General features: G+C 50.4%; 3 protein-coding genes across 6 annotated transcripts; all 3 read left to right on the top strand.

The window, feature by feature from the left end:
- Positions 1-14,074: 14,074 nt before the first annotated feature.
- Positions 14,075-34,463, top strand: PXMP4 (peroxisomal membrane protein 4). Of its 3 annotated transcripts, XR_005028119.2 has the most exons (5): positions 14,075-14,300; positions 18,834-18,896; positions 21,376-21,574; positions 26,268-26,889; positions 30,461-34,463. XR_005028119.2 is itself a non-coding variant. In XM_036902536.2 (4 exons), exons 1-4 carry the CDS (start codon positions 14,188-14,190, stop codon positions 26,529-26,531), a joined length of 639 nt encoding a protein of 212 aa, XP_036758431.2. In that variant the 5' UTR covers positions 14,075-14,187; the 3' UTR covers positions 26,532-34,463. The 3 variants fall into 3 exon arrangements, 2 of the variants coding, with proteins under 2 accessions (XP_036758431.2, XP_057358900.1); XM_036902536.2 differs by having other exon boundaries at positions 26,268-34,463; XM_057502917.1 differs by lacking the exons at positions 21,376-21,574; positions 30,461-34,463 and having other exon boundaries at positions 26,268-26,511.
- A 3,309-nt stretch (positions 34,464-37,772) lies between these two features.
- Positions 37,773-47,287, top strand: E2F1 (E2F transcription factor 1). Its single transcript, XM_036902537.2, has 7 exons — positions 37,773-38,178; positions 42,776-42,866; positions 43,217-43,436; positions 44,247-44,399; positions 45,089-45,203; positions 45,298-45,520; positions 45,647-47,287. Exons 1-7 carry the CDS (start codon positions 37,918-37,920, stop codon positions 45,892-45,894), a joined length of 1,311 nt encoding a protein of 436 aa, XP_036758432.2. The 5' UTR covers positions 37,773-37,917; the 3' UTR covers positions 45,895-47,287.
- A 192-nt stretch (positions 47,288-47,479) lies between these two features.
- NECAB3 (N-terminal EF-hand calcium binding protein 3) lies at positions 47,480-64,065 on the top strand. Of its 2 annotated transcripts, none has more exons than XM_036902538.2 (14): positions 47,480-47,522; positions 48,168-48,443; positions 50,389-50,413; positions 51,986-52,094; positions 53,089-53,114; positions 53,305-53,402; positions 60,857-60,993; positions 61,280-61,398; positions 61,560-61,639; positions 61,733-61,786; positions 62,253-62,389; positions 62,562-62,639; positions 63,077-63,168; positions 63,262-64,065. In XM_036902538.2, the coding sequence occupies exons 2-14, from the start codon at positions 48,333-48,335 to the stop codon at positions 63,288-63,290; spliced, it is 1,095 nt and encodes a 364-aa protein (XP_036758433.1). In that variant the 5' UTR covers positions 47,480-47,522; positions 48,168-48,332; the 3' UTR covers positions 63,291-64,065. The 2 variants fall into 2 exon arrangements, with proteins under 2 accessions (XP_036758433.1, XP_036758434.1); XM_036902539.2 differs by having other exon boundaries at positions 47,482-47,522; positions 62,277-62,389.
- Positions 64,066-64,755: the final 690 nt, after the last annotated feature.

Here is a 64,755-nt window from a genome sequence, read left to right as displayed (position 1 = left end):
TTCTTCCGGAGCAGGGGAGAGGGATGGTGCTGGACTGTAGTTTGTAAGCAATAAGTGAGTTTTAAACTTTATTTCTCCCTTTGACTGATTTCGGCTTTTAGAGGTATTTTGCCCTGGGATTTCCTTTCCCCAAACTTAAACCTGGTGCTGTCGGCAGGATTCCTCTGAACCCAAAATCTGTTATAGTGGGTGCAACCTTTGGGAGGGCTGCTCCTGTGGATGCTGGGGAGGCCCCAATGGATGCAGCAGCAGAGAGTGTTGCTTCACTTTGTTATTATCCCCCCAGCTGTGGGACTTACAATTTGGGAACCCCTAGTGGGGAATTGGTCTAGCGTAAAGTTCCTCCTAGAGGGTTGGGGCCTTCTGGGGAAGGGAGGAAACACGGGAAGCTGCAGAATTAGCCCTCTGTGAGTTGGAAGACTGCTTGGAGACCTTAGGGGGTCGTGTAGCAGCTGGCATTGTAGGTTCTCTTATCATCGAGATAGTGGAAAATGTTATACAGGAGAGAGAGGGACTTAGGAAAATGTTATACAGGAGAGAGAGACACACTTCAGCATCGCTTGGAGGAGCTGAGCAATAACCTATGGAATGCTACTAAAGAAGAGAGACAGTTACTGAAAAGACAGGTCACGCTCCTAGAAGACTCCTTAGTGGCAAGAGGGGAGGCAGCAGGAAAAGCCACAGTGCAGGAGGCCATGGGGAGAGGGAGGAAAGGGTAGTGCCTTCAGCTCTGGAAATGGTGGAGGAGCAGCCCCCTCCCCAGGTTGTGGAGCACTCCATGCTCCGCCCCTATACCCAGGATGAGCTGGTGGACATGAGCATCCGGCATAGGCAGAGGCCATCAGAATCTCTGCCTACATGGCTTTTACCTCTCTGGGAAATGGGGGTGGAGAACATTGTTATGTTGGGTACTGAGATGAGTAGAATGGCTTCCCGGACGACTCGCCCGTCCCTCCGGCAGCGGTTGCAAAATGCCCGTCACGTCTCAGGGAATCAGACATTCCTGGAATGGCTGACAGCTGCCATCAGGGTAGTTTGGCCTAATCAGGATGATTTACCATATTTTTCCGGTAGTTTGAAAACGTATGCAGAGGTCCAACAGGTACTGTGGGAACTGGGTATAAAAAATATCATCTATAATATGGACCCCAGGGACCTGATTAGGTGTTCACTATAGGAATGAGAAATCTGGTGCTGCATACAGCTCCCACAGCTCTCTTTGGGTCCCTAGTGAATACTCTTGCCCCCCACCTAGGGCAACCGCTAAGTGAGGCTACTTGTACTTTAGCAGATCTGGGGGAGGTTGAAACAATAAGGGCACGAAGGGAAGTATGGGCCATGACTGAAAGGAGAAGTGCAAAAGGCCCCGTGAAGGTCTCAAGGACCCAGATGTGGGTTGATCTGATAAAAGCTGGGGTAGTGAAAGAAAAACTCGATGGACAGCCCAGTAGAATGTTGTTAGAACTGTAGCACCAATTAAAGCCAGAGCAGCAGTTCCAGCTGCTGAGGTCCAGGACACGGAAACCAGAGTCAAGGCCTCATGCCCGTCCTGTGTCCCTGCAAAACTTTATGGGAGACAGTACTCAGGATTCACCTGAGCCCTCACCCCCACAGGAGGATGACTGGGCATCATGATTCAGCTGAGGGGGGTTCAAAAACCCACCTTGGGGGACATGGTGGGGACCAGAGGCCACGTGTAGAATTAGCAATTCATTGGTCCCCTGTGAATGTCCTGGCACTGGTGGACACAGGTTCTGAGTGTTCTCTGATTCATGGCAACCCTGAGTGTTTTCCCAGGACCCCTGCTGTGATAGATGGCTTTGGGAGTAAGGCAGTTAGAGTGAAGAAAGCTCAAATCTCATTGGGAATAGGGCGTTTACCCCCAAAGGAGTATACCATGAACATTTCTCCCATCCCTGAATATATTTTGGGGGTATATATTCTGCAGGGCCTGTGGTTAAAGATCACTGCAGGTGAGTTCAGACTGAGGTTACATGTGGTAAAGGCAGTTCTGAGGGGACATGCTAAGCACCCACCTGTAGCTCTGCCTGTACCTAGGCTGGTGACAAATATTAAGCAGTATAAATTGCCTGGGGAGCACAAGGATATTGGAGAAACTCTACAGGAGTTGGAGAAGGTGGGCATCGTAAAGTCCACTCGTAGTCCTTTTAATTCCCCAATGTGGCCAGAGAGAAAGCCAGACGGCTCCTGGCATATGACTCTAGACTACAGGGAATTGAATAAAGTCACACCTCCTTTGCATGCTGCTGTCCCCTCTATAGCACACATTCTGGACACCATCAGCCATGAGCTGCGAATGTATCATTATGTAATAGATCTTGCTAATGCTTTCTTCTCTATTGACATAGCACAGGAAAGCCAGAAACAGTTTGCCTTCTCATAGTGGCTTGTAGTGGACATTCACTGTCCTTCCAAAGGGATACCTCCACAGTCCCACCATCTGTCATGGGCTTGTAGCCCAGGACTTGGCCACATGGAAGAAACCGTAAACAGTGCAGTTGTATCATACATTGATGACATGCTCACATCGGATTCTCTTTCAGATTTAGAAGGGACAGTTCCTAGATTGTTGCAACATCTACAGGAAAAAGGATGGGCTGTGAACAGCACCAAGGTTCAGGGATCTGGTTTGTCTGTGAAATTCCTGGGGGTTGTCTGGTCAGGTAAAACTAAAGTTGTTCCTGCAGCAGTTATAGGCAAGGTCCAGGCTTTCCCACCCCTACCACTGTGGCACTATTATAAGAGTTTTTGGGTCTTTTGGGCTACTAGAGAGTGTTGATCTTGCACTTGGCACAAATTCTGAAGCCCTTATACCGGTTGGTACAAAAGGGCATCAGGTGGGACTGGGATGAGACATTTGCAGCTGCTTTTACTGCTGCCAAGCAAGCAGTCAAGTCTGTACAGACTTTGAATGTAATGGACTCATCAAGGCCTTGTGAACTAGATGTTCATGTAATCAAAGATGGATATGGATGGGGTCTTTGGCAGTGGCTTGAATGGACACACCAACCTATTGGATTCTGGTCACAACTATGGAAAAGAGCAGAGGTTCAGTACACCTTGACAGAGAAGCAACTGGCTGCTGTGTACCACGCATTGCTGGCTATGGAGCCCATTTCTGGAACAGCTCCGACCAAGGTAATAACCACCTATCTCATCATGTGGTGAGTGTGAGACTGGACCCAAAGGCCACGGAGTGGCGTGGCACAGACATCTACACTGGCCAAATGGGGTGCATATTTACAGCAGTGCAGCGCCCTCTCTACTAGCCCCTTAAGTGGAGAACTTCAATGCTTATTGGGGCCGGTGACCTGTACCAGTGGAAAGCAGGAAGAACTTGCTTTTGAGCCATTGGTAGCTGAGACTCCTTATCAGGAGGGAAAAGCCCCTATACCTGAAGATGCTTGGTACACAGATGGCTCTAGTCGTGGGCAGCCCCCAAAGTGGAAAGTTGTGGCTTTTCATCCTGAGAAAGACAATGTGGATGGAGGATGGAGAGTGGAAGAGCAGCCAATGAACTGAGTTCAGGGCAGTATGGCTCATGATCACCCAGGAGCCTTCCCCCATAGTTGCCTGCACTGACAGCTGGGCCGTCTATCAGGGCTTGACCCTGTGGCTACTGACATGGTATCAGGCCAACTGAATGGTTGGTCACTGGCCCCTTTGGGAGCAAGAGTTGTGGCATATGACTCTGGCAAGACCTATGAGCCTCTGGTCAGACTAAGACTGTTACTGTATATCATGTTACTTGCCATTTGCCCTTGGCATCCCCAGGGAATGATGAAGCAGACACATTGGCCCAGGTGCGCTGGTTAGAAGGAAGGTCTGCCTCTGATGTGGTCCAATGGCTACACCAGCATTTGTTGCACACGGGGCAAAAGACAATGTGGGCTGTAGCCTGTAGGTGGGGCTTGCCACTGACCTTTGAAGAAATCAGCAGAGCCCAGAAGGATTGCCTTGTGTGCTCTAAGAGGGACTTACATCAAGTCCCACAGCAACACAGACAATAGTAAGGGGGCCAGTACCCCTTGTTAAGTGGCAAATAGACTATATTGGGCCTCTGCCCATATCAGAAGGATATCGGTATGTGGTGACTTGTGTGGACACGGTTACTGGACTATTGATTGGTTTTCTGCACGTTGTGCAGATCAGCAAACCACCGAGAAGGGCCTGGAGCATCTCTTTGCAGCATCTCTTTGCAGCCTATGACTGGCCGCAGGTGATTGAGAGCAATTAAGGCACCTACTTTACTGGACATGATTACAAGAATGGGTGCAGCAATTAGGAATAAAGTGGAAATTTCATGTACCATACACACCTTACACCTAGCCAGTAGGGAGACCTCTCCAGATTGGATTTCCCAACAACACCCTTTTAAGTCTGGGGAGAGGAAATCCCAGAGCAAAATACCTCTAAAAACCGAAATTAGTCAAAGGAAGAAATAAAGTTTAAAATCCGTTTATTGCTCACAAACTGCAGTCCTGGGGCATCTCTCTTTCCTGCTCCAGCAGAAGCAAAACCGGCACCCCACCCCCTCACTTCTCAGGTACAGATAAGCCCTTCCTTGCCCAGGTAATTACCCATGGATATGGAAATGAACTTCTCCCCACCCCTGAGGAATGATGCAAATGCACTAAAGCCATACTTCTTTCCACCTCTGAACACCTATTGATATGCAGATGTACTTAAAGCCAGGTGAGATATTCTGGAAATATTACAGTTTTACCCACAAGTCTTGTCCTGGAAACCCAGCAGTGGCCCCTGAAACCCCCAGCACTCTGGGGCTCCCCAACTCCTCCTCAGTAATCCAGTCACCAGAGCATGTGGACCTGCACCGTTGCTTCACTTGAACCCCCAACTCCACACTGACCCCATCCCCACTGAACACAAGGAACCTCCCAAGTCTGTTATTTGCCCTCATCCCTGCCACACCAGACCTGATCCCAACTCTGACACAGACCCCTTTCCCCATTCCCACTGCACGTGAGACCTGCCAGCACTGCCGCTCAGATCTTATTTCCACTGCACACAGTATCCTCCACTTCTGCAACAGCAGTGCCCACTCTCACCTAACCCAGACCACCCTACTCTCTCACAAGGACTTCCACTTTACAGGACCCTCATCCCAACTGTGCACTACTGATTCCCATCCCTTGTCACCAACTTCTCATCCCTCCTCCTACAGTGAGCCCCATCTCTGCTCTCAGGAGCCACCTGTCTCTCCTCATGTGATCCCCATCTCAGCTTGATCTTAATCCCTTATCATCTCAGAGATTCACCCATTTTAGTTGTTGCTTAAGCCCCTATTTCCACCATTTGGGGACTTCCATTTCCTCTTCATACAGACCTCCATCTCTGCTTGTTGGGGACCCCATTTATGTCCCATAAACCCACAATACTCACCTGAGCAACCCCTAGCCCAGCCTCATAGAAAGACCCTCCAGAGATCCTTCTGCCCCTCATTCAGACCCTCCCCCCAACCCATCTCACACACCCTTCTCTCATCTTCCTTCATGCTCCATCAGCTGCTCATTGAGTTAGGGATGGGGGAGCAGACAGACATTAAATCTTAAAAATTATTTAATTACAAGGTGTGACAGCAGTTTCAAAGAAATGCACTTGGACCACAGGAAGATTTGGGAGTGTGTGGTGGTGGAGGGGAATCAAGGAGGTGTAAGATAAAGTTTAGCCAAAATAAGCAGGCAAAGAGAGGCAACAAAGGGCCAGGTAGTTTATTTGAATGCCACTCCCGGGTGATGTTCCGCGGTCTGAAACACAGGCCAGGGAAGTCACACCCGGTCAGGGAGGTGGGGGCTTATAAGGGATTAGGAGGGGGAGGAGTGGGCAAGCTATCCTAGGGGGCTTGGAGAGGTACGATTGACTAAAGGTGACATAATAGACAACTAGAAACTTTTTTTCCTTCCAAGAGGGAGGAGGCTAACATCCAGGTCTTAGTTGGCACATCAGAAGGATGCAATTCAGGAAGAGCTGTCCCCTTTCCATATAAGGCACAGACCTTGGGGTCTGGTCTGTTCTCCTCCTATGGCATCTCTCTGTTCTGTTTACATGTCCTTGTTTTTCCTCCCTCCAGCATAACATTCCAGCCTTTTGGTCATAACGGGCGATGACTCGATCTGGCTACTTCCGGCTGACAAGGGGCTTCATAGGGTTTGAAGCTGGTATTAGGCTGAAGGAGGGGGTTCAGTGGGAAGAGGTGCGTAACGGTGAAGTAACATCTGGTTGGTGGCAACCTGGGTCATCTGGGTTAGCTGCTGTTGGAGGAACCTGAGGACACAAGGAGCAACTAAGAGTAAACCACAAACTGTTATTAAGGGGCCCAGTAGGGGCATTAGCCAGGCCATTATGGGGAACTGGAATTCTGGATCGAGTTTACATCTCAATGACTAGTATTAGGATTTAGTATAGATAAGACTGCATTATTGAAACAATACTTTTCTCTAAAATCACCTTTATTTTTACTAGAAGTAGCCAGATTAAGAAAATAATTAAAACTTGGCTCTATTATTTGCATAAGTGCAGCAAGAAGAGCAATTGATTACATAGGCTCTTCTAAATGTGCTTTGCTGGAACTTTTTTTAAGGAATTTCAGATTGAACTTTTAAAGGACTCTCAAGGCCAGAAAGCTAAGTAAGACTTGCCATCAGGTTTTGCCTGCAGTACCTGTAGATCTGGGTGAATTCCTCTCTTCTTGAGGTTCCCAAGACATTCCTGAGGTTCCTGCACCTGCCAGGAAGTAACCTTCCTTACTCACCTGGTAAGGCTGCTGGGAACCCTGTAAGCAAGGTACCAGGCCAGTTCTTCCAAGGGGCTTTGTTGGCTATATAAAGTCAACCTTAGTTCCTTAAAGCTGCTCATATCTGAGCTTTATGCACGTGTCTCTCAGGTATGATATTCCAGTCAAAACCTTCATAGTATAATCTGTGTCTTTAATTGGTCCTCTTACAAGGAAAGCAGGTTCTTACTGAACTTATGCAAATACTGCCATGAAATATAAAAATACTCATTGAGAGTTTTTAAATTCTGGAGGGATCAGGTAGAGAGAAAGATAAATGTTTCAATTCTGCTTATAAAGGTATTGTCATTTACTAAACTGTTGTCAGTTTAAGAGAAAAAGCTTAAAACACTTTATCAACATTTGAAACAAAAAGCCACAAAATTATCTTCCTTAGTTTACTTAATCCTATGTAACTAATACCTGTTCTGCTGAAATCTAGTTTTTTACTAGCTTAAGAGTAATAAAACAGTGACCATAAATAATAAAAGACTTACAAATGACAATGGTTAAAGATCTGATGAGAGCTTACTGTAAGAAAGTTGACATAAGGAAATTCTGATATTTCCGTAACACAAAACATTCAGTAACAAAGTTTAGCATTATTCTTTTTGACAGTGCTTTCTAGGTAATTAAGCAGGTAATTATATATCAGACAAATAAGTTAAATTAGGCTAATACTTTCTCCAATAAGAAAAAGTTCCTCTGACATGTTCCAGGGGCCCTCTGGAACATGTCAGAGTTAACTAGAGGTAAAAGTACCTTTTTGAATTTGATTTTGGGAAGTTGTCAGAAGAAAGTTTCTTTGGCACTTGCTTAAATAGGATTATAGGTTGCCATGAAGCAATACTTATCCAATTAACTAGAATGACAAAAAAGTACTTCAAAGGCAAATAAAGAAGGTTACACAGTTGTTAGCAAAGTTTAGCTTTTAGTTCTTTTAATATTAAGATCTCATTTTCTTAAAGACTCCGACAACTCACTGAGACTTTAAGCATAAGAAACTGCTTTGATAAAACAATTAGAAGAACTCTTGCAATCTTTCAATATTAAGAGCAGACTAACAGTTAAGAAAACTTTGTCTTTTTAACTGAAAACAAAATTCTAATTTTGCTGTGTACTTGATACTGAGACTCATTTGCTTTAATTTTATATAGCATGACCATACTAAATTCTTCTACAAACTTTTTACACCTTTCTTTTTACATTTAGATTTCTCCTTATAAATAAACAGCTGTACTTTAGAACAAAGTTACTTTCTTTTATTAAAAGACATATTTTTTAGCATGCAGAAATGTTTTCCTTACTACTTTAAGTAGTTTTGATTAGAACTTAAAACTGTTACTTTAACCTTCAGTGAACACTGAAAAATAGGCTACTGTAAACTGTTACAGTAGCATTCTTCAGATTGATACATCTATGAATGTATATTATCATTTTTGGAAATGTGCTTTATAGCACAATTTCTTATTAGGCACAAAATATGTCTATATAACTTAGCAAACTTTAAGAATTTTGGTTACTACAAAAATTCTCAGGCTGTTTGCATATATATACACTGTTATACATTAATACAATATTATTATTAAGATATTTATTTGCTAGGCTTGTTTACTTATTTTTAGCAACTATGCTAGATTACTTACAAAACCTTTACTGAATATTAGACAAAGCCAAGCCTTTAAGCATTTTATTCTTAAAAGATTTAGAGATAACATCAACTTAAATGAATTTAGGTAAACTTAGGCAGCTGATAACAAGGACATGCCCGCCTCAGCCAAACCTAAATTAGCATTAATGCTTAACATTTTTATCAGATTTTCTGGAAGTTTTAGAATGCCTAATTTTCACAAGCGCTTGTTTTTAAATAAAATATTTTTCATCTATACACTTAGACACACAAATGCACAAACTGAGATACAACGACTACAGTCAGCAACACCCTCCACACAAAAACATATACACAGACAGACAAACCGATATAAAGACTTGAGTCACTGATATCCAATTGCCTTCCCTCTCCTCCACTTCTGGACTGTGGCTTCTGGAACCGGAGGGCAGGAGGAGCATGTTCTGGTGGGGGAAGAGGGCGGTGAAGATGGAAGGAGAGGGGGAGGGGTGGTGCAGCCACTGGAAGAGGAGAGCAGGACAATGGCATGGTTGAGAATGTAGGACTTTAAGATGGCGGCGACATGTGTGAAGACAAAGGACTTAAAGATGGTGGTGGAGAGACAGGGAGGGGATTGCGAGCTGAGGGAGGCGGGCGACTGAGGTCTTCTGGTGGATCTGAAAAGGAAGGACTGGGCAGAGTAGGAGGCTGACAATCTTTAACTGGAGATCGGGCTAGGAGAACCTGAGTCATTGAACACAACATAAAGGTCTGGGCGGGAGCACAAAGTCCAAAAAGCCTGCACATATGGGATTTCACTCTACTCTCCACTCCAGTGGCAATAATTAATCAAGGTGGTGAGGAGGCTAAAATTGAAAGTTCCCTCAGGGGGCCAGCGAGATTGATTGTCCAAGGGATACTGAGGCCCGGCCTCAGAGCAAAGAAAGACTAGCTTCTATTTGTGAACTTCCCGGGACAAATATAGAGTAGCCAGATTAGAAATGAGACACCGCAGCGGGGTCTGAGCCTCTGCTTTTGAGGGCTGGTTCCCCATTTCTGTGCCACCTTCCAACTAATCCCACTGAGAGGAGCACCCAGCGTCTCAAGTGTACCAAGTCAGGGGAGACGGCCTGGGAGCCTGGGTGAGGGCCGTCTCCCTCACCACAGGGCCAGGTGCGGGCCAGATGCCTGCAGAGGGTGGGCCACTTGGATGTACGTACGATTTCTAATGGACCAGGTGAAATGGAGTTAGGGAGGGAAACAGACCAGGGGAAACTGAGGGACTCACCGGAAAATAGTCCATGCAGTGGAGAGCAGGCTGAGGTCCTGGGTTGGGGAAGGAGGGTGCGGGCCCACCAGTGGCCAAATGTAAGATAAATTTTAGCCGAAATAAGCAGGCGAAGAGAGGCAACAAAGGGCCAGGTAGTTTATTTGAATGCCACTCCTGGGTGATGTTCTGCGGTCTGAAACACAAGCCAGGGAAGTCACACCCGGTCAGGGAGGTGGGGGCTTATAAGGGGTTAGGAGGGGGAGGAGTGGGCAAGCTATCCTAGGGGGCGTGGAGAGGTATGATTGGCTAAAGGTGACATAATAGACAACTAGAAACTTTTTTTCCTTCCAAGAGGGAGGAGGCTAACATCCAGGTCTTAGTTGGCACATCAGAAGGATGCAATTCAGGAAGAGCTGTCCCCTTTCCATATAAGGCACGGACCTTGGGGTCTGGTCTGTTCTCCCCCTGTGGCATCTCTCTGTTCTGTTTGCATGTCCTTGTTTTTCCTTCCTCCAGCCTAACAGGAGGTACGATCAATCATGATTTTCCCCATGAGCATGGCCAAATCTTCGTACAACTGTACTACCATGGATTTGACTCTAAATGTTCTCATTGTTTTTTCTTAAATACCTATTTTAGTCTCAACCAAAGCAATAAAAATAAAAATCACAATTTTCATTTTCTTATATTCACTAAATAAATATATAACTCCTGAAAATAAAAAGTATTCATTCAAAGCTCCTCTGCCCTTGTGGAACACTACCAGCCACTATTCCTGATAGGTTGCCTCACAGACCCTCCACTACAAACCCCCTCAAGGCCCATTTCTACTGGTGAACTCTCCATCTTGCCCTGAATACCACCCCTGTCCCCCTAGCTACTACCCCACTTCCCCTTCCTATTCCCCCTTTCACAGCAAGCCATGAGCAAACGTCTCCCACAGAGAACCCACCCTTCCCCCAGACACTATGCCCCAACTTCTTTCTGGGAAACTTGGAGACCCAGGGCCCACTTCAAGACCTAAACCTCTTTCCCATTGCCTCTCTGGCAGGAGTAAGTCCAGGGTCCCCTCCTCCCTCATACCCTTGATCCAATGGCCTCAGATTCTCATCATCTTTCCCCTGCAAGAGTTTTTCAATATAACTGTTCTCTTTTTTAAAATTCATTCAAGTAATATAATAATATATTCACATTCACTTAATTCATTAGAATATTTATTGAGTACCTATTGTGTGTTAGACACTGTTCTAGATGCTAGGGACGCAGCCATGAACAAAATGACAAAAAGTCTTGCCTTCATGGAATCATAGTCCAGCAGGCAAGATGGGCTGTAAATAAGAGAAAAGAGAAATGTTCCCTGATTTAAAATGTTTTTCTTCAGAAGAGGAAGCTACTTTTGACAAGATGGTCAAGGAGGGCCTCTCTGAGGAGGTGGAACTGAGAAATAAGATGGAGTCAGATGGAGAAAAGGGAACAGAAAAGCAGTTTATTAGCTATATAATCTTGGGCAACTGCAAAGGCCCTGAGGTCAAAATGAAAGGAAGCCAAGGACTGTAAAAGATCAACTGAGGATAATAAGGTACGGGCACAACCGGATGAATATGAAGAGATGGACAGGGTCACAAGGTTTGGATTTAGTTCTAAGAGTAATAGGAGACACTATAGACAGTAAAACATTGCACCAGCACAGGCTCTAGCAGCTTTTCATGTGTTTCCATATATCCAGGTGCATATGTACATAATTGATTTTTATCTGCTCTTCAAGCTTTTGTACATGCTGTTATCTCTTACCAAAATGTTGTATTCCCAACATTGTTAGAACAATAAAAGCTTGCTTTTTTGCTTACCCTGAGCAGCTTTCCCTGATCTCCCTAGGTAGGCTCCATCCTTCCCTTGCTGTGCAGTATCTCACAGTAACTGAACAACCCTATCATGTGATATGCTTTGGCTTTTGGAAGTTCCTTTATCTCCCCCCACCCACACCCAATAGGGAGCCATCTGAGCAACTTCATCCATTCTAGTTGAAATTCAGAGCCTGACAGAGCAGTAGTAACCTGGGAAATGTTGTTGATTGACTAGCTGATGGAACAACTAAATGAGTTTTCAGGGATGTAGAACCCACCTTCAGCAGGCTCCCCGATCGAGTTGCTCCCTACTGCAAACCTTCTACTCCTCACTTCCATCTCTTCCTCCACCAAAATCTTATCAGACCTATCTATGTCCCATTTCCTCAGAACCAGCTGGCGGCACTGAACCAATCCAATCACAGCTTAGGGACTTTTGGATAGGTAATATAGTAATTCCAGGCATGGAGCTGAGCAGGAAGGAGTGAGAGTTTGGGAAACTTCCAGTGTCCTCCTCCAAAATGAGTGCTCCAGCACTACAGAAAAGTTAACTTTTCTATGGGGAGAAGAGAAATCACGAGCATCTTAAACCAGAACAGACTCTGAATTGCAAGGGGAAGAACGTAAAGACATACTGAGCCATAATACCTTGTTAGGTTTGTTGGTACTGGTAGGAGGCGCCAAAGCCCGGTGGTAGCTATGGGCTGAACGGTGTCTTCCCAGGATTCACATGTTGACGTCCTAACCCCTGCTACCTCAGAATGTGACTGTATTTGAAGATAGGAACTTTAAGAGGTGATTAAGGTTAAATGAGGTCATATAGGTGGGCCCTTATCCAATATGACTGGTGTCATAGGAAGAGGAAATTTGGACACAGACATATACAGAGGAAAGACCATGTGAAGACACAAGGAGAAGACAGCCACCTACAAGCACTTCAGTGTTTGTCAGAGGATATTTTTATATTTTACCTAACATTGCCATTATTTTCAGGGGTAAGATTAAGTGAATAAATCAACTATTTATTAATATAATAAATCAGTTATGAGTGCACCATTACTGAAAAAACGAAAAAAGAAAATACAGTTTCAGTGATAAAACAGGCCCAATATAATTCCTCCTTCACTGAATCTGACATCATCCTGTGACACTGACCCAGGCAATAATATCATAATAAATGCCATGTGGCGCAAGTACAGGGACACCCTCACAAGTCACAGCCACCATTCTACATGTAGCTGTTGTCCAATGACAACTTCTGTATGTGATAGCATACATAACTGCCACCCATCAATGCTCTGGGAGATGACAACCCAAAACTATTGCTTTAACAAGTCAATGTTGGACACCCACCATGTGATAAGTGCTGGAGTTACAGCAAAATGCAAGACAGACAAGGTTTCTGCAGTCATGGAACTTACAGTCTGGTAGTGAACAAGGAACATGCAGCAAATTTCAAAGGGTAGAAAGTACAGTGAAGAAAATAAAAGAGGTTAATGAGTCAGAGTGGACAGTGCTACTTTAGATGGGATATCTAAGGAAGGCTCTCTGAGGAGGTGGCATTTGAGCTGAAACCTGAAGATTGAGAAGAAACCAGCCTTGGGAAGAAATGGAAGTGAAGCACACCAGGTGGGGAAATACCAAGTGCAAAGGCCCTGTGGCAGGAGTGTTCTTGGCATGCTCAAAGGACACCAAGGAGGCCAGCTTTGCCTGGGGAGAAGTGAATAAAGGGCAAGTGACAGGCCATGAGGTTACAGAGGGAAGCAGGGGCCAGACTATATACAGTCTTCTTTTGTGGGCTGTGGGAGAGAGTTTGGATCTGAAAACTAAATGCAAGCCACTGAGGGTGCCAAGTGGTTTATGCTCTGAGAATATCGCTGTGATAACTATTACCCAGTCAGCAGTGTCCTGTGTAAAGATGAGGCCTGGATCTTTCCAATGCCACTGTTAACTCCGGGGGTAAAATCCCGGGGCAAAATACCTTTGAAAACAAAATCAAAGGGAGAAATGAAGTTTATGAAACCCGTTTCTTACAAGCAGTCCACTTCTGCTCTCCAGTGTCTCTCGTGACGCAGTATCAGAAGAAAGCCTACCCAACCACTTCAGTCCAGATGTGTTCTAGCTCGGCCCCGTAATTACCTATTGATATGGAGATGTACTTTTCTCCACCCCTTGGAAAGCCTATTGATATGGAGATGCAACTAAGGCCAGGCGAGAGATTCTGGAAATATTGCAATTTTACCCACAGCCACTGTCTCCAGTCTAGAGTGGGTAGCTCCTCTTTCAGGAAACCTTTCAAACCCACACGTAAGACACTTCTTTATAAACCCAAAGGAAACGGGCTTTCCGATTGGGTAAATTCGGCTGTACGACTTCTTTAGGGCCAGTCGGGCGAAGCCCACTGCGATTGGTTTCAAGCTTTCCCTTCTCTTCCAATCGAACCGCTATTCGGGAGAGGGCGCGCACCTGGTGACATAATCGCGCCCTCTGATTGGTTCTTACTGTGTGAGTGACTACACACATAGCTTATGGGGGCAACGAAGCGGTGGCTCAGTCCTGCTCTGCCAGGCGCTGCGGTTATCCGTGCAGTTGCGGGCGCTGCAAGTGCGAGTCGTACTCTGTGGCCGGTACCCAACGCGTCGCCTGCGCTATGTCCGCCCCACCGCAGCTGCGGGCTCTGCTCCTTGCTGTCAACGCACTGTTACGCAAGCGCCGCTACCACGCTGCTCTGGCCACGCTTAAGGGCTTCCGGAACGGGGCAGTGTGAGTGGGGCTTTCGGGCCGGGCCAGGGATGAGGGACAGGTCTGGCTGGGGTTGGAGAAGCGGGTTTGGGCCGGGCGCCGGCACGCCATGTGCCCTTGAGCATCCCTGATGTGTCTCTAGGTCTTGATGTCCACCCTCTGTGCAGTGGGCGCTGGATTTGGGGTTCCAAGCGCCTTTTGAGCCTGGGTCCCCCTACTGTGTTTCTGGGTCCTTTGTGCTTTGCAATCTGGTCCTTTTGCCTTGATCACCTCCCATGCTAGCCCTGTATCCCCTCGTTCGGGCCCAGTTCCGTCCCACCCCCGCTGTCTTATCCTGGGCCTGTGTGGCTTCAGTGGCCCCATGTGCACAAGGAGAAGCTGGCCTCTGGCCTTTAGCAGACCAGCGGCGACCCCTGCCTATGCTTCTCCCATTAAGCTGTCCGCAGATGAGGAGTGCTTCCCACTCCTTATCTGTGTGATTCTAGAGCCGGGTTCCCATTTGACACAAGGGACTCCTGGTACATAAGCCTCAGAAGTGACAGTGAGTATAAAAGATTCTGAAAATACTTGCTGGGCAAATTGGTTCCACGGTGGTCATCAGACCTGCAGGAGAGGTGGTCTTGGGGTCATTTCGTCTCGCTGGTGCCTGGAGGGAAGGCTGGCCTCCTTTAAATTACAGCTGTCATTTATTGAGAGCTTACTGTACCTGAATGAGGGATGCAGCAAAGAGCAAACCAAGCAAAGATCTATGTCCTGGAGTTGGCATCCTAGTGGCAGCATGGCAGGGTGGTGAGCATGTGGACTGCCTCAGTTTGAATCCTGATGCCATCTACCTGTGTGATCTTGAGCAAATAATTTAGCCTCTCTAAGCATCAATTTCTGTGACATGGGAATGATAGTAGTACTTACACTGTCAGAGGATTGAGTCAATATATGTGAAATGCGTAGCACAGCATCTGATATATATATATATATACATACATAAAACTGTTGGCTAGTGGTACTATTATATCCACTGGACATCTGCCTGGCTCTTGACCTCATGTTTTTCAGGCCTCTGCTTAAGTGTCACCTCCTCACTGAGGCCATCCATTAAGTCTCCACCTGCTTAATTTTTCTCTAAAGTACTTGTCACCATCCGTCACTAAGTAGTTCACTTATGTAACCTGTTTTTACACACTGTCTCACTAGAAAGTGAGCTTCATGGGGACAGAAGTTTTTATGTACTTTGTTCCTTGGCATATAAGTAGTACCTGGCCCAGATAATAAATAAATCTTAAATATTTATTGAATGAATAAGTGTGCAAGGTAGCAATTGCCATTGTCTCCGTTTTCCACATAAGAAGACTGGCTTAGAGAAGTAAACTTATTACTTATGGTCATATCACTTGGTCAGGGTCAGAGCCAGGATTCAAACCTAGGATGCCTGACCCTAACACCGGGCTCTTGGCTTCTGTGGGCACCCAGAATCAGGCTCACTGGGTCTGGCCAGATCATATCAGACATGCCTTGGTTTGACCAGACTGGAGCAGATATTGAAATAGCATCAGTTGTCTCATCAGCCCCTTCCAGAGAATTCTCAGGACAAAGCAGAGGTGAATAGGAGTCACATAGGCCCTGGTGCCTGTGGGCATTGCCCAATGCTGGCTTTATATACCTGTTCCCACCTCAGTTCTCCCCGTGACCAAGGAACTTCCCAGCCAGGGCAGGCACTTGCTGAGGTCAGGCCCTTGGGTTCAAATGCCAGTTCCTTCATTTCAAAGCTGGGTGCCTTCATCTCTTCTGGCCTCAGTTTCCTCCTCTGTAACATGGAAACAAACTCATCCATAGAAGGGTGCTCCAAGATAGTGATCTCATTGCTGGTTAGTGCTAAGACACCATACCCATCTCTAAGGACCTGGAGTTCAGTGGAGAGACTGACCATTAAACTATGGCAATGCCAGATGAGGAGGAATATAAGAGGAGGTGATGGGGACATTTTGAAGGCTGAGTTGGAATTTGCCTAGGGCAGAAGGGCATCCAGACAAAGGGAATGGTTCAAACAAAGGCCTGGAGGTGGAAAAGAATATGCTATATGTGAAGAGAGGCAGCCCATCTATTTAGGGAGGCAGATTTGAGTGACTGAGACATATGAACTTGGTACAGTTCTAATGCACTTTGATGTTCCACTCCTAAATATGTCAACGTGCATCTCTAAAAATAAAAGCATTTTCCTATATGGCTAAATTACCATGATTACAATTAGTAAATTAATAATAACCTATAGTGTTGACTACTGTTCAGTCACTAGTCAGATTGTCCCAGTTGCACCCCAAATGTCCTCTATAGTTAGTTTGTCCAGACCAGGATCTTCTGGGACACTACATTGCACCTGTCATATGTTCTTTAAATCCTTTTAAATCCTGAGCATCCTTTTTTTCAGGACACAAGAGTAAGCCTGTGAACACTAATAACTGGCTCCCCCCTGAGTTTGAGGACTTTGGGAATGGGGCCTGGCAGATGGAAGGAGTTGGGGGCCTGGTTCACTTGTGTCTAGGGTATAAGGAAAAGCCCTTTTAGCCTTTGCCAGCTGGAGGAGGCTGAGGGCCCCTTTGTTCAAGGGGAAGAGACATGACTTTGGAGGAGGCGGGCGGAGAGCTTGCTGGGGCCAGCATGGGGGTGCTGCCCATGGCTGGGCAGGAGAGAAGATAAGTGATTCAGCATGGCCACTGCAACAATAACACTGGCTTTAACTTAAAATTCTGTATTAATATTTAAAAAATTTGGTAACATATTCACTGAAGGGGACATTTTGAAGGCTGAGTTGGAATTTGCCTAGGGCAGAAGGGCATTCAGACAAAGGGAATGTTTCAAAGGCCTGGAGGTGGAAAAGAATATGTTATATGTGAAGAGAGGCAGCCCATCTATTTAGGGAGGCAGACTTGAGTGACTGAGACATATGAACTTGGTACAGTTCTAATGCACTTTGATGTTCCACTCCTAAATATGTCAACGTGCATCCCTAAAAATAAGAGCATTTTCCTATATGGCTAAATTACCATGATTACTGAAGGCATAAAAAATTAGATGCTATAACATCCTGCCCACCCGTCCTTCCATCACCTAGTCCCCCTCCCTGGAAGTGACCCGTGTCCAATCTTAGGTCTCCCTCAGAAATATTGTCTGCATATACAGACAGATACATATATTCTTTCCCCATACCTTTAAAACAAGATTTATTATGAAATAATTTCAGGTTTATCAAAAAATTACCTCCTTTTGACTGTTGAGAGTTGGGCCTGGGGTTGATTAATGATTGTGCATTGAGTCCCCTATACAGAATTTTATTGTTGTTAACAACCATTTGATCAATAAATATGAGAGATGCCCTCTCAAAAAAAAAAATAAATAAAATAAATAAAACCTTTTAAAAAAATTACCTCGTTTTACACAATTTTACGCTCTACACTCTTTGTTCCAATAAATACTGCAGCACACAAGAAACTGTCTCCTTCTTCTGTGGCTGTGCAGTATTCCACCGAATGGTGTGACCATATGTATCCAACAGCCCCCTGTGGGTGGACATGGGTTTGCTTCCAGTCTTTTTCTGTTTCAAACAAGCCTGCTGGGAACATGCACAGATAGTCTTCTGACAGTGATGCGTGGCTCATGACCGTTGTCTCAAGGAACTGCCAAGGACTTTTAGACCCCAGGAATATCAAGGCCTGACAGCTGGAGAACTTGGCAGGGGTAAGGGGTGTCCAATAAAGAACTGCCAGAAGCAACTCTGAAATATTTTTTACTGATGGGAGGAGGAAGGCTCAGAAACGTAAAGTGATTTACCCAACTCTACACAGCAGACTGTGGCAGTATTGGGCACCAAATATCATTTCCTTCCTACTACCCATTTGAGTATAGTTAAAATAATGAAGATGTTAAAAAAAAACAACAACTCCAGGTGAACATGAAAGTGAATGTGGTATTTTTCGATTGTTCACTTAATGCCCGGTTACTCAAATGAGGAGAGGAAAGAAGGATCAGAAAGAAGAGATAATTGTCTTAAAAAGAGGCAATTGTGTAGCATTTAAAATGTTTACTTCAATTATTTTAATTTTAAAAGCAATTATAGGTCATTTTGGAAGTGTGGAGAAGTTAAAAAAACAAATTCCCATATTCTGCAAGCCTAGGGGACATTGCTAATAACATTGTGGTATATTTCCTTCCAGTCTGTTTTTTAATCCACATAAAAGTTTAGTTCAACCAATATTAGTGTCTTATCCTTTCTTGCTCTATTGTGCTGTCTTCTATCAAAATAAAGCCAGGCCTCTGAGGTCTGACACCCCCCTCTACTGTTGGGCAAACTGAAGCTCAGAGAAGTTAAAAAAACAAGCCTGAGCCCATACTACCAAGGTTTCAAAGCTGGGACTGGAACCTAGATCTAACTTGAAAGCCCCCATTATTTCCACATACAGGATGTTAGGACTAGGGATGGAAAGGGGGGACAAGAAGTCACACAGAGCCGGAAGGAAGCTAGTGCAACGATGCTGTATTAACTGTTTTCTTTTGTTTCTTCAGCTATGGAGCCAAAATCCGGGCCCCTCACTCACTCGTCATGACCTTTCTCTTCCGGAGTGGCAGGTACCCACCCTCTCTGCACACTCTCAAACTGGGAGAGAATGTGGTCAGCCCTCAGTGCAAGGACGATTGCAGTAGCTTCCTAGCTGGGTCTAGTCTATCTCCTAATGTACAACTCTGATCCTATTATTCCTGCCTAATATCCCCTCTGGCTCCCCTGTCCTCCAGATTTCCAGACGTGGCCTTTAAGACCCTCTGCAGCCTGGTCTCAGCTGCATCCCCATGCTTTTCCCCTATGTCCACCCTAGAGTACCCGTGGCACACAGGACTCCCTGCCATTTCATGCATGGTCCATGTGTGGTTCCACCTCCACACATTTGCTCTTGCAGTAACCCACCTCCAGGAATACCTTTTCCTCTTTCACCCCACCGTTACTTCCTTCCTAGCAACTCATACCAGTTCTGTGAAGATGACTTTCTTGGGAAAACTGTCCATGAGTGATCTCTATCCTTCACTCAGACTTCTTGAACTTCCTGTATCTCCCATAACTCTCTCATCAAGGTGTATCTCAGAAACCTCCTTGTGGTCTAGTTTTTAATGTATGGAGCCTCACCCGGAGCATACAAAATCAGGCACAGACAACCTCCTGGCCAAATCCAGCTTGCAAGAGTTTCTCTTTTTGTATTTTTTGCTTTATTTATCTATCGGGTATTACACTTTGTTTTCTTATAATTGAACTCATTCATTTATTCAGTAAATAATTATTGAATACCTACTATGTGCCAGATACTATTTTAGCTGCTGGGGATACAGCAGTGAACAAAACAATGATCGCTGCCCTCAGAGAGCCTGCCTTGTAGTGGGGTAGCAGGAAATAAATGTTAACAAATAAGGGAAATACATGGTATGTTAGAAGGTGATACAGGCAGTGGGAAAGATGATTAGAGCAGGGAAAAGGGATCAGGAATGCTGGAGGAGGGATAGGCTAAGAATTAAAAAGGAAGGCCTCCGTGATATTCAAGTAAAGACTTGAAGGAGATGAAAGAGTTAGCCAAGTGGGTTTCAAGGGGAGGAGTGTTTCAGGCCAAGGGAACAACCAGTGCAAAGGCCCCGAGGTGGGAACATGCCTAGCAAGTTTGAGGACACTGGGGCGGAGAGAACAGAGGAAGGTCATGGGTAACCTGGTTTGGACCTGTCCAGCTTTAGGCTGTAGAGAGGAGTTTGGCTTTTCTTTCAAGTGAAGTAAGAAATTGTTGTAAGATTTTGTGCACAGATGTGCCACTATTTGACTTACCTTTTAATGATGTGTGAATGAAGAGTTTGCTGTCAGATTAATAATAGATGGGGGCAGGGGGCCAAGGGTAGACGTGGGTGTAAATTAGGAGGCTGTAGCAATAATCCAGGTGAGTAATGCTGGTGACTGACACCATGGTGGTGTCAGTGGTCAGACTCTAGGAACATTTTGAAGACAGGATTATTGCTGGAAAATCCAGCTTTCTTGCCTTAAAATTGGCAGCAGTGGGCCCGTGTTCCTATGGGGTGAGAACCAGCTGACTTCTGACTCACCTAGCAGATTTCCACAAGTTCCAGTAGACCCACTTCAAGGTCCTCATCTTGCCCTGAGGGCACTTGGGTTTACCATACTTGGCGTCCTCTGCCCTCCTGTGTTCTTCTCATGGCCTCTAAGTGAGTTAATCTTAAAGGATAAATTGAGTCCCTGTCTTACTTAAATACTCACTTCTCTGAGGATAAAGCCAAAGCTTAGCATGGCTCCGCTTGTCCCCCACGTCCTTTGCCCACACTTGTCTCCCCAGGCCTGGCCTGTTTCTGTTCCTTTCCTCCACGCTCTGTCCCCTGTCAAGATAGGCTGATCCCTCTGTCTGGGATGCCACTCTCCCCACTTGACCTCATTGACCTATCCTTCATATCCTCAGCTCCTGTCGAGGTCAAAGTTTGGCTCTTCCTTCGTGATTATTTATACTTCTGTCTCCCATTTGATCATAAACCTCATGAGGGCAGCAAGCAGATTTGGTTTTGCTCAGAATTGTATCCCCAGATTCAGCACATAGTAGGCACTCCCTCCCTCCCTCATTCATTTCTTCACATGTTCACTACAAAACCATTTATTGAGCACTTACTATGTGCCAGGCCTTGTTCTGGGCCAGATGAACAAGCCAGATGTAGACACCACTGTCGAGTAGCTTCCCTTGGGGTGGAGCAAGGGTTGCGGAGAGATAATAAACAAGCGTGTACATGTTGGGTGGCAAAAGGATCTGTAAAAGAAAGGAAAGGTAGGATAAGGAGACAGGAAGCGATGGGCATTCTTTTTTGTAGGGTGGTTAGGGAAGACCTCTCAGGAGGTGGCATGGAGCCGAGGCTTGAATCCAGTGAGGGAGCAGCCCTGGCGACGTGGAGGCTGGAGGCTGGGCTGGAACGAGCTTTGGCCCTAGCCTTCCTTGCCTCCCTCGGTTGCATGCCTGGTGGGTGTATGTCCTTGGAATAGCTGGGCCTGCTCTCATGGTGGCTCCCTGTGTTTGTGTAGTCTCCGGGAGAAGCTGTGGACCATCCTGCGGGCCACGTACATCCACTCTAAGAACCTGGCCTGCTTCGTGTTCACCTACAAGGGGCTCTGCGCTCTGCAGTCCCACTTGCAGGGCAAGACCTACCCGGTGCACTCATTCCTGGCTGCGTTCATCGGGGGCTTGCTGGTGTTCAGTGATAACAATAACATCAACAGCCAGGTGACAATTGTCCCCCAGGGTGGGGGCTGGGGTGGGGTCGGGTGGGACGTGGTTCAGGTATAGAGTTGGGTGTGGGGATCAAAGATGAGCTCTTGGCTCCCTTACATGTCCAGGGGTCTATGATTAACCAGTGCCTGTGGGACCCTAGGGGGGTCACTTCCCCCTCAGTTTCCCCATCTGCAAACCAGCCTGCTGAAACTTCATGGCTCCCAGATCAATGTGTGTGCTGCTGTCTGTGGTAAAGGTTGCTTTTAAAAAAAAAAAAATTTGTACTTTGAGAAAGCTAAAAAAATTTTTAAATTGCTATGAAATGAGAAAAAAAAATGACCCTTCTGTAAGATTTTCATAAAACTAAACATATTACACTCAAAGAATTGTCTCTTACTCTGTAACTTTCCCTTTTTTGGGTTAAAAATTCTGTTTTTATTTTTTTTAATGAAATGGCGGTTGAAATTAAATGCTAGTTGTTTAAAATAAAGTCCTCGGGCAACATGAAAAGTTGGCAGCCCCTCTATTTGCCTCCCTCAAGTTTATTAAATATTTTTAAATTATAACAATAATGTTTTATTTTCATATTTTAAAAAATGCAGACTAAGCACCCCCTATGTGCCCAGCACACTTCTAGATGCTTGGGATACATCAAGAAATAGAAAATGAGTTGAGAAGAAAGTTCCCATGTCCCACCAGCTGTCAAGCCACTGTCCAGGGCAGTCATTCTAACTCTGTCCCGTGTAAACCCTTCAGTCCTTCCTGTCTATCCTTCTGTCAGTGTACATATCAAGTTTCCCACTAACAAGGTCACTGCCACACTTTTTTCTTGAAACAATGTGTCTTACAGACCTTTCTTGTCAGTCCTTCATCCTTTTTAACATCAGCAGAGCTCCACCGGGTGGATGGACCAGCCCGACTTCCCCAGTGTCCTCTGCATGGACATTTAGGGTGTCATTAGCCTTGGCCATTGTACACATGCTGTAGTCTACATCTTTGTTGAGACATCTTCTTGCACATAGTCCATCAGCATGAAAGTTCCTAAACATGGAATTGTGGAATCTGTGGATAGGAGCATTTTGTATTTTGAGAAAGTTTCCCCAGTTTTGTTTCTTGTTAGAAATTTCATTTAAATGTCTACAAACTTCTAAAGGCTAGGACTCCTGGTCACACCCATGTCCTTCCCCCTCCCCTCCTTCCCTGACCCCGGCAACAACTACTCGGACTTGCATTTCTAAAATATTGTCATTTCAAAAATGTTATTTAAGTGGAGTCATTACAGTATGTAACCTTTGGAGATTGGCTTTTTTCACTCTGTAATTCACTAGAGATGCATCCAAGTTCTGTGTTTCATTAGTTCATGTCTTTTTATTGCTGTGGTATTCCATGGTATGGATGCACCACAGCTGGTTTATACATGCACCTGTTGAAGAACATCTTGGTTGTTTCCAGCTGTTGCCATTAGAAATAACAGCTGCTTAGAGCATTCCTGTACAAGTTGGGTGAATATAAGTTTTCATTCTCTTGAGTAAATGTCCCCAAGAGTTCAACTGCTGGGTCATATGGTACATGCATGTTTAGTTTTAAAAGGAACTGCCAAACAATTTTCCAGAGTGACTACTCTTTTACATTTCCCTGAGGAATACATAAGTAATCCACTTCTCCACATCCTAGCTAGTATTTGGTTTATCTCATTTTTTATTTTTGCCATTTTGATAGGTGTGCAATGCTATCTCGTGATTTTAATTTGCATGTCCCGGATGGCTGATGATCTTTGAACATGCTTTCATGTGTTTATTTTCCATCTGTGTTACCTCTTCAGCAAACTACCTGCTCATGTCTTTTGCCCATTTTATAACTGGATTCTTTTTTGTACTGTTGAGTTTTGGCAGTTTTTGTTTAATATAGCCCAGATACTAGTCTTTGTCAGATACGTGTTTGCAAATACTTTCTCCCAATCTGTATCTTTTCTTTTCAACCTCTTCCTGTGGACTTTTAGAACCAAAAATTTTTTAATTTTGATGAGATCAATTTTTTCTTTAAGGATTGCATTTTTTGGTGTCAAGTTACTTGTTAGTTTTGAACTAAGTACATACATTTTTTTTTTGGTATCATTAATCTACAATTACATGAGGAACATTATGGTTACTAGACTCCCCCCATCACCAAGTCCCCCCCACATACCCCACTACAGTCACTGTCCATCAGCATAGTAAGATGCCATAGAATCACTACTTGTCTTCTCTGTGCTGTGTGCTGTACAACCCTCCCCATGCCCCCCTACATTATGTCTGCTAATAGTAATGCCCCCCTATTTTCCCCCCCCTTATCCCTCTCTTCCCACCCATCCTCCCCAGTCCCTTTCCCTTTGGTAACTGTTAGTCCCTTCTTGGGTTCTGTGAGTCTGCTTCTGTTCTGTTCCTTCAGTTTTTTTCTTCGTTCTTAAACTCCACAGATGAGTGAAATCATTTGATACTTGTCATTTTCCACCTGGCTTATTTCACTGAGCATAATACCCTCTAGCTCCATCCATGTTCTTGCAAATGGTAGGATTTGTTTTCTTCTTATGGCTGAATAATACTCCATTTTGTATATGTACCACATCTTTATACATTCATCTACTGATGGACACTTAGGTTGCTTCCATTTCTTGGCTATTGTAAATAGTGCTGTGATAAACATAAGGGTGCATCTGTCTTTTTCAGACTGGGCTGCTGCATTCTTAGGGTAAATTCCTAGGAGTGGAATTCCTGGGTCAAATGGTATTTCTATTTTGAGATTTTGAGAAACCTCCATACTGCTTTCCACAATGGTTGAACTAATTTACATTCCCACCAGCAGTGTAGGAGGGTTCCCCTTTCTCCACAACCTCGCCATCATTTGTTGTTGTTTCTCTTTCGGATGTTGGCCATCCTAACTGGTGTGAGGTGATATCTCATTGTGGTTTTAATTTGCATTTCTCTGATGATTAGCAATGTAGAGCATCTTTTCATGTGCCTGTTGGCCATCTGAATTTCTTCTTTGGAGAACTGTCTATTCAGCAATTCTGCCCATTTTTTAATTGGATTATTTGCTTTTTGTTTGTTGAGGTGCACAAGCTCTTTATATATTTTGGATGTCAACCCTTTATCAGATCTGTCATTTATGAATATATTCTCCCATACTTAGGATGCCTTTTTGTTCTATTGATGGTGTCCTTTGCTGTACAGAAGCTTTTCAGCTTGATATATAGTCCCACTTGTTCATTTTTGCTTTTGTTTCCCTTGTCTGGGAAGATACGTTCATGAAGAAGTCGCTCATGTTTATGTCTAAGAGATTTTTGCCTATGTTTTTTTCTAAGAGTTTTATGGTTTCATGACTTACATTCAGGTCTTTGATCTATTTTGAGTTTACTTTTGTGTATGGGGTTAGACAATAATCCAGTTTCATTCTCTTACACGTAGCTGTCCAGTTTTGCCAACACCAGCTGTTGAAGAGGCTGTCATTTCCCCATTGTATGTCCATGGCTCCTTTATCGTATATTAATTGACTATGTATGTTTGTGTTAATATCTGGGCTTTCTATTCTGTTCCACTGGTCTGTGGCTCTATTCTTGTGCCAGTACCAAATTGTCTTGATTACTGTGGCTTTGTAGTAGAGTTTGAAGTTGGGAAGCAAGATCCCCCCTGTTTTATTCTTTCTTCTCAGGATTGCTTTGGCTATTAGGGGTCTTTTGTGGTTCCATATGAATTTTAAAACTATTTGTTCTAGTTCGTTGAAGAATGCTGTTGGTATTTTGATAGGGATTGCATTGACTCTGTAGATTGCTTTAGGCTGGATGGCCATTTTGACAATATTAATTCTTCCTAGCCAAGAGCATGGGATGAGTTTCCATTTTTTAGTGTCCTCTTTAATTTGTCTTAAGAGTGTCTTGTAGTTTTCAGGGTATAGGTCTTTCACTTCCTTGGTTAGGTTTATTCCTAGGTATTTTATTCTTTTTGATGCAATTGTGAATGGAATTGTTTTCCTGATTTCTCTTTCTGCTAGTTCATCATTAGTGTGTAGGTAAACAACAGATTTCTGTGTATTAATTTTGTATCCTGCAGCTTTGCTGAATTCCGATATTAGTTCTAGTAGTTTTGCAGTGGAGTCTTTAGGGTTTTTTATGTACAATATCATGTCATCTGCAAATAGTGACAGTTTGACTTCTTCTTTACCAATCTGGATGCCTTGTATTTCTTTGTTTTGTCTGATTGCCGTGGCTAGGACCTCCAGTACTATGTTGAATTACAGTGGGGAGAGTGGGCATCCCTGTCTTGTTCCTGATCTTAGAGGAAAAGCTTTCAGCTTTTCGCTGTTAAATGTGATGTTAGGTGTGGATTTGTCATATATGGCCTTTATTACGTTGAGGTACTTGCCCTCTGTACCCATTTTGTTGAGAGTTTTTATCATGAATGGATGTTGAATTTTGTCAAGTGCTTTTTCAGCGTCTTAAGTACATTCATTTTTAAAACGTTTTAAATGAAAAATAATAAATACGTAAATAGTAATATTAAAGTGTAGTAATATTAAAGTGCCTGCTACATACCACTTCAAATCATTGCACACCAGTTCTAAAAAACACTGATGCAGTCAATACACAGTAGATGGCCCCGGGCCTAGGGGTGGGCAGAAGGTTCCCAGTGGCTGTGCCCACCTGTAATCTCCTGTCATTACGTCCTTGCAGGTCAACATGTACGTGTTATCACGTGTCATCTTTGCCCTGTGCCGCCTCAGCGTAGAGAAGGGCTACATTCCCAAGCCCAGGTGGCACCCATTTCCGTTGTTCACCGCAGTGGTGTGGGGGCTGGTGCTATGGCTCTTCGAGTACCACAGCTGGACGCTGCAGCCCTCACTGCGGTCCTCCATGACCTACCTGTATGAAGACAGCAACGTGTGGCATGACATCTCAGACTTCCTCATCTACAACAAGAGCCATGCCTCAAAGTAATGTAGCCCTGAGATGCTTACAGCAGCTTCTACGGCATGAAGACTCCAGGTGTCCAGCTGTGCCTCAAGATTGACTCCATCAGTGAATCCTCACAGAGGATTCTGCCTTCTCAAGATCACGGGTATCAGACTCCAACTTTTATTACTCCAGGGTCTTCTTTGCTGAAGTAAAATCACTGATATTCACATCCCGTTAGGTACTCTTGAATGGTAGAACAAGTGGCTGAATCAGACTGAGTCACCCTGGGCACGATCCCAGCTGTGCTGCTGACCTCCATGAGACCAGGGAAGGCAACACACCCCCACCCCAGGCCTCGGGAATCATCAGACTTAGAGGAAGGTCCTGAAGTTGCTTTCTGGTGGGTATGGAACTTTGACTCCTATGGAACAGAGGGCTCCTTGCTGGTGGGTGGTGGGTTACAAATATGCTTTTAAAAAATATTAAATTCCTTGCCTCAGGTGCTCTACTGGACTCGCTCTGGAGTTCCACTGTCCAACAGAAACCCAATGTGAGCTATGTATGTAATTGAAGTTTTCTGCTCACCACATTTAAAAACAGGTAGCAAGAAGCAGATGAGATTAATCTTAATTATATACTTTAACCTAGTATTTCTAAAGTATTATCATTTCAACATGTAATTAATATAAAAAATTAGTAAGATATTTTACACCCTTTTTCTTGTCATCAAAATCAGGTGTGTGTTTTACACTCAGTTTGGACCACCCATATTTCAAGTGCTCAGTCACCATATGTGGCTAGTGATTCACGTGGTGGACAACACCGAAGACTTCCATCATTGGGGAAAATTCTAGTGGACAGTGCAAATATAGAGCTGCAGACATGGGTCTGAGTCCCCACTCCACTGTGTAGCCCTGGGGTGGGTTCTTAACCTCTCAGAGCCTCAGTTTCTTATAAAATGAGGATAATAATAATACATGGTGTCCACATTGGACTTGTGTAAATATGACTTCCACTACTACTAATTACTTCCACTTAGTGAGCTCCTACTTCCTCCTGGGTGCTTTGCACATACTATTTTTAATCCATACAATGACCTTACAGGTGTGTATTTTTATCTGCATTTCACAGATGTGGAAACTGAGGACCAGAGTGGGGAAGTAACCTGCCCGAGGTGGTATGAAAGCCAAGTCAGGGTTGAACCCAGATCTATATGATTTCAAAGCTCATGTTTTTTTTCAGTGCCTTACCTTAAATTTAGAAACCTAAGCTTTGCTATGCAAATGTTAGCTGGTTATAGGATCTGTTCCAGAGAGGGGCGAAACTCAAATGTCTGGCAAGTGGCATAAATGAAGGTGTTCTGGGTGTTATGCAGTAGGGAGTGATGGTGATGTGGTGAACTGGAGACCCGTGCCCATCTTGTTTTTTAAAACTACCATGCTGGAACAAATCAAACAGGTCTCCAGGAAGATTTGGGCCATGGACCACCAATTTGAGACCTTTGGTCTAGTAGGAATACTTCAGTCTCTTTTTATATGTCAGAAGTTGCTAGTAGAAATGTACAAATGAGTCAATAGAGATCTCATTAAAATGCAGAGTCTCATTAAGAGCATTTGGGGTGCGGCTTGAGAGTCTGCATTGCTCACACACTGCCAGGTATGCTGCTGCTGGTCTGAGCCACACCCTGAGAAACAAGGTTGTAGGGGATGAAATAGGGCCAATATGATCCCATGTGACAAATGAGGAAACTGAGTCACAGAGCTGTTAGGTAATTGAGGTGAGATTATATCCTATTCTAACAACAGTGTTCTCAGCCATGATGTTGTACTACAAGCGTGGGGAAGATGATCTTGAAGGTCTCTTAATTCAGTCTGTAGAGGCTGAATGAGATCCCAAGATTATGGGGATGGGAGAGGGTGACCATCAGCAACCAAGTTTTATAGCAGATGCTGTGGTGCCCCACCAAATCCCGTCAGGCTTGCTGCCTTAGTGCCCACCAGCTGACTTTTCCAGCTGCCGTCCCTGTGTCTTTCTGCCTGAAGGCTCTCACCTGCCAGTGGTGCCTGCCCTGCCACCCCACAGCAGGCCTGCAGTGCCGGAGGATCAACACCTCCCAAAGGCAGCCCTCACCCAATGACTGATGAGTACCCCACACCCATAGCCCTCACTTGACTATCCCTGGGAAGGATAACTCTGCAGTAACTCTGCCCACACTGGCTCCCAGAGTGCCCCAGCAGGACCAAGCTCCTGCTTGATTACACCACCTTCCCTGTCTCCCTGTCAGTGCTTCCAAAGGGGCCACTTCTCATGTAAACCACTTGCACTCAATCCTTGTCTTGGGGTCCCTGTTGGGGGAACCCAAACTAAAACTGGCCTCTGGTACAGCACTTTGAGAGGCATTGTAGCATGGTGGTTAGGGACATAGGTTTTAGAGCCAGAATGCCTGGGCTCAGCCCTGTTTTCTTGGGCAAGTGACTTAACCATTCTGTGCCCCTGCTTCCTAATCTATGAAATAGGCGTTCTAATAGCACACACCTTATAGGGTGGTCTGGGCGATCAAATGATAGGACGCATATAAAGTAAGCACTCAATAAATGTTTGCTGTTATTTCTAATACAGCATCCAAACATAGGAGGAAGTGTGGTCCTAAGAAGGAGTACACCCTGTTTTTAGCCTATCCTACCCTACCCAAAGCCTAGGCTGCCTGCTTTCCCTACATCCCCCCACTGCTGCTGGGAGTTGGTTGGCTCCACCACCGACTGTCTCTGCTCTCTAAGAATAGGTTTCCCTCACAGATGGCATCTCTCTGCATCCTGCCAGAGCATCTGGTCCTCCAGCTGCTCACTCCAGGGAGGAAGGCAGTGTGGTCCTTGCTGAGGAGCAGAGCTTTGGCTTCCAGCAGACCTGGGAGGGTCCCCACACCGCTCCCTCCTAGCTCAGCCTCCATTTCCTAAGATCTGTGCAGCAGGCATTGCCAAAGGGCCCTTTATAGGCACTCCATAAAAGCCAGGTCCTGAAATAGTGCAGCGGCTCAATATGTGTTTGCTAAACATCCGCTACATTCTTATGAAGTCTTCTGACATGCAGGACTGTAAAACATTATTTTTTAATCGATAATACATACACATAGTACAAAACTTAAGTGGTGCAAATGGTGTATAAGGGGGGAAAGTGTGGTTCCCTCCTAAACCCAAGCTCCGTTCTCAACTCCCTCCCTTGCCAGGGGCACTCACTGTTAGCACTTTCTAGCTCAGCCTTCTTGAGATACTCTATGGACAGACTCCTGTATTTGTCTTAGGAGAAATTTTTATATTGTACTATCATCTCAACAGCTCTGGCATTTCTTGCTTGTCCTCTGCGTGTTTGGTTTCTCTTTGATCAATAATCTGATATGAGACTGAGTCCTTGTTTGGGCTTGTTCCCCACTCCCAAGCCCTCCATTCTGCCCTCCGAATATCTTGAGCAGGTCCTTACTGTGATCAGCATGAAGTGGACCACTCTAGATACCCTGAACCTTAAATAGATGACACCAAACATTCAGTCCACGGAGCTCCAAGTGAAAGGGGAAGGACAAAACAAGTAGATTTGGGGCCCTTCGGCTGTTCCCTCCCAAATTAGAGATGGTTCAGTGAACCCATGTGAGAATGATGATTCACAGGCTGAGACGCCAAGGAACTACCTCCCATGATGCTTGCTGCTCCTGCCTTCCACATCGCAGGCCCCAGAAAGGATTCTGGGGATAGCGTTTCTTTCTACATTGTTCTTTTCTCCTGCTCCATGAGTGTGTTTTGGGTTTAAAGAATCGGGTTTTCAACCTGACACCCTCCTAAACCAGAACATTGTGCTGCACTCCACCTTGGGGCAAACCTCATGTCGCTTACCTTCCATGACTTCAGATGGGTTGTTTTCTTTAAATAATTAGAGGATATTTATAAAAGAAACATTTTTCCCCTCCCCTTGTCTTGTTCCAGATTCATAAGGAGAGAGTGTGCCTTGAAGAGCATTTTGGGTGAGAGGATTTTACTTTTGACCAGAAGGTCTCCTACAGGACTCACTCTTGTGAGCTGGAAGGCCACAGGGGCCCAGTGGAGAACAGTGGGAAAGCCAGGCTCTCTTCTGAGTATTTTTCAGGGACGGCTTCCTACTGGGGGGCTCTCTATAGCAGGTGTCTGCACAAAGTTTGTGTAGATGTCATGATTTCATAAACAAAACAGGCCTAGGCAGAATTGAAAATGTAATTCATGGGGTCTCTGTTGGAAACTTTGTTCTTACTGTTCTCCTGGCTTCTCCCTTCAGCTTCTCCTCGTGGGCTGGACGTCTGCTGAGAGAAGGAGCAGGGCCAGACCATATAAGCTCTTGTAGGACAGTCCTTTTTAGGGTGTCTTTTTTATGGATGTCATGAACCCCTTTGGCATCTGATGAATTCTGTGGATCCTTCTCAGAATGCTCTTTTTCAAGCTCATAAAACATACATAGGGTTACAAGAGACAACAATTATGTTGAATATTGAAATAATTATCAAAATGTTTTTAAAATTCATGATTTTATAATTATGTTCTTTTTTTAATACATTAAATAACTAGCTCTAGTGGCAGGTCTGAAACCACGCAGTTCCACAAGTACAAGAAGCATAAACAGTATCTCAGGATACCTGCAGCAGCTGTGAGAAGATACGGAAATAGCCATGATTTCTACTGGCAATAAACCCTAGGTGCTACTAATAGGCCTCTGGTTTATTGCCTATACTTAGAATTCAAGGAAATGTTATATTTCAGTCAGAAGCTAATGAAAATATAGTGTTGTTTTTTTTCCTGTCCAAGTTCATGACACTTGGGTTCATGAATCAAAGATTCAGGACTCCTGCTCGAGAGTGACCTTCCACATGGCAGCTGTCATTGTTTACCAAGCACTGAGCATGAGAATAGTAAAAATAATGGCTAATGTTGGCTGAGTCCTTATGAAGTACCAAGTAAGTACCCAGTGATTTTGGAGGCTAGGATTCAGCAGTGAAAGAAGCCAGTTCCTGCCTATCTAGGGCTTTCAATCTAGGCAGGGAAGACTGACAAATGAAATCAAAGATCATTTCAGAGAGCAGTGGGCACTATGAAGTCAACAGAACAGTGCAGTGTAATAGAGTGACTTGGAAGGGGAGAACAGAAGGGTCTGGTTTCCAGGGAATGCTTCTGAGGAGGTGATGTTTGCTGAGGCCCACGATGAGGGGAGAGCCATGCAAAGATAGAGAGGAAGGGTGTTCCCGGCATAGGATGTGCAAAGTGTACAGGCCCAGAGGAGGGAACCAGCTGAAGGCCTTCCAGGGCCTGGCAGGAGGCCCATGTGGCTGGAACAGAGTGCAGGGTGGGGGCTCATTAGCACGTTGGAGACGGAGTCTGAGAGGCTGGCTGGGCCCATCAGGCAGGCTTTGTGGGCCAGAGGAAGGGGTTTGGGTTTTCTTTTAAGTGTGACAGGCAGCCTTTGGCAGGTTTAAGCAGGCAGTGATGTGATCTAATTTACACTTTGGAAAAGATCCTTCCAGCTACGTGCAGAGAAGGTAGGGGGCCAGGCTGAGAGCAAGGGCCCAGAAAGGAGGCCACACCGGGTCCGGCTGAGCAGGGTGGAGCCATGAGGAAGGGAGAAGCCGGCAGATCTGGGATGCAGTTTGGAGAGAAACTTAGTGGCCAGGGCCGTGGGGTTGAGAGAGTCATGTGTAGCAAATGATCCCCATGTTCTCCTCCTTAAGCCTTGCTCCCCGATCTGAGAAACGGGACCTGACCTTGCTCCCTCATTGCCTCTTCTGCCCCGCCCCCCCGACAGCCCATCAAGGCCCCTGTGGGGCCAGCCACCCGCCCACAGGGGCCCTGGCATGTGGGCTTCCCAGCTGGCCCCAATTGTTGTTACTCCCCAGGGAGTCATGGGAACACACTCCCCCTGCCCCCCTCTTCCCAGACAGGGCCAGGCCCTAACAATGCTCCCTCAGCCCGCCAGTGGCCTGGATACAATGCCCCTGTTTCAGTTGGTTTCCTGGCCTGCTCAGCATATATGTAACTCTGGCCTCCAGCAGGGATGTTGTTTAAAAAAAAAAGATCCCTGGCTCCTCCTCTCTGAATATCTTAATATATTATAAAGAGCCTTTCTCTTCCCATACTGAGCCCTCCCTACTCCCCTCCGTCATCGAATTTGCCATGTGCCTGTCAGCCTGGGGCCAATGCAGGTCAGCAGGTGTCAGTGAGAAAATGAGAGAAAAAGCTGCTTACTCCAGCATGGCCAGCCCCTGTGTTGGGAATGCTGAAGAGCGGGACGAGAATCTGAGGGCTTATGACATTGCAGGCGCTGTGCCTGGCACATTTTGTATATCACATCTCAAACTTGTAAGTCACCATCACAGATGAAGTACAACATATTTTGAGCCCCTAAGAAAGAAAAGAGCTTTGACTAAAAATGGACATGCCATCAATTGTACCATGCACCTCAATTTTAGAGATGTTAAAGTATGAAAAGAAATGTCTTAGTATCAATGGAATTAACTGTCTCATCTACATATTTCATTGCCCTCCAAACATATTTTTCTCCTTGTCTCTCTGCCTACCTGTGCCAGGTGGAGTTTGGGAGGCAGCAAAGATTGCTTCATGAAAACTGCAGCCTAACAAGAACAGTTTTTCTTGTCTTCTTTGGAAAAGTCGAGAGATGTAGGCAAACTGCTTCAGTGATTCATCTTTCATTCTTAATAACAGCTGGCATTTATTGAGCGCTCTCTATGTGCCAGGTACTGTCCTAAGCCCTAAACTCAGTGTCCCCACAATCCTATCAGGCAAACACTATTATTATTATTATTTTTATCCTCATTTTCAGATGAAAAACAGCCCTTCTGCTCTCAGGTCCCCCTACTAACTCGCTGTGGCCATGGTCAGGGCAAGCCCAGCCACCACGCCTGCTTTCCTCCTCTCCCTGGAAGAACAAAGCCCCTCCTTAGTTGTTGGGATGATACAGAGAAAGGAGTGGCCCTGGGCAAGCAGTAGAGAGGAGGTTCCCAGAGCATGAGCTCAGGGAGTAATGGGGTTTGGAGGAAGGGAGGTTCGGTTATCAACCTGAGACCTATCCACTTACATTACACCCTGGACCCTTTGGCCCACTCCCCACTGAACATATGGACTGACCGAGGACCAGGGACTTGGCCATGGCCGCATGGCCAGACAGCTGTTGGCTGGCACTAAGCCCCATATCTCCTGTTTCACCACGAATACCCACTTTTCCTACTCTTCCATGTCTCTTTAGTGTAGTTACCTGCAAAGCAGAGGGACTACATGGGTACAGGTTGATTCCTTAGCAGTAATCATATAATTAAAAGAAAGCCAGAAACTTGAATTTTTATATAGCATTTTTCAATTTAAAAAACCTCAGAATTAATTCATAATGCAGAAAAAATTCTGTGGGCACATTAAGTCACACCTATGGATCATCTTAAAAACTCTGCTTGTCTTTTTTTTTTTTTCTCATTCCACCCTGAGACCCAGCCTTGCCCCTTGTTCTACAGATGGGGCAAGCACAGTTCTTCAAGAATGAATGACTTACTCAAGGTCATCTAGCCAAGCCACATGGTTGGGGTCTGCCTGGTTCATAGGGCTTTTTCCTATGGTTGACAGCCTCTCAGATGGATAAGAGGCCTGTGTTCACACCCAGCCAGAACTGGCACAGGGACAGAACATCTCAAGGGACAGTAAACTGTCAATGCAACAATTCAGTGTAGCAACAAGGATCATTCAAGACAAACATGATGTTGCAGATAGAAAACAACCTACCTCCCTCTGCCAGAACTCAACAATGGATGTCTCTGTGCCTCTTAATAAAATTAAGTCACCACAGAATCATTTCTCCCAATTATGCACCTATTATAGTGATGGGAAATAAATATTTGGAGATTTTTTTTTAAGCTAAGAATGTATGTTTAGCGGTGGCGAGGTATGTGGAATAAATAGCTTTAAATTATTTGTGTCACTGGTCAACTTCTTAACGAGCGTATTATGCAGATATGTGGAGACAATTGAGACTCTCCCACTGGATTATGAGTTCGGGGTATCAGAAATGGATCTGTTTTTCTTCCAGCTGTATCCCCAGCACCTAGCACAATATCTGTTGCATAGTAGGTGCTCAATAAGTATCTGTGGATTGAATGAGTGAGGCCCACAGGAAGTGAATTGACTTGCCCAAGGTCACACAGATCAAGGTTCCCGTTTATATCCACCTGATTTAGAAGCTCACACTATCACTTCTACACCATTCTGCCTCTTGGAAAGAATGGAGGAAAAGGTGTCTTCAGACCAAGATCATGGGCCCTGGAGCTTCTACCCCTTTGGACTCCTAAGAAGTTTGTAGAGGTGGTGATGGGGTTGAGTATCTCCTAGTTAAGCCACTATCCACTATAATACCTTTTGCAAATCACACATTATAACCTTGACAGCTCTGAGCCTGCTTCTTGGGGCATTTACAGAGGGTGGTGAGGTATAAAGGGCAGGCCTTGGGTTTTGCAGTGAACAGGCTAAGAACAGGCTGACTTAGCCTCAGTTCCCATCTCAGTTCTTTGTGACCTTGAACCGCAAGTGCCTCTCTCTGAGCTGCCTTCCTGCACCGTGTGAATAGACAAGCTTCACTTACAGGATTATGGGGCTGAAAGGAGACCATCAATGGAAGTGGCTACCCAGTAATTGTGGGTTTTTTGGAAGCCTACCAGCCTGAGGAGAGCTGTTGACACTGAGAACAGCCTTATCAGGATCTACCAGGCTTGAGGCCAAGGGGCCCCATCTTTCAGGCCTTTGCTGCTCTCAAGTGGGTATTAATAGATACAGAAAGCCCTTATCTCTTCCTTGATTTCACTCTGGGAGTTCTGGTCTACACTCCTTTCTGCTGCAGCAGGACGAGGAATTGTGGGAAGGAAGGTACCTGCTTCTATGTGGCAGGTTGCGTACTTGAATACTTGGGGGAGGACAGGACTTCAGAGAAGCCCTGGCTTTGGCCTCCCCAAGCTGGAATAGTAGCCTTTTCATCTGCTAGGTAAGCTCTTGCACTTAGCGCCTGTTCCCTCATGATAAAATGGGGCAATAATATAAATGTCTATCTTCCTTCTCTAGCAACCAGTATAGTGCTTGGCACATGACAGGTGCTCAATGGGTGTCTATTGAATGACAATTGGGTATGAGAGGGCTTTAAAAAGCGAATGTTTCTGTTATGGAGACCTTTTGGGAAGGTGTGGAGAAGGGAAATGCCATCTAGAATGGGAATGTTGCTGGCTTCTCTCACCCACTGTCAGAGTCTTGCTTGGTTATTTTGGATGAGACCTACTATTCTCATACTGGCAGCTTCTCTGGGGAGGAGCCAGGGCACAGGCTGACCCCCAGGGCTGGGAATCCAGCGTAGGCCAGAATCTATCACTGGTTGGCTTCACAGGTTCCTGCTCCTGAATGGGCCTCAAGTTCCCTGTGTATACACAGCAAGAGCCTTCCATAGTCTCCATGGCCCCTTCTAGTGCTGACACAGTCTAGGATTTGCCATGAGTCATTTCACAAACTGCTTAGGAAGCTGGCTGATCTTCAAAACCACCTCATAGTTAATAAAACACTTTCAGATCCCTTATGTTTTTCATCATGGCAACCTGGAAGAGGCCAGGGCAATGTGCCCATTTTACAGATGAGGAAACTGAAGCTGAGAAGTGCCCTCAAGGGACTGTGATTTGAGGCTGCACCACACATTTTGGTTATACAGGTATACCAGTTAGTTTTCAAATGTGTACATGCATGAAAATCACCTGGAACTGGGAGGGGGGGAGTGTTGCTTGTGAAAATGCAGATTCCTGGGCACTTAGGGATTCTAAATTGGCAAGGCTGGGGTGGGCCCATAGTGAACAGGTGCCTGGGTGATTCTGGAGTCAGGGGCCCAAGGACTGCTCTTGGAGAACCAGGGCCTCCTTGTTGCATTCTAAGAAGCCTTGGCATCAGCCTTGTGTCTTGCATAACCCTTCTCAGCACCTGCTGTGGGCAGGGTCAGTGCTGGGAGGATGACCTATTGGAGCTCCCAGTCTGGTAGGGCAGGCAGAAGGAGAAACCAAGTGTGTGATCAGTGCTGAGCAGAGGCAGCATTGGGCAATGGAGGAAGGGAGTAACTACAACTCCAGGGGGCTCCCTGGAGGAAGTGATGTTTATACTGGGCCTAGGGATTTGATTCTTGCTGTGTCTTAGCTAAAAAAAAAAAGAAAAAAAATTTTTTTTTTTTAGTCATCCCCACCAGATGGCAGGGAAATTCATAGAAATTATCAAGTCTTTCACATCTCTGCCCTCAGTGCTGGCACAAGGCCTGGTACAGAGGAGGACAATATTGGCCAAATCAGCTGATTTGAGCAATGAGAAATGGCTGATGGAAAGGTTCCAGGGGCTTCAGATTATGCATTTTCATGCTCAGTTCCCTCACCTCCTCCCTTTGTGAAGTCTAACATAGAGTTACTTTAATGGTGGAAATTCCTCATCATGTTGTAAACATTTGTTACCTCTGTTCCCCTCCTCCCCTTTTCACTAGACTTGTGAGCTCAAGGTCTGAACTAGGAGTGGAACACAGAGCGGGGTCACAAAACGTTTGTGGAACGACTGAGTGAATGAATGAGCAACAGAAGCTGTGCATTGGCTATTAAAGAGATTCCAGCTAAAAGGGGACTTGCAGGAAAGCCCAAGATGTATGGCCAGATGTCTCTCCTCATTTTCCTGGCAGCCCCTTTCTGCCTAGGCTTAGGGTGAGACGGGTAGGGGAGCGCAGGATTTTAAAGTGAAAGGCATTGCTGGGGCAAGTTGAAGGGAGATGTGGCTGGCGCTTGGAGGTGGGCCCTGAGAACCCAGAAAAGAAGAGCAGTTTCCAGAGCGCTGGGCTTAAGATGCGGGTACTACAGGTGTGTGGCGGCGTCTGGGGGTCACGTGGGGCCTGCTGGCGGTGGGAGCTCCGTCCTAAAGGTTTCCAGAGGAATCAGCAGGATGGGGTGTGTCGGGGCGGGAGCCGGGCCACCACGCCTCGGACAGGGACTATCCCGGCTGGGGGCGGGGAGTGCAAATGAGCCTGGCACCGCCCCGACAAAGCCTGCGCGCGCCCGGCTGCGCGATTGGCAGCGCCTCCGCCCCGTCCCGCCCTCCACCGCCGAGCCGGCGCGCTGCAGCCAATGGACGCCGTCGCCGTAGCCTCCGTCACATCCAGAACAGCCAATGGTGGCAGCGCTCGGCCGCTCGTGGCTCTTTCGCGGCAAAAAGGATTTGGCGCGTAAAAGTGGCCGGGACTTTGCAGGCAGCGGCGGCCGGGGGCGGAGCGGGAGCCGGAGCGGGATCAAGCCCTCGCCGCGGCCTGCCGCCATGGGCCCGCGCCGCCGCCGCCGCCTGCCACCCGGGCCGCGCGGCCCGTGAGCGTCATGGCCGTGGCCGGGGGCCCCGCTGGCGGCCCGTGCGCGCCGGCGCTGGAGGCCCTGCTCGGGGCCGGCGCGCTACAGCTGCTCGACTCCTCGCAGATCGTCATCATCTCCACGGCACAGGACTCTAGCGCCCCGCCGGCCCCTGTCGGTCCCGCGGCGCCCGCTGCCGGCCCCCGCGACCCCGACCTGCTGCTCTTCGCCACGCCGCAGGCGCCCCGGCCCACACCCAGCGCGCCGCGCCCCGCGCTCGGCCGCCCGCCGGTACGGACATCAGGGGCACTGGGCCGAGTGCTCTGTTTGGACCCCCGCGCAGACCCGACCGGGGCGCAGTTTTTGGCCCGGAGGCAGCGGGGGCGGGGGAGGGGTGTACTGAGGCGCCCGGGCTGGGCGGTGCCGAGCCTGGGTTGGGCCTCCGGGCCCCGCCCCAGGGTGCGGGGTGACCTCGGGCCAGTCCCTATTTGCTCCTCTGTGCTCTGGGCCTCCGCTTCCTCACCGGAGTTGCTGGATGGACAGACTCAGTGATAATAATGGCCCATATGTATACAGCTGGTGTTGCCTGCATGCCAAATCTCTGGCGGACTTCAAACCAGCTAAAACTCCCAACAGTGCAGGGAGCCCATCTGAACTGAGGCCCAGAGAGGGGAAGTGACTTGCCCCTGGTCACACGGCTACAAGTGGTGGGACTGGGAATTGAACTGAGGCCTTGTGGCTTCAGACCAGAACTGTGGCTGTGTAGTGGGCTCAGCTGCTTCGGGAAGTGAAGGGGGGCATCCTGGGGCTACACCATTTGAAGAGCTGTTGAGGGGACCCTCCTTCCTGCCTCGATGCTCAACTGCCAGGTGCAGGCCTGGGCCTCTGGGGACAGGCCTCCTGGCTGGGAGGCCTTCTCTGCAGGGGTGGGGTGGCCGGGCCAGCTGCTGATCCCCTCCCTCTGCCTGTCCTTCCATCTGCCACCCTCCACCCTTCCAGGCCCTGGTTGCCATGGAACCTCATTATTCAGGCAGGCAGACCCCTGGGCCCCCATGGAAGTACTGGGTGGGCTGGGCCTGGGAGCTGGAGAGGAGGCCCCCAGTACCAGGAGAGAGTAAACTTAACAGCACTAAATAAAATGCTCCCCGAGCAGAAAGACTTTCAAGACCAGTTCAGACATGGGGGAGCGCGGCAGAGGAGGTGGCTGAACTACAGGCAGAGAAGGGTGTGGAAGCCTGGAGCTTGGCCCTATGGGCTTCAGAATGGTGTTGGGGACCAGTTTGGTATAACCCACGGGTGAGGATGGCTTAGCAGGGGGACTTAGAGCAAGTGGGAGAGTACATGGCAAGGAGGTGGAAGGAGATAGAAGCTGCCCAACTGCTTATGGGGGTCTGGGTGGCAGCTGGTCCCTGAGGCATCCCGGGAAGGCTCCCCAACCCCCTTGGCCCCATGCCCAGTACTGCCTTCCTTCCGAAATCACTGAGATGCTAATAATAATAACAGTGGCAGCCACCATTGTTTTGCGACTGTTTTATGTATCAGGCTCTGTGCCAAGCACTTTACCCAATTAAGTCCCATTTAACCCTCAACAATCTTCCCCTTTTATAGGTAGGGAAGCTGAGGCCTAGAGATGCTAGAACCTTCTCAGTCGTTCAGCTAGTGAATGGTGGGAACCAGTCCAGATTTCCCGAGTGGTTAACTGTTGGGATGCCTTGCCTCCTGGAGATGCTACTAGAGGTTGAAAGAAGCCCGGGGCCCTTCCTCCTAATAAGTGGGGGATAGGTGGATTTTACCAGGGCAGAGACACCTGGCTTGTCTCCTATGCCCTACTGGCCTGTCCCTGCAGGTGTTAGAACCTGGACAAGTAGTATCTTCCATATAGCTGACAAGTAGCTAGGGCTGTAGGTCCTGCCTTCAGGGAGCTGAGCTCCAGGCTCAGAGGGACTGTACCAACGAAATACCCTTCACCTCACCCGCAGTGGTGGCCTGGGCAGCCTTAGTGAGACTGAGCATTCCATTCAACAGTTGTTGAGTTCTGTCAATGCCTGGGAGGTACTGGGCACAGAGGCAAGTAAGGAGCTTCTGCCCTCAGTACATAAGGGTTAGTAGGCATTTTCTGCTGGTGGGCAGGGCTGGGGGCTAACACCATCCTGGAGCTGAAGTCCAAAAACGTGGGCCCAGCGTTTGCCCTCCAACAGCACCTGACTTGTGCCTGGGGTGGCCACTGGCCACATGAGCTGTGGCCTCCACTGACCTGCACTGGCATTCACTTGTAGCAGTCCTTGAAACAAGCTGTAGGCTCGTGTTTCTGCACCAGTGAGCATTCATGGAGCACCTCCAGCATCAAGGCTCTTGCAGTTCAGCCATTCCCCCTGGTCCATCCTGTCCACCTCTACCCTGTCATGGCTGTTAAAAAACACTAAATATAATACACATTTACTATAAAAAAAAGAGACCCAAAAGTAGAAGGGGGCAGGTTCCCAGCCCCATCCATTTTTCCTTCTGTTTTCCTAAGCCTGTTTTTTTAAAAATTATTGAGGTGATTATGATAGCTTTCTTTCTGAAGTTTTAGAAATTATTTTTCCTTTATTTCCATGTTCAAACTGTGTCATCCACACTTTATCCATAAGACAACACTTCCCCACTGTCCTCCCCCATACAGAAGTTCCTCCTGAAATGGACTCTATAGTAACAGAAAGTGAACCGGAGAAAAAAGATTTAATGAATTTTTTAATCCAAAAAGGGATCATAAATGCATTGCTTTATAACAATGTTTTTGTTGTCTTTGGGAAGATTTTGCCTCAGTCCTTGACAACTGTGCTATTCCAGGGGCTGAATGAACCACAGGTTTTGTGGCCCCTCTCCTATGGATGAGTTTTTGAGTTGCTCACATTTCACCAGTGTTCTGTGTGTTTTCACCCTGCCTTTGCGGGTCCCTGTGCCAGGATCTAGGGAGAGGCATTGACCTGCCTTCAGGGTGGGCAGGGGCCTCAGGAACATGGAGAAGTGAAGGGTGCAGTTTGCAGAAGCATGCTAAGGTTCAGGCCCCAGGGGCAAGGCTGGGAAGGGGATACATTCTGGTTGGTGTATGGGGCCCTGCCTTCTGGACTAGGCTCTAGCAAGGCAAAACGCATGGATATGGGGGGCTCTGGGCCAGCCCATTAGGGTTCAAATCCAGGCTCCATCTCTCACTGTCTCTGATCTCTGAGGTGCAGGCTCCTTGGGAAATGGAGGTCATCATAGCACCTGTTGCAAGGTCTGATTGGAGGATTTGATGATTGAGTGTAGGAGAAAGCGTTACTGAGCAGTGCTCAGTGCACAGGAAGCATCCAGCACATCAGCTCTTCTATCCCTGGGGTGCCTCCAGGAAGCCATGAGTGTGAGCCAGAGGGAGCAGTCCATCAGCCTGTGGGGAGCTTCATTCTGTGAATGTCTGTTAATGCCCAGCCCCAGTATGTGCCCCTGGCTTTCTGGGTGAGACAAACATACTTACAGAAATTTGTGGTGAGAGACAGTATGGGGAAAGGCTGTTTGAGGTCGTTTAGAGGGAGAAGCCCAGTCTCTGTTGTAGGATCAGAAAGACTTGAATGATGGGTGAGGTGCCTGTCCACAGGTGGAGGAGGAGGTGTGAAGGGTGGTAGGGGGGAAGGTGGGGGCAGTCTTGGGAGGGGACCAGGATGGGCTGAGGCTTGGAGGCACAAGTTTTGAAAAAACATGTCTGAGCAGAAGTTCATGTGGAGGATAAGGGTACTGCAGTGGAGGGGGCAGACGGAGGCAGGAAACCAGTGGGGAGATGGCTGTGTGGGCCGGACGAGACGGAGTAGTGGCTGTGGTGAGGGATTTCTTGGCAGCTAGATGGGATGATGGCAGTGGCCTGGCTGAAGGAGGTTCTAGTTTGGGAATCCCTGTGGCTGGGGGTGAGGCACCTTTGTCTGGTTTTAGTCGGGGTGCATTTGTGATGCCTGTGAGACTTCCAGGGCAGTCTCCAACCTCCAATGTGTGTAACTAAAAGGAGTCCCTGGGCAGGAATCCTGGCTCTGCCACTTCTGAGCCGTGTGACCTTGGGCCTCTCTGGGCTTCAGTTGCTTTATCTGTAAAATGGGGCCATTATTGTGCTGCTAGTCCAGAGGATGGAATGAACTAATGAATGCAAAGCATGTGGTGAGCACCCGCTGTTGCCATGTTCACAGGTAGAACCAGAGAGAGGAGGTGACTTGTATCCTCACAGCTTAAAACAACAAGCATTTATTATCACACAGTTACTGTGGGTCAGGAATTCAGGGGAGATTTAGCTGGGTGCTTTTGGCTCAGGGTCTCTTCTGAGGTTGCAGCCACATGTTGACCCTGGCCACAGTCATCAGAAGGCATGACAAAGTTTGGAGCAGCTGCTTTGAAGCTCACCCATGTTGCTTTGGGAGGCCTTGGTTCCTTGCAGCCTGCGTGGCATGGCAGCTGGCCCCCGCCCGCATGAGCGATCTAAGAGAGCGAGGTGGAAGCTCCGGTGTGTCTGTGACCCAGCTTCAAAAGTGGCATGCCAGTACTTCTGCCATGCTCTGTTCATTAGAATCAAGTTGCCAGATATATGATTCTGGGAGGGGAGAACTGGGCTCCATCTTTTGAAGGAGTGTCCAAAAAATGGCACATGAATTTTAAAACCACAGGCCCCCAGGGAGGTGGTGGTGGAGCTGGAACTTGCACTTGGGTCTTCTGCCCTCCAGCTGAGTGTTCTAGTCTATGTGGTAGGATTGTGTTCCCCAGGATTTCCCTCACACATTTTGGTATCCTGGTAGAGAAACTGAGGCAGGGGGCGGCCCAGGAGCACCAAGCCCTCAGCCAGGTCTCTTGTGGTCTCACCCTCCTGGGCATCCTCTCATTGTTCTTGCTGCAGGTGAAGCGGAGGCTGGACCTGGAAACTGACCATCAGTACCTGGCCGAGAGCAGCGGGCCAGCCCGGGGTCGAGGCCGCCACCCAGGCAAAGGTGCCTACAGAGCTCAGGCTGAGGCAGGCCCCCGATCCAGTCCAGGTTGGGAGTGTGCTTGCAAACTAAGCTCTGGTCTGTTAGGCCTGGGCCTGAGCCAGAACTCTGGGCATGCTGAGGGGCAGCTGGAGTGGCTGCCTGGCACGGCTTCCCTAGGTCCTGGGGGATGGGGAGTTCCCCGACCGGATGAGGAAAACTGTGGTTGGCAGACAGCAGCCTCCCTGCTTGGCCTCACTAAGGAGAAGGAGCCATTTGCCCACCCATTGCCATCCTCCTACCCTGCATTGCCGGGGAGGCTGGCCTGGCTGGGGGTGGGGGTGGTACTGAGGGACCCCGCCTTGCCTCCCCAGGTGTGAAATCCCCAGGGGAAAAGTCACGCTATGAGACATCACTGAATCTGACCACCAAACGCTTTCTGGAGCTGCTGAGCCGCTCAGCTGATGGCGTTGTTGACCTGAACTGGGCAGCGGAGGTGCTGAAGGTGCAGAAACGGCGCATCTATGACATCACCAATGTCCTCGAGGGCATCCAGCTCATTGCCAAGAAGTCTAAGAACCACATCCAGTGGCTGTAGGTACCAACCAAACAGGAGGGTGGGCAGAGGCCTGGGGCCAGGCCAGCCTGAAGGAGCTGATAGCAATACCCACTCTAGCTGCCTTCATCCCCATCTTATAGTTGGGGAAACTGAGGCTTAGAGAGGGGAGGTGGCTACCCTGAGGTAGTAGAAGCAGGAAACCACACTTACCTTACATCTTTCTTCACCTGCGTAACCGCCATCTGCATCAGGATAAAGAAGATGTCCAGCACCCCAGAAAGTTCCTGTGTGCCCCTTCCCATTTGTTGTCCACCCCTTATACCACCAGGTGACCACTATTTTGGCTTCTGTTGACATTGATGAAATTGTCTAACAGCTATTTGATTATTGTTAATTCTCCCAGTTGTCCTGTTCTCCTCAGTGACACATCTGCCTTTCAGTTTTTGGCAGATCATTCCATTCTGCACCATTTTTTTTTGTTCTTTTCACTTGACAACGTGTCTTAGAACTGCTGCCAAGACTGTACTGATGTATTCTCATCCCTTCACACAACTGTGTAGTATTCCAGGGCACGTCTGTGACATCATTTACATATCCAGCCACCTATGAGGCATGTGTGGGTGTTTGCACACATCCGAGCCTGACTCTGCACCTGGGCCCATGTGGCTGGAAGCCCAGCTGTAGTCCTCTGCTGTTTCCCAGCTGCGGAGCCAGACCCAGAAAGGAGCAAAGTCTCAGCTGGGTCTCACAGAACAGAGGCCGCAGCAGGTTGGGTGCTGAAGGTCAGGGCTCCTGGGCAGAGGGGCCAGAGGGACAAAGCTAACTCCTGCTTTGCCTCCCCACAGAGGCAGTCACGCATCAGTGGGAATTGGTGGGCGGCTTGAAGGACTGACTCAGGACCTCCAGCAACTGCAGGAGAGTGAGCGGCAGCTGGACCACCTGATCCATATTTGCACCACACAGCTGAGGCTGCTTTCTGAGGATGCTGACAGTCAGCGATATCCTTGGGCTTGCCTGGAGGATAGCAGTTGGGGGCAGGCCTGGTGGGCGGGACCCCTCTCAAGTGGGACTAGAGAGGCTGTCCTCGGCCCTGGATTCGGGAGGACTCTGGTTTGGGATGCAAGTCCTGGCTCAGCATTTACTCACTGAATGCTGATGGTGAAAGTACCTAACCTTCCTGAGCCTCAGTTCATCTGTAAAAGGAGGAATAATCCCAATTCCAAAATAATACAGATTAAGACAAGAAAAGCTAGTACCAGCAATAACAAACATTTATTTACTATAGTGATTCAGGATATAGTTGTAGCTTCACAGTTAGAGGTAAAAGTTTTTATTTGTCTTTCATTCACAAAAACTTTCAAATATGCTGGGGTTTTTTAGTGAATGCCCAAATTATAAATTTTGGTGACAGCCACTAAGTGATACGAAGATCATGGGTCAGAATAAGTTCTGAAATTATTGCAGGCAGCCATCATTACCTTGGGATTAGATGAGTAGAATGGTCTCGTTGTACAAATGTGGAAATGGAGCTTCAGGGCATGAGGTAGGCTTGAGCACCAACTATGTGCTGAGCCCAGGAGTTGGGGAGGGAGAGACAGAGTGACTAAGCAGGTGTGGGCTCTGCCTTATGAGATGTCTGGGTGAGCAGCTCCCAGAGGTCAAAGGTAATGTCCTTGACTTCACCAACCCTGGCCTACGTGACCTGCCAGGACCTTCGTAGCATTGCAGACCCTGCAGAGCAGATGGTCATGGTGATCAAGGCCCCTCCTGAGACCCAGCTCCAAGCCGTGGACTCCTCAGAGGTGAGACCTGAGACTCCAGGCTTGACCAGGACAGGCTGGGCTGGGCTTGTGGTCAGCTGAGCCTCCGTTTACCCTGCCTGCTGCCTCCACCCAGACCTTTCAGATCTCCCTTAAGAGCAAACAAGGCCCCATCGACGTTTTCCTGTGCCCTGAAGAAAGTGCAGGCGGGGTCAGCCCTGGGAAGACCCCATCCCAGGGGGCAGCTTCTGGGGAGGAGGACAGGGCAGCTGACTCTGCCATCACAGTGCCACCACCATCATCTCCCCTCTCATGCCCTGCCACGGATCCCAGCCAGTCCCTGCTCAGCCTGGAGCAAGGTGGGTGAAGGGTGGGTAGCTGGGGTGCGGTAGGGCTCCTCTTGCAGGCGGGTGGGCAGACAGGGCAGCCCCTTCTGCTCTCTCTGCCCAGTGTCCCTGGCCTATGATGCTCCCCCATCTCCCCAGAACCCCTGCTTTCCCGGACGGGTGGCCTGCGGGTCCCTGTGGATGAGGACCGCCTATCCCCACTGGTGGCAGCCGACTCGCTCCTGGAGCATGTACGGGAGGACTTCCCCAGCCTCCTCCCTGAGGAGTTCATCAGCCTGTCCCCGCCCCACGAGGTCCTTGACTACCACTTTGGCCTTGAGGAGGGTGAGGGCATCAGAGACCTCTTCGACTGTGACTTTGGGGACCTCACCCCTCTGGATTTCTGATGGGGCTTAGGGGGACCAGGGCCTCCTGAGATTACCACTCTGTCTCTGCAGTCCTGGAGCCCCCTGCCCCTGGCCATCCTCCTAGCTCAATTGGAAATGTTTAATTTATACCCTTCTCCCCTATCTCCAGAAGCTTCTTGCTCTGGAGTTCGGCTACTGCCAGGAGGCTGAGCAAGCCAGGAAGGGAAGGATTCTGTTTGTGGTGTGTATGTACGTGCATCCAACACCCGACATGTGTGTACACAGGGTGAGTGGTGTGTGAGCATGTATGTGTGCATGTTCCGGGGAATGAAGGTGAACACATCTGTGCGTGCACTGAAAACACGCCCCAGTGTGTCCACGTGTGTGTGCATGAGTCCATGTGTGCGCGTGGTGGGGGCTCTAACTGCACTTTTGATCTCCTTGCTCCAGGGGCCTCATGAGGCCCAGGGTGGCCACCTGCCCCCAGAATCCTGCATGCTGACCAGGTCAGGTGGCGGAGCCTTGGCCTGCTTGTTTGCAGGACAGCGAGAGCACCTCTGTCGTCTTAAAGGTTTTTCTGATTGAAGCTTTAATGGAGTGTTATTTATTTATCAAGGCCTCTTTGGCAAGTGTGGGGCACCAGCAAAGGGTAGGAAGGTTGCGGGCCTGATGCCCCAGCTTCCTATACCCCTGAGCGAGGGCAGGGGTCCTTGAGCTGTTCTTTGCCCCACTCTGAAGGAGCTGAGGCCTGAGCGGTTTATTTATTGGGAAAGTGAGGGAGGGAGACAGACAGACTGACTGACTGACTGACTGAAAGCCATGGGTGAATGGAGGGGGTGGTCCTTCCGTAGGGGGTCACTGCAGGGCCCCAGCTGCCCCCAGCATGGATGTGAGATGGGAAAGGTGAGTGGGGGAACCTTCACTGTCAGGGTGGGCTGGAGGGGTGGGTGAAGGACCTGTCTAAGCCCAGACCATGGGGCCTCCTGTGGCATTTGAAGTACCCCCTCCCACCGACCCTACTTCTTGCTCTGCCCACCCTCCAATCTGCACTTTGATTTGCCTTTCTAACAGCTCTGTTCCCTCCTGCTTTGGTTTTAATAAATATTTTGATGGTGTTTGGGCCAGGTTTTGGGACTATGTACTGGGAGTAAATGGGGTGGGAGAGGTCAACGTTCCTGGAAAAATGCCTGTTCTCTACTTCCCTCCTCCACGTCCCTGCTTGGTTTCTTTTGAGCCTCACAGTCCCAAGAAAGGCAGGCTTCATCACCATTTTTGTCCTAACTTAAAAAAAAAAATAATCCAATAAAGTCATAAATGAATCCCCTCCTTGCCCCAACCCCAGAAAGGCCACTCTAGTCAGTTTGCTATGTTCCTTCCAGATGTTTCTGGGCATTTGTAAATGTGCAACAATAATTAAAACCAGTTGACTCTGTGTCAGGTTCTTTCAGGTTCTCGGTACCTGGGGCTCTCAGGGTGTGCTGCAGGAAATGAACATGGGAAAAAACCAGGGAGGGCTTCCTGGAAGAGGTGGTGCTTGCCCTGAGAGCTGTAAACAGGAGGAAAACATGAACACATCATGCAAAGAGGGTAGTATGGGTAAAGGCCTTGGGGCAGAAGGGAGTAGGGCCAGAGGACCTGGAAGAAACCAGTGTGGCTGGAATCCTGAGGTGAGGGCTAGAGTGGAGAGAAGTTAGCTGCTTTTTCATTGGGCTTTGGGGGAACAGGGACTCACTGGTGAGTCTGAGATAGAAATGGTATGTCGTGCCTGCTGTATGGAGGACGGATTGAAGAGGGAACCAGAGGGAAGTGGGAAGAGAAGATTGAGCTGTTTGAAAGGGGAGGCGGTGGTGACTGGGAGGCAGTCCGCACCGGCCTGTTTTAACAAGCTTTAGGTGGGCTTTCTCTATGCCAGTCCCTCCTTTAAGCCCTGTGCAGTGTATCTCCACGACAACTTTATGAAGTGTCTGATCACCCATTTTGTAGAAGAGGATAGAGATACTCAGAGGTGAAGTTCCACGTGGGCCTTACCCACAAGGTGTCTGTCTTGTGTGCCCGCAGTTTGCTTTGTTGACGCAATGATGGTGTGAGACCTGCTCTCAGCACTTGCGGCCCTTCCAGCCCCGTTCCTGGCTCTGTAGTACTCCTGAGCTGAGCGTTATTTATTTAGCCAGTCCGCGGTGGAGACGACCCCTTGAGCGGTTTACTCCGCAGTCACCACACCTCCGGGAGGGTTTGGTAGCAGAAACGGGAAGGGGGACGGCGTTGGGTTCTACATCGTGCGGCTCTTGCTCACGTAGGTTCCCCTTTTCCAGACAGGGCTCAAGAGGGACTTGCACAGCACCCGGTCTCGGGCGGGAGGGGGCCTGGCCGGGGGCGGGGCCCTGGGCGTCCGCGCCGGCGCCAATGGGCGGGCGCCCCCCGCGTCCGAGACGGCGGCGCCCAGAGCCCGCAGCCGGAGCCGAGCGGGTGGCGGCGCCATGGCGTGCGCGGGGCTGCTCACCGTGTGCCTGGTCCGGCCGCCCGCGCCCGCGCCCCCGCGGCCCCCTGCGCCCGCAGCCGGGCCCACCGGACACGCGCTCTTCCAAGACGTGAGTGGGGAGCGGGCCCGGGGCGCCGGCTCTCTGGCCCCGGGGATTGTCGCGGTCTTTCTCGAGGTGGCCCTCCGGGTCCTTCTTATCAATCCCTGGGTCTCACTCGCTCTCCTTGCCCACTTCTTTCTCAGTTTGTTTTTCCCTATCTCTGTCAGGGTCTCTCCAGACCCAGGGCCCTCTGCCTCTGGGTCTCCTCCGTCTCTGTCCCTGTCTCTCGGACCCCGCCGTCTCCGTATGTCTCTCTTACCTTTATCTCCCTATCTTTTCGTCCCCTGTCTCTCTCACTTTCTCTGCATCTCTCCTTGTCTCTGTTTCAGTGCCACTGCCCCTGCAGCCCCCCAATTCTGAATCCACTTCATCTATGTGTCTGGTCTGGGGGGGGCGGCTGTCAACACTTGATCACAGAAGGAGCCATGATACCCCTCTATGGCAACCCCAGGCAGGGCTGACCCAGGCAGGGGATCCTAGAGGAGTAAGCAGACCCCTACTTGCTGACCCCAAAGTCCCTAGATCTGACCCAAGGTCCGTGGGGGATCCCACAGTTGGTCGGGGCTGCCCACAGTCATCCTCCATGGTCTGTACACCCCTCCGGTGGGTGGCAGGTGGCCCTGCATCCGCCATGGGCAACAGTGCAGAACAGCCTGGCTGGGCCTCAGTCATTGCCCTGAGCCCCTTCCCCATCTTTCACCCCAGTGCTCAGCCCCTTCCTGGTCGTTTCATGCCTCCCCCTTTCCCAGAGGTCCTTGCCAGTGGGAAAGGCTGAATTCCTACCCCCTCCCCATTGCCCCCAGTGACTCAGCACCCTGCCCACAGTCCTCCTGGCTGGAAGGGACCCGACCTTTCTGTTTCCCAGATAGAAAAACCATGGCCTGAGCAACGCACAGAGGCAGGGGCATGTTAGGGTGTGGCCCCAGGGGTCCTCACTCCCAGCTTAGCACCCCTCCCCTCAGTATTTCCATCGCCCCAGCAGGCCACACTGGACTGCTGTGTGACCCCCAGCCAGTAGCAGACCTTCTCAGTCAGGCTTCTGGCTAGGGGTCAGCTTCACTGACCCCAAGAAAACAGCCAGAAGGGAGTGGCATTCAGGACCTGGAGCTGATAGGGGCTATCTGTCCAGGCTTTGGCTTGCCCCTCCTTGCCAGGCCTGCTGGCCTTCCATTTGCTAGACTGCTTTGGGTGACCTGGGGGTCTCAGGTTCCCGGGAGAGGCAGGGATGATGTCCTAACTCTGCTCCTCTGCGTCTGTTGCCCTTCATCTCTGCTTCTCTGCCTTTGCTTGCTTTCTGCCACCCTCACTCCTGTGCATGTACACACACAAAAACTCAGGCCTACCCAAGGCCCACACACATCATAGGAAGCCCCAGCCTTGGCAGAGTTAACCCCAGTCTGCTCCCCCATGTGCTAGTGGGAAGACTGAGGCACCCATAAAGAAAGGACTGGTTGTAGCCTGCATGTCAGGGTCTTCAGTAAGCACACAGGGAAATAGCCCAGAGCCAGCAGGAGTCTGGGATGGGCCATGGCCACCGCAGAGTTGGGGGCTCAAGGCTGGGATGGGTGCCCAGGATCCTTGGGCCACATCTTGGCTCACTCCCCACCTCCTCAAGCTGGGACTGTGCTGAGGGCTGATGCATCAGACAGAACTCAGGATGGACTCTGAGTGTTGGGGGGGGGGAGCAGGGAGCTGGTCTGGGGCATCCCCTGTGAGGGCAGGTCCTGCAGGAGAAGTGAGCAAGTGGTGGGACCCGCTGTGTGCTCTTCCTCTGCCTTCCCTGTTGGAAAAGCTCCTGCAGGGCTGAGCTGGGCAGGGGGTTGGGACTAGGCTGAGCAGGAGGAAAGACGAGGCAGGGGGCAGGCTGGCCAGCTGGGGCCCTGTCGAGTTGGGTGGGGACCTCTTGCCTCCCAGGCCCTACTCAAGCTCCCATCCATGCCCTTTTGTCTTCTAGGTTTTCCGCAGAGCAGACAAGAATGGTGCGTGTGGCTTCCCCTGGGTCCTATGGTGGTGGGAAGGGAGGGGAGCATTGGGGAGGCTTGGGGGAAGGTTGGTGATTTGGGGGCACAGTCTAGGATGGAGAAAAATTGTGGGGGGACCCAAATCAGGAGAATCAATCAAAGCATCCTTCCTGGAAGAAGCATTTTGAGTCAAGCTTGGCAGGATAGAGTGGTTTAGCCAGAGGCTGGAGGTGGGAGCTTACTTTAACTTGGTTCCTTGACACAGTGGTGGGTATTTCCCATATATGACCTTGTGTTGTCTTCACAAATGCCAGCTAGGTGGGAATTCTTCAGCCCATTTCACAGACAAAGGAGCAGAGGCCCAGAGAGGTGAAGCAGGTTGCCTGAGGTCATATAGTGTTTAAGTGCTGGACCTTGAATGCAGGTCTGTGTGATGCTTGGTCCCAGACTCCCTTTGTGAGGGTCTTGAAAGGATGGGGTAATGGAGATGAGGTCTTACTGTAGGGGATTTACTCGTAGAGTTTTAGAGGGTTCAGTAACTTTCTGTGACCAACCATCTCGACTAGAAGGCTTGGGCAGAATAAAGCTGGGTCCAGGGAATTAGCTCATCCTGCCTTGGGTCCTGGGCAGTCTCAGACACTGGTCTGGGAAAACCATGAAAGGTAAAGCTGGAGCCCTTAGGGGACCCTGCAAGCAGGTAACTGCTCATAGACAACTTGGGCCCACTGTGCCCTGATTGGCCAGTTAAGGGTCTGAACAGAGGCAGCCAGTCAACCTTGACCTCACTTCCATCTTCAGACCCTTTTGCGTTTCAGCCTCCATGAGACAGGATGGTGTCCTCAGCCCTTGCTGCTTCTCCTTGGGTCTCTTGAATTTGGTAGAGACCGTTTGTCCCAATCTGCCGAGCAGGAAACAGGGCCTCATTTGGATCACAGTATTCGGTCTGGCGAGGTGCAGACCATCCCCCCAACTCCACTCCCCTGCCCCATTTGCTTAGAGACTTAACAGGCCAAACTCCCAGTGTCTTTGGCCATCCCACTCAGGTGCTCATCCTGTGCTTCGTGTCCCTGTGGAGGGGTGGTCATTCCCTCCTAAGCCAGCCCACTGCTATTTACAGGGGCTCCAGTTCATAGGAAGAGCTCATCTGCCTCCCTGTGGATTCTCTGTGAAGGGCCTGGTCCAGAGTACCAAGGTCCCCTTCACCTTGTAGCCAGGCTGGCCAGCATGTGGAGCAGAGATTTGGCCCCAGAGTCCTCCAAGTGACATCTAGGCCTTGCCATGACCTGGCTGTTTCCCAGGCTGTTCATTTGTATTTTCATTTGGCAAACATTTACTGAGTCCCCACCCAGTGCCAAAAGTACTGCCCTGTACCTTGGGTGCCTGCAAAATGGGCCCTGTTGCCTTTGGTGGGCACTTCTGAGGGCCCCAGCCCTTACGTCTCCAAAAGCCAGGCCCCCACCCAGCTCAGATTCCCGTTCCACCTGGCTAGATGGTTGAGAGATGCTGTGAGGCCTACGGCAGGGCCCAGACCTGGTAGGAAGGGTGCAGCCAGAGGTCAGGGATACCAACTCTGCTCCCTGCCACCCCCAGATGATGGTAAGCTCTCATTTGAGGAATTCCAGAATTACTTTGCTGATGGGGTTCTCAGCCCAGGGGAGCTGCGGGAGCTTTTCAGCGGCATTGATGGGCATCTCACTGAGTAAGTACAAGAAAGGGGGTAGATGAGCTGTGGGTAGGTGTGAGGTCAGGTTGTCCCAACCCCACTGCATCCCTTGCTGCCTTGGTTCTTTATGGAGGATGGGGAGCACAGGGAGAAGGGCACCAGGGCTTGGTGCAAACTTTGCCCATCCACCCACCCCCTCCTTGGCTCCAGCTTTGCCCATCATACTGCTTCCAGCTGGGGCCCCAAAATAGCCAGGTCTGAGTCACCATCCGTGGTTCAGCCCACAGGTGCCCCCCTTCCTGCTCCCTGCAGGGACCAGAGGATGCCTGGGGACAGTTGGACCCCGCCTGCTTCCACCCATTGATGCAGGTGGATAAACACGCACACCCCACCCCACGTGTGCGCCCACATCCACAGGCCTTAGCACGAGTTTGCATGCTTTCCTCCCCATGCTTTCTCATAAAGTGCACACATATATAGCTGTCCCTCCTTCTCACCCTCCACCCCCATCTCCTTAGAATAAATTCCAGGCTCTGAGTCGGGATAACCTCCCCTATTCTGAAGCTTGAGCTGGACCCTTTGTCTGCAGCGCTACCACCTCCCCACCACCAGACACCACAAATTCCTTGTTATTCAAGGACTAACTTAGGCAGCCTCTCCTCCAGGAAGCCCTTCCTGACTTACCAAGTAATACTCATGCCTTCTGTGGACTTCCCCAGACCTGGCTTCCCCTCCCAGCTCTGACCACTCCTCTCTGGCCTATGTCCACATTTGTCTCCCTGGGTCTCAAATCCCTTTGGGAGGCCAAGAGTGGGTCTAAATTCTTGCCCTCAGAGAGTATTTGATGGGGCCGTAGTGCTCTTGTACCCCCGCTGCTGCCCATTGAGTAACTTAACCCGGGGTGGGTGAAGGCAGAAGCTGCTGCCTTGTCAGGCCGAGCTGGGCCGTGGGGGGGAAGAATTTTGGCTTCAGAGCCCTAGGTTACCAGGCCCAAGTCTTCATGTCTGAAGGATGCCTTCTTTTCCTGCAGCAATTTGGAAACTGAGAAACTGTGTGGTGAGTAGGCCCGTGTCTCCCGGTCCACTTGGGCAGGTGGGTGTGATGAGAGGCCATTGCTGGTCTTCTGTTGGAACGGGTTGGGCTCGGCTGGGCTCAGGATATGAGGACTGGCTGTCCGCTAAGGAATTCCAGGCTGGGTAAATGGGTGGGGATTCCAGGAACCTTTGAGCACCTCCTCTGCCCACAGACTACTTCTCAGAACACCTGGGTGTGTACCGGCCTGTGCTGGCTGCTCTGGAGTCACTGAACTGTGCAGTGCTCACTGCCATGGACACCACTAAGCTGGTGAGTGGAGGGGCAAAATGAGGGCAAGGGGTCCTGTCTGCTGTGCTGTGGCTCAGGGCTGTGGAGCTGGAGGTCTGGGTTCAAGTCCTGACTCTCCCATTTTTCTGGCTGTGCATTTTTACCTCTCTGGGCCTCAGTTTCTTCATCTGTAAACTGAGGAGAGTAATAGAGCCTACTGCCATACATTTTTTGTGAAATGAGATTGAAAGCAGGGATTTTTGTTTGTCGTGTTCTCTATTCCCAGCGCCCAGAACTATGTCTGCTATGCAGTAGCCACTTAGTAACGACAGCTGCTGCTACTGTTTTTTTTTTTATTATTGGCCAGACCTAACTGTTGTGGGCTATCAAGTTCAGGACCCAGCAGGGATGGGCTGGGACATGGGGTGTGCTCAGACATGTCCACAGGCCCATACCAGTGTGTAGAGCCTCGGGGGGTGGGGCCTGGCCTGGGGACATGCGTGAGTAGGCAGGTGTGTGTGCACCCACATCTGCACGTGAACACAAGTATAAATGGTGCTCACAGCCAGGGCTCTGGTTACTTGGATGGTGACTTCTTTTGCGTGTTCCTTTTAAGAAATGTCTTCACTGCTCTTTGTCCCATAGTTGTTAATAAGTGGGTGAGGAGGGAACAGTGAGCAGGCCTGGGATTGTGTTTGATCCCACTTTTTACAGAAGGGGAAACTGAGGCCCTCAGTGAGTCAATGATTAGCTAAGGCTACCTAACCAGAGCTCCCTTTCTGGTTGCTTTCACATGGGATTTAGCTTTTCAAAGGGTCACCCCTTGGGGCCTGGCATGGGTTGGGAATCCAAATGGTACATGATGAGGGGTTGGTATGTTTCTGATGATTTCCACATCTGTGGCCTGGACATGAGTGGGGGCATTGCTTTCCTTATGGTTATGGAAACAGGACCCTGGGGGTAGCCAGCTGGACTGGCATTCTCTGAATTGGCATTAGTTAGGGAGGATTCAAATTGCAAGTCACAGGCCTAGGGGCCCCCAACCACCTCCTCCTGGCCCACAAAGAGGTAAGGGGTAACTCATCATCACACAAGGACTGTGCCAGTTCCAATCACTAGAGACTTTTATCTGGCACTCAGTGCCTCTGATAGAGCTGAGCCTCTGCCTCTGCAACACCCCCTTGTGGCACCATCTCCTCCAGTCCAGTATGACCCAGTTAAACACTTCATGCACTAGCCTGGAGCCACACTCCTGGTACATGGCCCGGGTTATCCAGTGGCACTGGAAGGAGTGCAGTGAGGCTACCATGGAGCCACCTGTCCATACTGCTGTGCCACGCCAAGGCTGCAGTGCCCCATAGCCAGCTGCCGGCACTGAGCTTCCAGCTCCATCTCCAGACGCTCAGTAAAGCCAAGGAAAAGTGTGGAGCCACCAGCCAGCACGACGGTGTCCACCAGCCGTGTCCGTAGTGTTGCAGGCACCCTCTGCAGTGCCCGGAAGGCCAGTGTGGGCAGTGCTGGCCCAGCTCGGCCTATCAGACCCGGCTGGAAGATGGGTTCTGGGCAGCGGAAGTGCGCTGCTGGGGCAGGCAGAGCACCTGTCTAAGCAGAAACTGGCCGGATGGTGGCGGGCAGGGTTGTGGAGGTCACCGGTCGAAATCCAGCGATACATAGCAGCAGCTCTTCTTGAGCTGTGTGAGGGTCTTGCGGGGCAGGACTTGCAGTCGTAGATCGGGGCACGCTGCCAGGAGCTGGTCCCTAAGGTAGCGCGACAGGGTACTGCCTGCCACGAGTGGTCCGCATAGACGGGCGTGGCGTAGCACATGCCCGCGCCCTCCTCCACGGCCAGCCCGCTGAACGCGCCAGTAGGGCAGAGCGCCAGCAACGCTGTGCTGGCCATGTGGCACGCGGGCACTGCCAGGGCCTCGAACAGCAGCTGGGCCATCCTCACGGCCCGCGGGTGGCGCCGACGGTGAGTCGTCGCCCACTAGTACCGGCCACTGCTCTTGGCACACCTGCAAGCCGCCCACCAGCAGGCGCCCCCACAGCCCCTCCAGCGCCTCCCAGTCCACCACCACGCCGTGCTTGATGGGGTGCGCCCGCGTCACGCCGACCGCCAGCTCGCAGCCCGGTGCGCCGCGCAGCACGGGTCGGTCCCAGCTGGGCACCAGGCTGGAGCTCTTCAACACCAAGCGTGGCTGTTCCTCGCCCGCGAAGTCTGCCTTTACGAAGCCGGAGCCCTGGTCCATCACCACCGCGACGCGGCCGAGGGCGGGCGGCCGGCGGACCCGGCGGCTCCCCGACGCCGACACCACCTTCCGCCCATCGGCCGAAGGCTCCGCCCCCGGGTTCGGTCCCGCCCCGGTCTGAGGCGTTTCATCTGGCTCGGCTCGGGTTAAGTCCCGGCTTTTCTGGGCTTCGTGGCTAGAGCCTTCAATTCTTGGCTCCTCCCTCTGGTCCTGAGGCCCCGCCCTCTGGTCAGAGCCGATGTCTCTGTTCAGCTCTCGGCTCCGCCCAGAGGCTGGAGACCCCGCTTCCGGTTGCAGTGTAGGGCTCCGCTCCCGCTGTGCTCTTCGCCCTCCCCAGGCTCCAGGTTGAAAGTCGCCACCGGGGACCAGGTCCCACCCGCTCTCTGGGGACTCGCCTCTGCTGCGCGGCTCAGCCCTCGCAGGGGCGGATGATGGGAGGGCCAGGCCAAATCCTTTTAGATACTGAGAAGCCCGCAGGAGCAGCAGGGCCCTAAGGATGAAGGGGTCTTGTGGCAGTGTCATCGGGACATACACCTCCCCAAGGGACCCAGGAGTCCAGCCCAGCCCCTGAACCCCGCGGTCTCCTGATACCACTCCCCTGGGCTTGACCAAAGTTAGTTCCTTGTGTGGAGGTGGGAAGGCTGGTCAGAGAAGAAAGGAAAAGAATGGAGATTGGACTCACTGTGATCTCAGGCCTCTGCTTTCATGAAACTACCAGGGTCCATACTCTCTCCTGGGACAGGGCCGAGGGGCAGTGTTTTTTGAGATCCAGGAGTCTGCCCAGCACAACCAATCTGATTCCTTCCCCAAACCACTTCGGATTATCTGTCCAAATGTGTGGCTTCTCCCCTCTCAATGCTGAAGAGAAAGCTCTTAATCACAGGTCTGTTAGCCACTCCAAGGACCTCTGTGTGCTTAGCCCTGAGGGGCCCAGGCAGCTCACATAGGGGTCCTACCCTCAGTGGCTTCCACCTACGGACTCTTGTAGGCTTGAGTTTGTGACTCAGTTCTGAAGCTAACTCAGTGAGCAAGTCCTACTTCTTTTCTCTGCAGGGTCTCATTCTCTTTAGGACCAGGTGAGCGTGAGATAAATAGGGATTCTATTACGTCTTATGGATCCTAAAGGTGAATCAGGGTTCGGAATCGGACTGGAAGCAGGGCCTGACTGCAGGGCTGTGGGGAATCCAGGGTGTGCACTGTCTCTACATTGTGTTTTTTATTCTTCTGAAGAATGATGTGCTGGTCATGTTCATGTAGAAAACAGTCTTTTACACCTCCTGAATCACAGTCCTAGGGACGGGGCTGATAGGACCTGCTTAGGCCGATAGGACCAATGGCTAGGAGGAATGGTCACATTAAGGAACATGGTTTATCCTGATTGTAAGCATATGGATGGTAGGAAAGGGTCAGTTCTTACAAACAGTGGGGAGATGCTGTTGCTCATGCAACCTCCAGCCTGATGCAGGTGACATGAAGGGATCTGACTGTGTTGACTCTAAGGAGAAAGTGCGTCTCCAGCAGAAGCTGGGCCTGTGTCTTTAAAGAGCTGATACCTTGCCTCCAAAGGGGGCATTCTGAGGCTAGGTGCCAGTGGAAGGCAGGCTACAGGTTTGGCAGAGCTGGGGCAGCACTAGGGGCTGGAGCTGGGTTTGGGACCTAGGAGAGTGAGGACAATCTGAGTCTTGCCTACAGAAGGTGTGCCAGGCCTCTCCTGAGTTAGGGAGTTGAAACTCGAGTTGGAGACCACAGTGGCAGAATGACCAGAGCAAGGGTGAGGGTGGAAGTCACTGGGAAGTGTAGAGGGGAAGGCAGGCTGGGGTGCTGGACCTGTACATGGAAATAAAGAGGTTTGGGCATTTCCCTGTGGGCAGTGGAGAACCAGTGCCAGTTTATGAACGGGGAGAGTGAACTGCCCTATAGTAGATAAGTGGTCTGGGAGAAGCCTTTGGCTGCAGTGTGGGGAAGGGGATGGGACAGGGTAGGTTGAGAGACAAGTGATGGAGCTGCCCTGGGCATTACCAAGCAGAGTTGGGTAAGAGTGAGGGGTTGGAGGCCCATGGACTCAAACCTCCCCACAGGGTGCTATCCCAGGCGGAATGTGAGTCTCGGGCTGCCCCCCGCTGCCCCGTCCTACCCCCTTGGGACCCTCACAGTTTTCCCCAGGGTGGTGGCTGTCTGCCTGGAGCCTTCCCCCTGCCTAAGGAGGCCTCCGGAATGTTGAGGGTTCTTGGAGATGCCAGGCATTGCTGGAAACAGGCCCCGCCTCCTAGCGTGGCCAAGCCTCGGTTTGTCCAAACTCACCTCTGACCCGGCCTGGAGTTGAGAGGGGAGGGAACCAGCCTCCCTCACCGTGGCAGAGGGCCTCCTCCCCAGCTCGAGGCAGGGGTTCGACGATTGGGTCTCAAAGAAGGAGAAGGCAACAACGGCCTTGGCTGCAGGCCCGGCTGTTGCTCCACCCTCGGTTAGCTCGTTTCATCCCTGTCTCAGAGACTCAGTTTCCCCCCACCCGGCCAGGCACCCGGACGCCTGGGACAGAACTAGCCCGGGCGGGGTTGCTGCGCGCTCTTTATCGGGCCGGTCCCGGGCCGTTGGCAGCGGCGCCTCTTGTGCGGCTGCTCGCCTGCGGGGTCGGGCTCGCTCGCGGCCAGCGCGGCGCGACCTCGGCCCCGTCCCCCGTGGCCCCGGGCCCGCCCGCCGCGCGGCTCCCTCTTGGTGCAGCCGGGAGTCCGGCAGCAGCAGCAGCGCCGGGATTGTCCTCATCTCTCGCGCGCGTGCGCCCTCTGGCCGCTCGGCTCAGTTGCCGGCTCCTCAGTTCCGCGCCGCCTCCGGGGAGCCCGGCACTGGGGTGCTCAGCGCGTCCCCGCCCGGCCGCCCGCGCCACGCGGCGGGCTCCGCCGCCGCCTCGGCGAGCTGCTGCCGCTTATTCAGGGGGAAGAGCAGCACGATCGTGGGCTGGTGGCGGGGCAGGGGGCGTGAGGGGAAAGGGCCCGCCCGCCCTGCTCCCGGGGACCCTCACGCACCGTGGTTCTGTCCCCCGGGTTTGCCCCCTCCGCGTTTCCGGGACTGCCCAGAGGAACGTGCTCCCCACCCTGTTCCATCGCCCGGGACTCCTGCCCCCTCTGGAAACCCTCACCCACCCGAGGTTGATCTGACACCTTGCTCAGTCCACGTTTATGGGATCCCTGCCCGCCTTCCTGGCCTGGATGCTGGGACCCTCACCCACCCTGGCACTGATCCAGGGCCTCTGCCCGCTTGAAGAGGGGGAAAGCATGCGTTGAGGCAGGGGGTGGGGAAGGGGATATAAAGGAACAATCTATGCCTGTAGCCCCAGTGGTACCAACTAGAGGCGAGTCCCTATGCCAGGCCCTCCCCCCACCTGTTGGGCTCCCAAGCTCAGGTACCTCCTGGTTTCTGGATCCCTACTCTGTCTCCTGGGCTTTTAGGACCCCATCCCCACTCATGTGGGCCCCTGGACTCAGGAGGGTTCTCGAGCCCCTTCCATGCCTTTTCACAGGCTTTGACCCCCAGCATCCCTTCCTACCCGCCTGCCCAGGTTCCCTGACTCCCACCTGCCCCTTGCCCCTGGCGCTCACACTTGCTTCTTTCTCTTTAGGCGGCTGAAGAACTGTTTCCACCCGGCCTTGTCCATGTCGGCTGGCCTCTCCTTTCGGGCCTGCTTGGGTACTTTGGTCCTCCTGTGGGAACTGTTGTTTCCCATGGCAGGGCTGGTCACCTCGGGGGCCACAGCTCATGCTGCCTCTGCCCTGCCCTCTGGCTGGGGACCCGTCCCCGGCTCTGTCCAGGGGAGGCTACATCGTGACCTCGTGGGTCAGTCACGAGGCTCCAGGCTCCTCCCAGAACCCATAGGCGAATCTTGGCCTCATTCACTCGGTCTGTGACTTCTTCTGGCCCTGGTTTCTCAGCCCTAAAACTGGGCTAATGATCATAAGTGAGGCAATACTGGAAAGGTGCTTAGTGTGAGTAGAGAGGAATTCTGTGGCTTGGGTTTTAATTCTGGCTCTGCTGCTAACTAATTGTTGATCTTGGCCAAGGTACCCAACTGCTCTAGGCCTCAGTCTTCTCAACTGTAAAATGGGGTCAATCACGGTTCCTGTAAGTTATTAGGAAGATTAAATGAAATTCTGCTTGGATGAGGGCCTGGCATAAAGTTGGTGCTTGTGTCAGCCAGGTTCTGTTACAAGCAACAGCAACTGATCAGTTCTCTTAAGTGCCCCAAAGAGAATTTATTGGAAGGATTTCAGAGAGCTCAGAGCATGGCCAGGAAATCTGGAGACCAGGCTTGGAGATAGGACACAAACCATGGCCTGTCTGAGAAAGAGAGGACCCAGCCTCCTGTGTCCTGCCTTCCAGCTCATAAGCCTGACCCCATGTAATGGCTGAGCCAAGGCGGGTCATGGACAGAGATGAAGCTCCTGATGGCTTATGCCTCTGGGGCCCCTTGTAGAGGGAGGATGAGCACCTGGGTCACTGCTCCCCAGGACTCCCATCCTGGGCTGTGTCCTTCATAGGAACTAACTCACTGGAGCTTCTCAGCAGCTCAGTGAGATGGCTGTTGTTAACCCTTTTTATAGGTAGGAAACTGAGGTACAGGGAGGTGAAGGTAGTTGGGCATTCTGAGCATCCTAAGTGGGTAGCATAGGGCTGTTACACAGTTGGCCTCCTTGTCTCTCTGCCCACCTTGGGAGGGTAGGGAAAGAGACCAGTGCTGTAGATTGGATCAGTGCTGGGAGATAGAGAGAGAGAGTGAGAGTGTGTGTGTGTGTGTGTGTGTGTGTTTAGGCAGAGCCACCTGGCTTTTATCTGTAGCTCATAAAAGGTGCTCAGTAAATGCTTGTTGCATGGATAAGTGAATGAATGGATGCATGCTTACATATATAGTGAGTTGGGGCCACATCACACCATCATTTTATCTCATGTGTTAAAATTGGCCTTTGAATGCCCTGTAACCTGCCCCACCCCCCACCAGCTTAGCTGTGCCTGGAGCCTGCCTCCTCTGCTAAAGGTGGTAGGCCCAGTAGGGGCCTTGGGCCCAGAGAAAGGCAGGTGCCTCCCTGTAAGTTGGCCTCACAGCTCCCAAGAAGGCAGGCTAGGCCCTGCTTCCATTCCCAGCACCCTCCTGCCTAATCCAGATCTGCATGCTCTCTGCTCTTTATGCTGCCACTGTTGCTTTGATAGGCAGTGGGCGGGGGAGCAGGCTCCCCATTCGGAAATATGTGCTACCCCCAGGAGTATGAGCGGGCCTCCAAGGTGGACCAGTTTGTGACACGCTTCCTATTGCGGGAGACAGTGAGCCAGCTACAAGCCCTGCAGAGCTCGCTGGAGGGGGCATCAGAGACCCTGGAGGCCCAAGCCCGAGGCCCACGGTATGTGAGGGGCCCAAGTGATCTGTGGATCCCATTTGTGAGTGCCCATTGTCTCCACATTCCAAGTCCCTCAGTTTTCTTCTCTGTAGTCCAGCATTCCAGAACCAAAATTCTTGTTCTGGGCAGGGAGGCCAAGAAGGGGTGAGAGGGGGCAGTTGGCTTTGAGGATGGGCCTCAATGGCTCAGGAAGCCTGTCTTGCCACATCCAGACGTGGCCCTGTTCTGGGGCTCCAGCCCTCAGCCCTACAGGTCTGGGAGCAGTGGGCTGACCCTCCACTTTCCTTAGGTCCGATGAAGAGAGCATGGAGGTACACGGGAGGCCCCAGGGCAGCCGGCGGGCAGGGCGCAGGGCCCTGCGGAGCATCAGTCGGTCACCTGCCTGGTCTCCTGGCCCCTCTGACCCAGGTGGGCCTGTGGCAGGGCGGGAGGGCTGGCTGCGGAGGGTCCAGGGTGGGCGCAGCATCGCCCAGTCCCTGCCCCTCCAGCGCCCCTCAGTTCATCCTGAGAAGCCTCCCAAGCTCAGGGGGCCCATGCCTGACTTCCCCTCATGGGCCCTCCACCCCCAGGGCAGAGCTCGGAGGCTGAGATGCAGTGGCGGCTCCAGGTCAACCGTCTCCAGGAGCTCATCGACCAGCTTGAGTGCAAGGTGAGCAGCCGGGTGGCCAGTGCCCTGATGGGAAGGACCTTCCTGAAAGCCAGCCACATGCCAAGGGCCTGGTCCACACTCTGTCTCTCATAGGCTCCAAGGCTGGAACCCCTGCATGAAGAGCAGCTCTCCAAGGGGCCTGACTCGGTGAGTCCAGGACAGGGACAGATAACTGGGTGTCAGGTGAGGAGCTGGTGCTCATGAAGTGAGGGGGTTCACAGGCCCGGCTGCCCATCCTGCCTCTGCAGTGCACACATGCCCCCTTCCCCAGGCCTGGCAGCCAAGTGCTGGGTTCAGGCCCTTGCCCTGTGGCCCTGCAGGAAATGCCCTTTTCTGGGCATCAGTTTCTTTCATCTGCTTTTCTGAAAGCTGGTCTGGAGGCTGGAGGGGGCAGTAGGAAGTAGTGGCATGATGCAGGAGGGAGGGACAGCAGCTAGCTAGATTAAGGCAGCAATCTTGGTGATGGGGAGAGTAGGATGGAGTCAGGGATCCTGGGGCTGGGCTGGAGCAGGAGTCTCACCTCAGGGTAGGCTGGGTCTGGTACAAGTCAAGAAGGGCAGGGTCCTCCTGGAGGCCACAGCTGGTCTGTCACCTGTGCCCTGCCCTACCCTAGCTGACTGGGCTGCCTCTTTGCCAGCACATCCTCATGGCCCAGAGGCAGGTGCGGGTGGCAGAGGAAGCCCTCCAGGACTTCCACCGTGCCCTGTGCTGCTACGTGGACTTCACAGAGGCCCAGAGCCATTGCCTGCAGTGAGTCCCCAGCTGGCTGGTGGGCTGGCCGAGGTCAGGGGTGTGGGGGGTGAGCAGGGAGGAGTGCCAGGGCTGGGCGTCCTGGGCCAGGGCTCCTATTAGACACCCCTGGCTGGGTGGGCAGCAGTAGAGATAGCCGGGGCCTGGCCTGGCCGTCTCTTTGGCCCCACAGTGTGTCTGCTCAGAAGATGCTGGACAATGCTTCCTTCACCGTGTACGAGTTCTGGAAGGATGAGGCCTCCTGGAGAAGGTACGAGTGATGGTCTAACAGCTAACATTTATTAAGGATGGGCCCTGGAGAGAGGTTTGGATTCAAGTCATCCTCTCCTATTCACTGGCTGTGTGACCTCAGGAGAGTTACTTAACCTCTCTGAGCCCTCCTGGCCTTGTTTCCAAAATGGGAATAACAGTTCCACCTTCATATGAGCTAAGTGAGATGTGTGAAGAACAGAACACAGTGCCAGGTACATAGTAGGTGCTCAGTGAATATACACTGTTGCTACTGCAACAAGCCCCTGTGTGTTACTTCATGTTATCCTCACAGTATTCCAGGACAGTAGCCACTCTTGTCCCCATATCACAGAGGAGAAACAGGCTCAGAGGCAGTATGAGGAAGGGCTGGGTGGCAGCGCTGGGGTGGGACTGGGGATTAGCTCCAGCCCCAGTGCTCTCCACCGCCCTCCCCAGGCATCAGCAGTCTGCCTGCAGTAAGGCCTTCCAGCGCATCCTCATTGACCTCCTGCAGGCTCCGGACACCCTCACCACTGTGTTCTTCCCAGGTGTGCAGCAGCCCCCATCTCCCTGCACAGCCCTGGGACCTGGGGAGGGAAGTGGGCCCCTGATGCCCTCTGACCCTGTCTTTGACCCTCCAGCCTCCTGGTGGATTATGAATAATAACTGAGCCTGATCTGCATAAGCCAAGGACCCTGGGGCCCTGCTGGCCTCCTTCAGGGGCTTCTGGACTTGTCAACTGACCACCACAAGTTCACTGACACTCCTAGATCTGGGGCCTGGCTCTCAGAGGCTCCCCAGACCCAGTTGGTGGAGAGCCTCTCAGCCCAGGGATCAGGGACTGGGCTGCCTGCTTTGTTTCTTTATCAATGTATTTCATTGTTTATCTTCAGCCTGAGGCACTCTGGTGCCTGCCTGGCTCAAAGGCCTGGATCCTGGTCCCCTCTGCCTCTGCTTTGTTGTGTGGCCCAGGGCAGATCCCTTCCCTCTCTGGGTGGCCCTGGGCTATCTGGCTGCCTAGGGGCTGCCCTGCTTTCTTCCTGCTGTCTTGGGGTCAGGCTTCCGCTCTTCCTCAAGCAGTAGCAGGACCAGGGCTGATGCTCAGGGACCCCTGCCCTGCCCCCTCCTGAACCTGGACCCCTGAAGCCGGACTGGATCCATCTGCAGTGTGGGCAGTAAGGACCTGGGTGCCCCCGTCACCCTCTGAGTTGGCAGGCTCCTGGCTTCCAGCACCCACGGCTGCACCACAGACCCCTGGAGGATCTTGGGTTGGTTTGCGTGTCATTTGCATGCTCATGCCCACCCATACTCAGGGCACTATGGGAAGCCCTAAGGTGACCTTGTAAAGTAGCAATAATTTGGGCCCAGAGTTGCCTGCTGCCCCCAAATACCTCTGAATCCCAGGCCAGGACCCCAGCACAGAGGCAATAAAGGCAGTGATCCCCTCTGGTGTCGTGTCCTCTCTGTCCCTCAGCAAGGCCAGGCTGTGGTGCCAGTTTGTATGTCTGACCACAGACTCGGCAGGAAACTTCTTTAGAAACCAACTGAGTCCTATCTCAAGTCCCTGTGTCTGCAGGTGGTTGGGGCTTAGTCACAGCAGACTCAGGTTTCTTCAGTTTAGGGTCCTCTCACCCCTACAAACCCTGGTTCTGGAGTCTTGCCTGGGAGAGGAGTGTGGGCGTGGTCTCTGCTGTCAACATCTCCGAAGTCTGTGGGTGCTCCAGCTTCATACCCCGTGCTCTCATCAGCAGGCTGTGAGGTGGAGCTTGGGGCAGAGCACATTCTCTCAGAGTCCCAGATAGTGTGACTGGATCCCTGTGGGAAGACCTGTCCCTTGACAGGGCCTCCCCCACTTCCAGGCTGGACTTGTCACCCCCCTGCCACCTGACAGGGCCACAGAGCATTTCCAGGAGAGTTAACGGTTGTTAGTCCATCCAGCCACGGGGGGCGCTCCTTCGGGCCATGTCGGGGAAGGGAGTGGGGGCCAATGGGAGAGGTGATGGATGTGGACATGGTTTTTTTTTTAAAGGGGAGGTATGTGGCACCCCCAGGGCACAGGATGGCCTCTAGCCTGATCTGGAGGTTGTGGGGTCAGAAGCTTTTCAGCAGAGGAAACATGCCCAGGCTCTGAGCAG

Source organism: Manis pentadactyla, chromosome 5, assembly GCF_030020395.1.
Source record: "Manis pentadactyla isolate mManPen7 chromosome 5, mManPen7.hap1, whole genome shotgun sequence".
In the NCBI taxonomy this organism is placed as follows: domain Eukaryota; kingdom Metazoa; phylum Chordata; class Mammalia; order Pholidota; family Manidae; genus Manis; species Manis pentadactyla.
This window is presented reverse-complemented; position numbering and strand designations above follow the sequence as displayed.

Excerpts from the sequence above, each read along its gene's own strand:
- PXMP4 (XM_036902536.2), top strand. The coding sequence starts at position 14,188 with ATGTCCGCCCCACCGCAGCTGCGGGCTCTGCTCCTTGCTGTCAACGCA. Across the intron at positions 14,301-18,833 it reads GGCTTCCGGAACGGGGCAGT|CTATGGAGCCAAAATCCGGG; the intron begins GTGAGTGGGGCT and ends TTGTTTCTTCAG. Across the intron at positions 21,575-26,267 it reads ACAATAACATCAACAGCCAG|GTCAACATGTACGTGTTATC; the intron begins GTGACAATTGTC and ends ACGTCCTTGCAG.
- E2F1 (XM_036902537.2), top strand. The coding sequence starts at position 37,918 with ATGGCCGTGGCCGGGGGCCCCGCTGGCGGCCCGTGCGCGCCGGCGCTG. Across the intron at positions 38,179-42,775 it reads CCGCGCTCGGCCGCCCGCCG|GTGAAGCGGAGGCTGGACCT; the intron begins GTACGGACATCA and ends TTCTTGCTGCAG. Across the intron at positions 42,867-43,216 it reads AGGCCGCCACCCAGGCAAAG|GTGTGAAATCCCCAGGGGAA; the intron begins GTGCCTACAGAG and ends TTGCCTCCCCAG.
- NECAB3 (XM_036902538.2), top strand. The coding sequence starts at position 48,333 with ATGGCGTGCGCGGGGCTGCTCACCGTGTGCCTGGTCCGGCCGCCCGCG. Across the intron at positions 53,115-53,304 it reads GGAAACTGAGAAACTGTGTG|ACTACTTCTCAGAACACCTG; the intron begins GTGAGTAGGCCC and ends CTCTGCCCACAG. Across the intron at positions 61,399-61,559 it reads TCCTGGCCCCTCTGACCCAG|GGCAGAGCTCGGAGGCTGAG; the intron begins GTGGGCCTGTGG and ends CTCCACCCCCAG.